General features: G+C 30.5%; 2 protein-coding genes and 1 pseudogene across 2 annotated transcripts; 1 reads left to right on the top strand and 2 right to left on the bottom strand.

The window, feature by feature from the left end:
• Positions 1-21,142: 21,142 nt before the first annotated feature.
• LOC123220853 lies at positions 21,143-25,162 on the bottom strand. The gene is made up of 6 exons (XM_044643444.1): positions 25,071-25,162; positions 23,113-23,958; positions 22,863-23,015; positions 22,735-22,773; positions 22,155-22,642; positions 21,143-22,073 (listed from the first exon to the last, which is right to left on the bottom strand). The coding sequence occupies exons 2-6, from the start codon at positions 23,819-23,821 to the stop codon at positions 21,393-21,395; spliced, it is 2,070 nt and encodes a 689-aa protein (XP_044499379.1). The 5' UTR covers positions 23,822-23,958; positions 25,071-25,162; the 3' UTR covers positions 21,143-21,392.
• A 32,171-nt stretch (positions 25,163-57,333) lies between these two features.
• Positions 57,334-58,948, top strand: LOC123220854 (annotated as a pseudogene).
• Positions 58,949-59,800: 852 nt separating this feature from the next.
• On the bottom strand, positions 59,801-62,954 carry LOC123220852. The gene is made up of 6 exons (XM_044643443.1): positions 62,019-62,954; positions 61,769-61,921; positions 61,499-61,558; positions 60,872-61,398; positions 60,665-60,790; positions 59,801-60,583 (listed from the first exon to the last, which is right to left on the bottom strand). Exons 1-6 carry the CDS (start codon positions 62,839-62,841, stop codon positions 59,852-59,854), a joined length of 2,421 nt encoding a protein of 806 aa, XP_044499378.1. The 5' UTR covers positions 62,842-62,954; the 3' UTR covers positions 59,801-59,851.
• Between the last annotated feature and the right edge of the window lie 9,135 nt (positions 62,955-72,089).

The following is a 72,089-nucleotide window of genomic DNA, read 5'->3' as shown; positions in this document are numbered from 1 at the left end:
TATCAAAACTCTAATCAACTCTAAAATATTACATTTTGTTTAATTCTTTGGTGTTATAACATCATTTTTTAAACTCTAAAGTGCATATTGAAATATTAAAATTTTAAAAACCCCACACTTTTTTTGAATTTTAATAACCCTAAAATTCTTCAAAAATTATAATTCACCCTCCTCAAACATGCATAGTTTTGAAAAAGGAAAAATAAAATAAAATAATCTATGCAAAATAATTTTCTTGCTCTTTCACTTAATGAAATTCACTAACAAAAGTGGATAATGGATGAGAATTTGACAATTTAAAACTTATAAGATAGGAATCTAGCTTTTTGAAACTTAATTGTGGAAATTATCATTTCAAGAACCTTGGTAGACAATAGTCTTTTGGCGTTGAATTTAAAAAGAACATACACAAAATTCGATTGCGTTGCAAAATGGCCAAATGGCTGGAGTGTAGGGGGACAAACTAAATATTGTAGTAATCGAACTGTCTTCCAAATCAATACAAAAAGGAGAACCACTATTGGCCAACCGATATAACGACAAGCTCCCATCATTTAAGCCCTAAATAACAAACAAATTACATTTTATCCAATCAACTTTAAAATTTATCATTTAAACCCTAGCTTTAACTGAAAAAAATTAAAACTCTAACTTTAACTCTAATCAATCTTAAATTTGTAATCACAATGATTACGATTGAAATTAGGATTATAATTATGTCATAATTGCATTGGAATCACACCAAAACCATGCAATTCCATAGAAATTACACTATTCCAATGAAACTCCATCAAAATCACACTAGAATGATACAGTTATGTTGAAATTATACCAAATCGGTGCACTTTTTTATTGAATTTGCATTATTATGGTGCAATTTCAACTAAGATCACACTGACATGACCAATACAATTTCAATTGAAATTGCCTCAAAATAGTCAATTTTGGTGTAAACGCACTATTCTAGTCATCATCGATGACTATTTTAGATTTTAAAATTTAATTTTTTTAAAAAAATATGGGTGAAAATCAAGTTTGACAGTAAAATATTATTAATTATATATATATAAAGTTATAAAATTATCTTTTTAACGTGCCTATCCTACAAATCAAATAATTTCACTAACAATACTTAATGGAAGGTGGAAAGATGTCAGTTTCATCTTAAAGATTGATTTGGCTAGGGATAATAACTTGACCCTAAAAATAGGGTTCCTATCTTGTATAAGGAGGGAATTCCCTGAAATAAGTAGGAATAAAGATGGGAACAAAGATAAAAATAATCTTCGAAGGTGGTGGCAAGGATAAATATATCCTCATCCCCGTCTCGTACCTTTGTCTCCTTGTACTTATTTCTAAAATATAATTTTCATAAATATTCATTGCACTTTTAATTATTTAATGGAGAGGACGATTGCGGTAAGGTAAGGGGAGAGGACAAGGAGAAAATTACTCTTTAAAGGATAGGGAATAGGGATTGTTCGTAATTCTTGTAACTAAAACGAAGATGTGTCCAACTTATGGAGACAAAGATGAGGATAGTTATTGCCACCCCTTCCCTCTCCATTGTCATCTGTATATTTTGTATCATACATTCGTAGTCCTTATATCATCAAGTAAGTGTATAAAAATATTACCTTATAAATAATACGTCATTAAGACTATAATCTGTGTGCCAGATTTTTCTTACCTTCTTAAGATTTGCATTAAATTCATTACCACATTACCTTAAAACTTATTTTTTAAAATTTAAATAGCATAGTATTCATTAATTTACCATTTCAATCAAAAAATTACTAATAAATTATTTGGATTTCAATATGAAAATAAATGATAAATAATGTGAAATTTTAAAACAAATTATTCTTTACAAATTTACATGTAACCTTATATATTAGACAATCATTTTTTGATCAGTTCATTTTATCCAAAATTTTAAATCATCAAATCAAAATTAAACATATAAGTTTCTTTGACAATTTTTAAATGTGATATTATTCTTTTAATTTATACCCTTAAAAACATTATGTAGCATATCATTTATGGTTAGACAATATAATCAATGTTTTCAAATTCATATTAGGTCTTGATCCAATCAAAAAGTTGACCTATAGGTTGTTCAGTCCAATCGATGACATTATTATTACATATTTAAAATTTTATATATATTAAAAATATATTATTGAACTTACAAGACAGTTTGATTAGGTTTTAATGCGATTGATTGAATTTGAATTAAAAATAAACTAAACCATTATGATAGATGATGTGTCAATTATAACAAATTGTTACATCAATTTATAAGGAATTCTTTGTATATACCTAAAAACAAATAATAATATTAATCATAATTTTCACATTAAAATGAGAGCCATATTTATGAATTTGAACTATAGGATAATTTTAATAGAGGAAAGGTTCCTTGTAAACACATATTTTTTTGAAAATTCATGAAAAAATTCTAAAAAAATTAATGTTTTATTCAAAATTAAAAATCGAGAATTTAATACAACAGTTAACATTATTCAACTAGCTACTTTAACTTGATACATTATAATTTTTCGGTGCCGCTATAATTGGTATGAAGGTCAACTCGATTAAGAAGTTGGGTTCATTGTCATGTCATTCTATTGATCTTCTTCTCCTCCAGAAGTTACTTAACACTTTTTGACCAACTGATTTGCTTTGCTCGCCAATCCTAAAAAGGTAAAATATTGACGCCATATGATTTTGATGGTCGCTGGCTTCTGGTGAGTTACTAATTTGACTATAATGAAACTTTTGGTAAGTTTCTTCATTACTCTCATTGGAATTGACTTGATAATGGACTTCTTAGAGAAGATGGAAACTAAAGATCCATAGATCTTGAAGAAAAATGAAATTGTAATTGTTTGGATGTTGATAGGCAACATAGGGCTTCAATTTATAGGGGAGTTATAGTGATATGGTTATGGTAAGTAATCCAAGATGCATTTTTGGGAAATGATTTGTTGGTGATAATCCACCATAAAATATGGTAGAGCTCTATAACAGAGTAGTTGATTTGATCCAACTTTATATTATGATTTTGTTTTGGTTCTAAACTAATTGTTAAAATAATCATTTGGAAGCTACTCTAACACCTAACATAACATTAAAACGATATTGGTCAAAATTGATTAGAACATTTATTAATTAATAATATCTAACATTGATGATAATATTATTATTGAAGAATAAAAAATTATATCCTAAACCATAAGCTCCAACACCTAGAACATTTGTTAGAACAATGTTCACCTAAATTGGTCGAACAAATTAGTATCCGATGATATGGACATCTATCGAAGAATAATATTTGACACCGACACAGTTTATCATGAAAACAATACATGATTATTATCTTGTGATTAATGTCATTTATATTGTGTAGATTCTTCAATCCATACTTTTGAATGTATTAAACTTCTCTATTAGATGATAACTTATATTTTTGACAGAAATAATTGATAATTACTAAATTTGAAACTAGATAAACTCCGTTTAAAGCCTTTTTTATGGCATGGCTCACAAGGGCATGGTCACAAAATTACGAGCCATGTTAAGGGCCTTAGGCTACAACCCGTGGACTGATCTGACCCAATACATAATAAAAAATATAATATGGATGGTCAACCCACAAAAGCACATAGGCTGACCTACTAAGGGCCTCATGAAGGCATGACTCAAGTTGCTCCCCATCTATTTATTAAAGTCAACCGTTAGTTTTATAGTTAAAGATTATTTATATCATTTTATCTAAATATTATAATATGGGTGTAATTAAATTTTATTTTGCCACCAAAGGTTTAAAATGTTATGTTTGTATCCATATTAGACTGAATTATGAACAATATTTTGAATGTGTAAATGCCTTTTTTTTAATCTTACCTAGGCATATAGATATTTTTTATATCTTACTTCAAAACTATCGTATTCACCTCTATATATTTTGAAATTATAAGTATAATCATAATAGTTGTGATATGACATTTACACCTCTAATATTTTATGTTTTGTTAAGTTCTTTAATGGTAAAATTGTCATTTGAAACGACTAAAGACATATTGATATTTTAAAATTTCAAAAGCACCCCTAAACTTTTTGAATTTCCAAAATACCCTAAAAATTATTTAACAACCCTAATATTATAAAAATTTTGTTCAAACCCCAAACATACAATTTTACATTGTTAATACCCCAATCTATACTTGCAATTTTTTTCATTTCAATTGAAATTAATATAAATTAGGATACAAAAATTATTAAATAAAATTTTGGGTTAAAACATTACTCAACTTGAGGGCTTTTTTGTCTTTTCAACAATTTTGGAAAAAATTTAATTTCACTAACAATGCTTAATGGAAGATGGAAAGACTTTTCAACTTAAAGATTACTTTGGCTAGGGATGATAACTTGACCCTGAAAATAGGGTTCTCATCTTGTATGAGGAAGGGATTCCTTGAACTAAGAAGGAATGAGGATTGGGTGAAAGACAAAAACAATCCCCAAAAACAATGACAAGGATAAATATATCCTCATTCATGTCTTGTACCCTTATCCTCTTGTACTTATTTTTTTAAATATTTATTATACTTTTAGTGCTAGCGATGATGACTGGGTGGGTAAGGGGAGAGGATAAGGAGAAAATTATTCCTTAAGGGATAAGGAATAGGGAATAGGGAATAGGGATGCTTCGTAATCCTTATTACAAAAACAAAGATGTATCCCATCTTACAGAGACGAGGATGAGGAGTCATCACCACCCCTTCCCTTTCCATTTTCAGTTCTACATTTGGCATATTTTCCTAATCCTCATATCATCAAGTAAGGCAAGTGTACACAAATATTACCTTATAAATAATATGTTATTAAGACTGTAATCTATATCCCCGATTTTTACTACCTACTTAAAATTTGCTTTAAATTCATTTCCTTATTACCTAAGAGTTTTTTTTTTTTCAAATATAAATAGCATAGTACCTATTAATTTACCATTTAAATAAAAAATTACTAATAAAAATTTGGATTTTAATAGGAAAATAAATGATAAATAATGTGAAAGTTTTAAACAAATTGTTTCTTACAAACCTACATATAACCTTACATATTTTTTTTTTAATCAGTTAATATTATCACTAATTTTAAATATTCAAATCAAATTGAAACACATAAGTTTGTCTGAAATTTTTAAAGTTTTAACATTATTCTTTTAATTTATACCCTTAATAACATTATATAGCACATTATTTATGGTTTCGTATCCCTGTTCTTTTAGGCATTATAATCAATGTTTTTATATTCAAATTGGGTCTTGACCCAATTAAAAGTCGAGCTATAGGTTGATTAGTCTAATCAATAATGTTATTATTACATAATTAAAATTATATATATTATAAATATATTTATTGAACATGGAAAACAGTTTGATCAGGTTTTAATGTGATTGATTGAATTTGAATTAAAGATAAATTTAACTATTTTGATAGATAATATGTCAATTATATCGAATTGTTACATCAATTTATAATGAGTTCTTTGTATGTAACAAATAATAATATTAATCATAATTTTCACAAAAGAATGAGAGCCATGTTTATGAAGTTGAACTTCTAGGAAAACACAGATTTTTTTTTTAATTCATCAATAAATTGTCTTCAATGACAAAAAAAAAAGTTTTATTCAAGATTATTGCTCGTGAATTCAATATAACATTCAACATTATTCAGCTAGCTATTTTAATTCGATACATTATTTTAACTTGTCGGTATTCCTACAATTAGATTGATAGTCATCTTGATCGATGGTCTTCTTCTGCAGAAGTTACTCAACGCTTTTTCACTAATTGATTTGCTATGCTTGCTATTCCTAACACCGTAAAATATTGTTGCCATGTGATTTTAATGGCCGCAGACTTCTGATAAGTTACTAATCTGACTGTGATGAAACTTTTTGTAAGTTTATTCATTACTCTCACTGGAATTTATTTAAGAAAGGACTCATTGGAGAGGATGAAGGCTGAAGCTCCATAGATCTTGAAGAAAAAAGAAATTGTAATTATTTAGATGATGATGGCAACATAGGACTTCAATTTATGAGTAGAATTGATTGATATGGTTATAGTAAGTAATTCAAGACGCATTTTTGGGAAATGATTCGTCGATGATATCCCGTCATAAGATATAGTAGAACTCCATAGCAGAGTGGTTGATTTGATCTAACTTTATATTATGATTTGATTTTGGTTTTAAAATAATTGTTAAAATAACCTTTTGGAATCTACTCTAACACCTAACATAACATTAAAACAATGTCAATCAAAGATGATTAGAGCATTTATTAGTTAAGAATATCCAACACTAATGATAATATTGGCTTCGGAGAATAAAAAATTGGATCCTAAACTATGAGCTCTAACACCTAATACATCGTTAGAACAATGCTTGCCTAAATTGGTTAGACAAACTAGTATTCGACGATATGAACATTTATTAGAAAAGGATATTTGACATTGACATATATTTTATCATAAAGACGATACATGATTATTATCTTATGATTAATGTTATTTGTATTGTGTGTAGATTCTCCATATTCATACTATTCAATGTATTAAACTTCCCTATTTGATGATCATTTCTATTTTTGACAGAAATAATTAATAATTACTAAATTTGTAACTAGACTAGCCTAGTCTATAGGCCCTTTTTTGGGTACAACCAATGAGGACATGATAGTAAAATTACAAGACATGCCTAGAGCCTTAGGCTACGACCCACGGACCGACCCAAGATGTGGGTCTTCATAAGAGGAGGTAGAGAAGCATATGAATTTAGACAAAACTGGTTAAATGACTATTTTCCACCCAATGTTTATGAAAGTACGTTTTTTACTCTTTAGATTTTAAAATACCAAATTTTCACCCATCATCCATTTTTATGAAAGAATTTTATTTGATTATCCTTAAATTAATTGTTTTGCTTTTATTGATATCACAAAACTATCGTTAACACTTAATATAATTGTCAAATACCAATATATTATTAACAGTTCAAAAGTTTATCACTTAAACTCTTATAAAATATCAAAACTCTAATTGACTTTTAAATATTATGCTTCGTTTGACTACCGATCCAGTTTTAAAAACATTGATATACAACTCTTCTTAAATTTGTGAAATAGTATATGGGTTTGAATGACTCAAACATATCATTGTATAATTTAGTACTATTAATTAATTATTCAATAGGAGAGTAGAAATTGGAATATATATATATAAATTATACAATCCTCTAATATTGAATTCAATATGAGTTTCTTAAAGTATACTTAGGATTGGATAGATGTTTCGATAATAAACTAAAAATCTTATTGGAGCATAATGAAAATACACCGTATGTTTTGATTTGATGGACACAAGATAACATACAAATTAAAAGATACCCACTATTTATATAAAATTCTAATAGAACAGAGTAAAAGACTCACTTATTTGATACTTATACTTGATTTGATCAAACCCTAAACAATTGATACAAAAGTTGCACTAATTTGTAATATCTCTTGCGCCAGAGACTTATCAACCTCCTTCGTTTGGCCTTGGAGCAACTTATATAAATCCTTCAGACTGAGAGCCTACGCTTATTATGATTAACATTCTTCTTGGACAATTTTCCTCGTCCCCAAGCTACTCTGTATGGTGGAGGCTTTCTGACATGCAGATTCCTAGACAATTTACGATACAACTTGAATAAAGTTTTCTCAAATGCAGCATACAGAGGAAAATTCGTGAGCACAAATATGCTGACAGTCAAAAATGCAGCAGCGTAAATGATAGTGGTGGTCCAATGTGGCTTTCCCGAACAAACTATGAGCAATAATGTTGCCGCAAATGCAAGCATTATTGTAGTCAACGAAATGAAGATTAAGGCGAAGCCTATTGTGAGTCTGTCAGGGAGACTATGGTTGAATTCTTCATACGTATAAGGCTATGTGAGGAAGGACAAGAACATTACAATGGAGGTCAAGGACCAAGTTAAAGCAATAGCGTCCATGACTGTGAAAACCAAGAAGAGAGTGTTGTTGAGGAAAACTGGAAATCCCTTCTCATTGGAACCTCCTGGTACAGTGTAGGCAGCTGCGAAGGCCACGCTAGCAACGAGAACAGCCACTGCAGAGCAAGAGTGAGGAGTGTCTTTTCTCCATTGCTGTGCTCGCTTGAGTAGTTCATTGTGCTTCGTTTTGAATAGCTCTTCGCAAGTCTTGTTTTCCTTCTTGTCGCGCAACATGGCGTAGTGGAAGAGCGTTACCTCCTCTGCACGCTGCATATATATGGAAACATAACTTACATTTAAGCACATTTATGAGGTAAAAATCTTGTAGGAGAAAGAGGGGGCCGAGCTTATTTTGTACCACTTTGTCTCATCCTGGAGTTGTTATGCAGGTCCTTCAGGGTTAATTTGTGTAGTCTCTTCCTCCATGTCCGCAGCATGGTGTAAAATGGTGTAGCCATATGTGTCAACCTTTTGAACTAACCTTGTCATTGGTATTTTCATATTTTTCACATGATTGAAGAGTGTTGGAGGCTAAATGAAAAAGAGTTTTACATTTAATAAAAGTTAGTAAAGTGATTGGTATATAAGTGAAATGGATTAAACTTTAACACAAACTAATTAATTTTATGTAATATGAATTTTGATTTCCATCTTTATAGACTCAATATATTTCAATAAAGAGATCACATTGACTGTGCTTAATTGCCACATGCAATATATTCTGAACCAGTTTATTTTTATGCTCAACTAGCTGGGGACATACTTCTAGTATCCTGTTTACAATCTCTACTATTCCTCTTTCAGTCGCCAGCAATAACGGGATTGGCTTATATTCTCCTTTTGAAGACTGGTCTTCATCAAATGGATACGCTGGGTTCACTTGCCTATTAATGGTTTCTGCCGAAGAATCCAACAACGAAATTGCCCGTATAGCCACCCCCGTAAGTCATAGGTTAATTTACTTCTCTTTAGAAACCGGTTAGACCGTCAATGACCGGCGAATTGAATTGCTGGAGTCACAAAATCGACGCTAGGGTTTCTTTCACAGTCATAGGTCAAAACTTACTTAGGAAAACCCGGAAGATTGACTCGCAAGCCAAGAGCGTTAAGACGATCTGGTCAAAGTCAAATGGAATCAAATCATGCCCAGAATCAACCCGATCAGTGTAGATTAACCCGTCTAGGTGAGCGTGCGCGCCATTCAAGATCATGTATGGTTGTAAGTCGTGGATGAAGCATGTGAGGGAGCGTGTAGATAGTCGGAGGAACACACATTTGGCGCATGGAGGCGCGTGACACACTCATAATAGCAGATGTAAGCACATGCAAGCGCGCAAATAGGTTCATGCAGCGTGTGAGCACTGTTCAGAAGGTATGGTAGCATGTGTGATAGTTTTGTGGTTCGTTCAAGCGTGTTACATATTTCTTCTAGTGTACACATGCGTGTAACATATTATGGCGTGTGAAAATGTTTTGGAAACTCCTGTTCGCACACGATGGTCTTCTAAGAGTGTCTAGGGGTGCATGTTGCCATGTGAAACATTTTCAGAGCACGTAAAAGGTTAAGATGAGGTTTCATAGCACGTGGTAGTCTTCTGGTGCTCATTGAAAGAACGCTAGGACATGTGGCCTCTAGGTTCCCATTGGCTGCAGCCTCATGAAGAGGAGTGTTCTCGTAGCCATTTTTCCTAAATAGCCATGCCTCATGATAAAATCTTCTTTGGAAATATTATGTAAAGTTTGAAGCGGTTCTTTCTTTTTTTGGGCTGAACACAGCCAAGTGAAATGCATGGTCCCTGGAGGTCGTCACAGGATATGACAGCAAACGTTTATGTTTCTCATGGAAGCCCTTCAGAGATTTCCGATCGTCATTCAGGGCTGACTGATAAGACTCTTAAAAATCAGTTTTGTTGCCCATCTTGACTCGTCAGATCAAGAGCTTCTTGTAGATGGAGAAAAACACAATAACAATAGAAGCTTGGTTGAGATTAAAAATTTTCTTTAAAATTTGTTTTAGAAACAAGAAAGAACATGGTCTATATATTCAATTTTGAGTATTCAAATGAAGTGATATTATTTATATATTTAATTGAATTATCAAAACTTAAACAAATGTAGAAAAAGTTAATTCAAACAATGTGATATCATTTATATTCAAGTGGTCAGTTTTAATTTAAAAAAATGAAATTTTGATTATTGTAATAGAAAATTTTGAAATTCTAATCTTTCTAATAATTAAAAAAAAAAACAAAATCCATCTAATATCTCATATTTAAATACCTTAAAAGTGATGTTATATAATAAAGATACCAATGTGCTTTAATGTTGGAAAAGAAAAAGCATACCAATGTCCACCCTTTTATATATATATATATATATATATATAGGGATTGGTTTTATCCTTGTAAATGAAGATGGAAAAGTATTGTTACTTTGTTTGAGTAAATGATAAAGTGAGAACATAATAAAGATAAAGTTCATTCTTGTTTTACAAAGTATGATAAAGATAAAAGATGGCTGATGACTTATAACTGAATGATTTAGAAATAAACAGTTATTCAATTTTACCTAAAACTAAGTTACGTTATAATATCTTAAGAGATGTCTCACATCAATAAAGTACAGAAGAGATGTTGAATATGTATGAGCATTCTACATAGCTTAAAGATGATAAAAACAAAAATAGTTTATTAATTTGTTAGCATTTAAATTATCAAAACGTGTACATATTTTGGATTATTAAGTCTAAAAGTTAAACTATGATAGATTATGTGTTTAAGTATATAATATTTTAATATTGAATCGGTTGATATGCTTACTCTCTGGTAAAGATAAAGCTAAACAAAACATATTCATTAGGAAAAATGTTATAATTGTTCTTCATATATATGAGACAGTAAACACAAACCCATAAATAAAGCAAATGTGGTAAATGAATAATATGTTTGCATATTAAGGATTCTTATGCATCATGTTTTATAGACAAAGTGGCCACTGATTCTATTTATAAAAAAGAAATAATAAAAAAATATCAATATAATATGATTGAAAGTATATATAAGATAAAAGGTAATGAAAATATGATAAAGATGATACATGATTGATAAAATTTGGCAAGCGGGTCAGTTCGAACATGATTATGTCTTTGAGCTTAAAAGCATAAGCACATATCTTCAAGAGATTAGATAAGGTTGGAGGAAGAAGATTGGAAGCCAAATAGGGAATATTTGTATTGTTAATTGATTATCATTAGGTGGCATTTTTTTTCAAAGGCGGGTTAATATGGAAAGTAACATGGAGTCCATGAAGCCTTCTGATTAAAATTGCATGCTATAGAATGACAGAATAGAAAATTTTGGTCGGTTGGCTTCACATGCATGCCTTATATATAGAGGATACAGTTCTATTCTGGCTACTTGCTTCAGTTGAAGTAGTCGAAGCTAAAGTAAACTAATTTAACAGAAGGCCAAAATTATTTCAAAAAATAATTAATGAAAAATTTGCTGAGCTTAAAAAAATCACTTTAAATTTTGTCTCAGACAAAAGAATTTTAGCATTGTATACAAATACAGTGTTAATAAAACTTTAGCAAAATTAAATAACTATAGAGATAATTATACTTGAGTACTACATTGTGTATTTAGTTTTGAGTATTCAATTAAGTATCTAGATAATCTGTCATTATATGATTAAATAATATTTTATCTTAAATTAAAATACGCAATCACATTGTGACACATCATTTAGGTGCCCAATTAAATACTTATAACTAATTGTACATAGTTTTGTTGAAATATTTATAGGAATCGATCTATCATTTTTTTATTAAAATAATTGAAATAACAAAATTTTCTATTAAATAAAGTAAACTTTCAAAATGTTCTATTAAAAAACCAAACTTTTGGTAAATCTTATTAAATGTACCAAACAAACATAAGTAGTGTTGTTGATTTTGTTTTATTTTAGTAGCATAGTGATTAGTTTGATACATTAAATAAAAATAGTAAAAATTTAGTTATTTTAATATTAAAATTTGAAAGTTTGATAATTTATATAGTAAACTTTGAAAATTTAGTCTTTTCAATAGAACAAAAAAACAAAATTTAGTATATCATTATTGGATACCTCTAAGTGATATTATCCTATAAATATATAATAAGTTAGATGGGAAAATAGGGTCATTAGCCCTCATTGACGTTTAAAACAAATTTTTTATTGAAGAAACTGAACTTTTAAATTTTCCTAAATCAAGCTTTTAGATTTTTTCATTGAACAAACAATATTAATTGTGTTTGTTTGGTATCTTTAATAAAAAAATACTAAAAATTTAGTCCTTTATATAGAAAATTTTAAAAGTTAAATTCTTTCAATAGAAAAATATAAGTGTTTGGTTCATTTTATTAAAAAATAAAAATAAAATTTGGTATAGTTCGACATATTTTAAAAAAAAGGATTAGTAAAATATTAACAATTTGCTAATACAAATACGTAGAAGTGGAGAGTTTTACGAGTTCACTTGAATGCCCCTATGGTTGAGATTCTTCATGGGCTAAAGAAATATAATAAAGATAAAATTCATTCTTATTTTACTATGATGAAAGTATATATAATACAAATAAAAAGATATTGATCATTCTCAAAATTGGGTTATGTTGTAATTAGTAATATTACGTGTATATATTTTAAATATACAAAATAGATACATAAATTATGTGTAATCATGTGTTTGGATATTATTTTCTCTTTAATTCAAAATTACTCAATCACACGATGATATATCATTTGTGTATTGTTTTTGTATATTCAAAATATGTATGCATAGTTTTATTAGTGTTATAATTCATATCCCAAGTCAAATCTCATATTAGTAAAGTATGAGAGAAATATTGAATATATATAAACATCCCACATTACTTGAGGATGCTAAGTATTGTTACTTGGCTTAGATAATTGATAAAGCCCATTGATACTAGTAGTGAGAATATAATAAAGTAAGGTCTTTAAAACCGGATCAGTGATTGAACCGATTATCTTATTAGTTCATGGTTTAACTAATTGGTTTGACCAACTGGTTTGACCGATTCAACCTATTATCAAATTATAATGAATTTATTAAATAATATCAATAATTTAGTACATGTTTTAATGATGAGAATAAAAGATGGGATCTTAGAAGTGTGGCATTCTATAGAACTATATATGTTGCTAGGAATTTTCAAAAATGAGTGTTTCTATAACAAAGCAGCAGAGACAACTCAGCTTACTTCCCAATTTTAAATTGTACAATTTGGGCTATTTGGCATCTCTCTGCAACCAGAGGAGGTGCAGTTGCAATACGGGGCAAGATTTCCATTGGCAGACAACCACGTTGCCTTTGTTCCAAATTGAACTGAAGCTGCCGCCTTTGTTCCAAATGGGGGATAAGTTTTATAAGAACTGAAAGATGAAGAACTGAAGCCCCTGCCTCTGTTCCAAAATGCGCAAAATATGAAAAGGGGGATAAGTTTTACAAGTTAGGGCTCGCAATCACGTTGACAAAAATGTATATTAAATGCAAATTGGTTAAACCTAGTTCTGCCGATTTCAACCGATTTATCCAGTTCGTCAATTTTGACCAAATTTGATCGAATCAATAATCAACCCAGTTTATAAAGTAAATTGGACCAAACTTGCAGCTGTTATCTGGTTCAACCGAGTAAACCGGCCGGTCCGTCTGGTTTTCAAAACCTTGCAATAAAGATAAAGTTCATTCTTATTTTTACTGTTGTGAAAGTATAATAAACATAAAAGATGATTAATAGTTTATAATCAAATGAATTAGAAATAAACCGATAATTGGATTCACCCAAAATTGGACTACCTTATAACATCTCAAGACAAATCTCAAATAGGTAAAACATGGGAGGTATATTGAGTATGTATGAACATCCACAATACGTAGTCTTGCTAAGACAAGAGTAGCTTAGTAGTCTGTGGGATCCTAAATTGTTAAAGAACAACACTTTGCATATGTTCAAAAGCAATGGATTGTGTATCTATAACGGACAATATCTCAATAGTGGGCTGATTTATTAAATATGAATGTTAGCAATAATATTAGAGTCATTTCGCATGTCTTCATAAGTGATACGTTTAGTCCCTTGATTGTCAATCCCAACAATAAGTATTAACTCTCAATGAAACATATTCATTAAAAAATACTTTATAACCATGTATATAAGACAGTGAACACAAACCCATAAGTAAAGGATGCTGTCAAAAGTGGATACTGATGGGCAAATAAATAATGTGTTTATATATTAAGGTTCTTATCTTAACAACTTACAAGTTTGGGACCTATGAAAAAGGCGTTAATAATAACTTGTGCTTCACGTCTGTGAGATAGTAGAGACAAACCCATAAGTAAAGCATTCTTTCAAAGGTGGATACCAATGGGGCATCGGAATAATGTGTTTATACGTAAAAATTCTTATCTTAACCACTTACAAGTTTTGGACTTGTGCACATCGGCACATATTCATTGGAAAGTGCAAAATAACTTATTCTCCATGCTATTGAGACAATGAACACAAACCTATAAGTAAAGCATGCTTTCAAAAGTAAATACCAATTAGGCATATGAATAATGTGTTTATTCACATCTTAACTGCTTACGAGTTTTGTAACTTTGTGGATTGACACATAGTCATTGGGAAATGTGTTATAACTTATTCTTCATATCAGGGAGATAGCGAACACAAACCCATAAGTAAAGCATGCTTCAAAAGTGGTTATTGATGGGACACATAAACAATGTTTTTATATATTAAGATTCTTATCTTAACTGTTACAAGTTTGAGATCCATGTGCATCATAACTTATAGACGAAGTGGTAATCTAATCTAATTATAAAAAATAACAAATTAGTTAGTACAATATCATTATAATATAATTGAAAGTATATATAAGATCATTCCTTGAGTTATAATTACAAAATTGGTAATAATATTCTTACAAGCATGCATGCTTATTGAAAAATAGAGCTATAGTTTCTAAATTAATTTTAAAAATAATCTCAACGGCATTTACCAAACAAACTAGTACAAACGCCATAAAAAACCTCAAGTATAATCCCATAATGCTCCTTGGAATTCATGGACATATAATAATTCAACAGCCTTCAAAGATATTTGACTTCTTCAATCCGTTTTGCCAATATCTTCTCAACCATGGAAGCTCTAAATTCTTCTCTCGGATCATAAGAGGACTCTTTTATGGCTACCATGCAATAACTTTAGTGATCCCTTCACTGTCTCTTTGTTTTTTCTCTCTTTGCGTCTTGCCTCTTGCCTTTCTATACTCATGGGTTTGTGTTCACGAAATACTTTATCAAGGAAGCTCTCCCTTGATGCCATGAATCCGCCCAATAAGTTTCTAGTTCCCTTATATGAATACTACTTTTCTCTTGGATTTGAGTAATAATTCTTGGGTTTGAATGACTCAAAAACATGATTGTATGATTTGGTACTATTAATTAATTATTCAATTGGAGAATTGAAATTGAAATATATATGTAGAAATTATACAAGCCTCTAATACTGAGTTCAATAGAAGTTTCTGAAGTAAACAAATGAGAAAAATTAATATACGAAGAGAATTAATATTTGGAAAATAAGCTAAAAATCTTACTGAATCATTGTAAAAATAGATTAAATGTTTTGAATTTATAAACTTAACATAACATACCATCTAAAAGACACCCATCATTTGCATAAAATTATATTAGAATAGACTAAAATATTTTCTTATTTGACACTTATTCTTAACTTGGTCAAACAGAATTTCCTCTCATTTGTAATATCTATTGGATTAGAGACATATTGTCCTCCTTTATTTAGCCTTAGGACAACTTATATAAATCCCTCAAACTAGGGAGCTCGGCTTGTTATGATTAACATTCTTCTTATACAATTGACCTCGTTCTAAAGTTGCAATGTGTAGTGGAGGCTTTGTGACATGCAGATTCTTAGACAAATTATGATACAACTTAAGAGTAAAGTTTTCTCAATTGCAACATATATAGGAAATTGTGTGTGTAAAAATCCTAAGAGAAAAAAAAGTAGTAGTATAAATGATAGTGGTGGTCCAATGTGGCTTTTCCAAACTTGAGTACAGATTAAGTTACAATTTGATAGCTTAATATGAGTTCAAAGGCTTGTTGAAACTCTTTCTTTTTTTTTTTAAAGATTTTTCCCTTTTTTTCACAGTTTTTTTTAGTGATCATCTTCTTAATTTTTGTTTTTTTGCCATTCAATATCATTTATAAAATTAATGTTCACCATTTGATCAAATCAAACTCAAACTCTATATTTGAATTTTAAATCAAGCTTGAGTAAGTTTTTATTTGAGTTTAATTTGATTTAAATTCATGTCACACTAACTAACTAGCAGGATATTTTGTTGCCCAATCAGAAAAGAAAATTATAGACCTTAATTTTTTCTCACAAAAGCAACATGATTGTGTTGTTACATACCAACTAATTCTGAATAAAATACAAATCGTTCCTTACCTCCAATCTCGATTTAACATCCACGTGTCAATAATCCAACCCATTTGGACACCAACCTTCTAAACCCAATATTGCCCTCACAATCTCACGAAACAAAACCATTTTATCCGAGGACAAAGTCCTTGTCCCAAAGTTTCATCCAGGCAACATCGAGATATCACAAAGGCCAAGGTTTTGTGTAAATTCGGAGTTATATCTCATTAATTTTAAAAAATTTAAGTATTTATTTGTCTGATAAAAATTTAAATACATATTCACCTATTAAATATTATTATTATTATCAGAATTAAATTATGATTTAAAAATTTTATTGAAACTTCTATTTTAGGAACCGCCCCCTAGCTTTTTAAATTCATCTCTTTAGTTCTAAATCTTTATCTTGGGCAACCATTCATTCTCTCTAATTATTGGCTTTTTCTCTCCCAATTATTCTCTTTTCCCTCTCTAATTGTCTTTATTGAAGATAAAGATGATCGAAGAGGGAAGGAAGAGTGACTAGGAGGGAGAGAGTTGACGGCCGAACGTGATGAATGGTCATTCGAGAGAAGAAGAAAAAAAATTCATGGAGGAAATTGACACTTTTCAAACTTTGAATAGAGAAAAATTGTTAAATTTTTAAACTAAGGTAGAAAATGTAATAAAATTTTAGTTTTTTTAAATTTTTAGCGAAATGATTTTATTTCTGATAATAATAGTAAAATTTAACAGATAGATTGATATTTGAATTTTCAAAAATTAGCGAATAAAAGTATATTAAAGCTAACCTAGGTTGGGAATAGCGTATTGGCTCCCACCCAAGGTTTGCTTAAATGACAATTTCCACCTGTTCAGTTTGAAAACCCAATTACCCGCTTATCACTCATATCTGTCAAACCTTCTGTTAGTTTTCAAATTAAATTACTGATTTACCCTTATTCAAAGGATGATTCCCAAATACTCAATTACAACTCAAAGCACGTAAATCCATCTCACAAACATTGAACTTTCTTTCAATTTTTTTTTTTTAAATGCTTGATTTCTCCTTTCTTGACTCTTTGAATTTTCATCTTCGACTAGAAAGAAAATTCAAAGAAAGTTGGAGATGGAAATTCAAGCATTTATATGAAAAAAAGGGAAAGAAAGTTTCCTTCCACCCACCTCCATATTTATACCACTTCCACAGTTCCACGCTTTTGTCCATTTCTCACAATCTTTTCATCTTTCTTTCCGGTTTGGTGACCATCAACAGTTACAACCGTCCACCATGTCTGGGATGATGATTAATCTGTCAATTGGATGTTGGCATATGTTACCTAGAAAAACAGGTTTGGAAAACTTATGAAAGAAGATTTTAGTCAGAGATGGAAATTCAAAGAGGGGAGATTTTCTGGGTCTGCTGAGTCAAGATAGGAAAAAAAACAAGCATTTTGAAAAAAAAAAATTGAAGGAAAGTTTTACATAGGTTTACGTCTTTTGAGTTAAAATTAAGTATTTGGGAATCATTTTTGAGTTAGGGATAAATCAGTAATTTAATTGAAAATTAACAGAATATATTAACATGTACTGACAGATATGGTAATGGGTGAGTGTTTAGCTTTTTCAAACTTACCGGTGAGACTTTGTTAATTCAGTAAACATTGGGTGGGACCTAGTTATTTGGCCTTTGGCCGGTTACAAAACCTAGTGCCCATGTTATTTCTGGCCTATCGCCTGCTCGTCTATTTACAGACTTCTCATTGTAATCAACAAACTGAAGAGTCAATGGCTTCACTCTCTCAACTCACTCAATTCCCATGCAAAACCGTTTCTTTAACGGCACCTCATCAGCATCTCACTACTGTGAAGCCTTTGATTCTTCCTCTAAACTCGATCAAAATTTCGCAGAGAATCACTGAGAAGTAGCTGAGCGCAAGGCCGGTGTTCGTGGCTCGGGCCGTGGACTATGACGAATGGTATCCCGATAAGGAGGACGAAGGTGCCGCCGTGGCCGTAACAGAGGAGGAGAAGCCCGTAGAAATGACGGAAATTGAAAACTTGAAGAAGGCGTTAATTGATTCGTTCTATGGGACCGATCACGGGTTGACAACGACTAGCGAAACGAGAACGGAGATCGTTGATCTTATTAGACATCTTGAAGCTAAGAATCCGACTCCCGCACCAACTGAGGCGTTAACTTTGCTTAACAGCAAATAGATTCTTGCGTAAGTGCTTGTTTCCCTTTTATGGTTTGTGGGAAAATTATGGTGAAGGGATTGAATTTGGTTGTTTTAAAATTTGGGTATTTTTATGGCTTGCTAGTGCTTGAGTTGATTTGAATCTTTGATTTATTTAAGATGATATATCATATTTGAAACTGGGTAGTCAAGATTGAGTGGCTCGGATAAAATAGACCAAACGACTCATTCCCACCCAAGGTATAGTGAAAACCCAATGTGTTATTTGCTAACTTTTGGAAACCTAAATACTCACACATCTATTAGTTTCGGCTGTTACAGTCGAGGATAAAATCATCATTTAAAAATTTTTATTTAAACAAAGAAAAGTTATTTCTTTTTTTCCCTTAATTTTAAAAACTAATCATTTTTGTTTAACTCAAACTTTGAAACATTGCATTTACATCCCAAAAACTTCATTCTATCTTTCCGACCACTGTTCTTTCTGAAGTTTCTCTTCGGCAGTATCTCCCGTCCCTCCATAGTGGTTTCCCGATGCGGAAATCACCAAAAATATGGTCGAAATGGCTAGATTTTCTCACACAGATCTATGCAAAAATCATACAAACTTGTGCAACTATCAGTTCATCGTCGACACACAAATCAGTAGGACGGTGTTGCATCGCACAGATCCATGTGAGAAAATCTGACCATTTCAATCAGTTTTTCGTTGGTTTCCACTCTGGGAAATCACCATGGAGGGAGGGGAGATGTCGCCAAGGAGGAATGCTAAAAGTACGACCGTTGGAAAGATGGAATTAAGCTTTTGGGGGTGTAAGTGCAATGTTTCAAAATTTGAGTTAAGGGAAAATGGTTAGTTTTTTAAAACTAAGGGGGAAAAAAGAAATTAATTTTTGTTTGTTTAAATAAACTGGGGGAAAATGATTAGTTTTTAAAACTAAGGGGTTAAAATAAAATCAATTTTTCTTTATTTAAATAAAAATCTTTAAATGAGGATTTACCTCTGATTGTAATTGTCAAAACTAATGGATAGGTGAGTATTTAGGTTTTAGAAAGTTAGTAAGGATTACTTTGAGTTTTCACTATACTTTAGGTGGGAATAAGTCTCTTGGCCAATAAAATATAAAGTTAAATTGTTTTATAGTTAAGTTTGAGTTTTGCTGGTCAATCGTCAGATGATTTTTTGGGATTCGAAACAATATAAACCGGTCCTTGATCATACTGGATATTCCCCTTATTAGGAGGTGGATTCAAGTCAAGTTTATCTCAAATTACTTGGAGTTTGGTTCAATTTAAAAGAAGCTACGCTCAAATTTCAGTCTAAAAGGAACTGAGCTCGAATTCGACTGTAATAGTAATGTAGTTGAGTCAAAATGGACTAGAACTCTTCTGTTGTAGCTGAATCAAACTCTTCTAGGCTTAAGAATTTAGTGAGCTGAACACCCTCAAGTTTGAGTACAAAATTAATCGTTAGATTCGAACTCACCAAAACTATGCTTGTTTTGAGCCATTCGAGTCAAATTGACAATTGAGTTTGGATTAGTTAAGCTTGATTCTGTCTCCAACCCTATCTAAGAATCTGACTTTGGATATGTGTGGCCATCGGCTGCAACCTCCATTAGTACCAATGCCAAATATGAAGTCCCAAGTCCCAAGCGTGTGCAGGTTTCGCATCCAGATTTGTAAGTCTGGGTTCATCTCTAATTGGCCATTTCATTTCTCTGTGTTTAGATCAAGTTTGAAGAAGGCATCATCGAGACTCCTCAGATATCGGACTCCATAGTTTTACCTAACAATGATATCATCAGACTCTATGGTTTTACCTGACAATGACGAATTTCTGGGACAAAAGATTGACCTTTCCCCATTGAAAGGCTTTTTTACCAGTCCAAGATACAGCTTCATCTCAATCTCTAACAGCGATGTGCAGTCTTGGTTGCTAACATCATAGCTGGGTGAAGAGCTTCATATTTCCAGGGGAGACGCAGGCAGTGTGTTTGTGTTCATCATGGAAGCTCTCTCCTAACGCCATGAGCCCGCCTAATAAGTTCACTTATATTATCATAATTTTCTGGTTCTCTTAGATGGAAACCAATCCTCTTCTCTTAGACTTGTGAATAATACATGGGTTTGAATGATTCAGAAACATGATTATCTGATTTGGTACTGTTAATTAATTATTCTAATGGAGACAAGAAAGTGGTATTACATGGAGAAATTATACAAGCCTCTAATATTGAATTCAATAAAATTCACAGTATATGAATTAATATATGGAGACAATTGGTACTTGGAAAATAAGCATGTTATTAAACATGATAAAATACATTAAATATTTTAAATTTATATTCTTAAAAAAAACCTAGTACTTGCATAAAATTTATCAGGACAAAAAGTAAAATATTCTCTTGTTTGACATAAAATTTTAACAGAACAAGAGTAAAATACTCTCTTATTTGACACTCACTGTTGACTTGATGAAACTCAGGATAATGAAAACAGGGTCATACTAGTTTGCAATGTCTTATACACTTATCAGCCTCAACTAACATAAATGTCAGACTGGGAGCTCGGGCTTATTATCGTTAACAGTCTCCTCTGACAATTGACCATCGTTCTCAAGCTGCTTCGTGTGCGATTCGGTTTGTTTGGGAGCTGCTTTGTCTGCAAAGGAACGCTGTCTGGAAGCTGACACGACAAATCTTAAACAATCTACGATACAACTTGAGCAAAGTATTCTCAAATGCAGCATACATGGGAAAATTAATTAGCACAAATATGCTGATAGGAAAAAATGCAGCAGTATAAATGAGAGTGGTGGTCCAATGTGGCTTTTCCAAACGAACTATGAGCAATAATGTTGCTGCGAATGCAATCATTGTTGCAGCCAATGAAATGAAGAGCAAGGTGAAGCCTATTGTGAGTTTATGGGGGAGTTCGTGGACGAATTCATCATACTTATAAGAAGATGTGAGGATGGACAAGAACATTACAACGGAGGTTAAGGAGCAGGCCAAAGCAATAACGTCCATGACTGTGAAAAGCAAGAAGAGAGTTCTGTTGAGGAAAATTGGATACCCCTGATTATTAAAACCTCCAGGCACAGTGTACGCAGCTGCAAAGACCACTGTAGCAACGAGAACAGCCACTGCAGAGCAAGACTGAGAAGTGCCTTTTAGCCAAGTCTGTGCTTGCACGAGTAGTTTATTGTGCTTCAAATTGAATAGCTCTTTGCCAGTCTTCTTTCCGTTCTTGCTGCGAAACATGGCGTAGTGGGCGGGCGTGATCTCCTTTACACGCTGCATATATAGAAACATAACTTACATATAAACACGTTTATTAGGTAAAAATCTTGTAGAAGAAAGAGCCAGGGGGCTTACGTTGTACCACTTTATCTCTTCCTGGAGTTGGTATACAGGTCCTGCTATGTGACGCTTTGTAGTCTCTCGCTTCATGTCTGCAGCATGGTGTAAGATGGTGTAGCCATTTTTGTCAACCTTTCGGACTAACTTTTTCATTGGTATTTCCATATTTTTCACATGATTGAAGATTTCATATTGACGGTGCTTAATTGCCACATGCAGTATGTTCTGACCCAGATCATTGCAATGCTCAACTAGCTGGGGACATACTTCCAGTATCTTGTTCACAATTTCTACTATTCCGTTTTCAGTCGCCAGGAATAACGGGATTGGCTCATAATCTCCTTCTGAAGAGTGGTCTTTATCAAACGGAATGATTTCATCCCAAGAAGAATATTTTTTTATCAGTGTCTCCGCTAGTTTGAAAGCAAGTTTATGCTTTCTCTTTTCTTCCAAGATGTCACTCCTTACTAGTGCACGGATTTTTTCCGGTAACTTAAGCCACCCTGTTCGTGTTTAGCGACGAAGAAAGAAATTATATAGAATATCTCTTAATCGAACAAAAGAAATTTTTTACCTTTTGAAATTTTTGTAGTACCTTTTTTATCATCACCTGCATTGTCACCGACTGGAAGGCCTATAAATTGATACAAAAGGTCCTTTTAACATATCCTTATGCATACATTATCTTTAATAGAATTATGGAAAGGTGAAAAATATACTTACAGAAATATATGAATCTGTAGAACAATCTGCCCCATTGATATCCACTTTCGAAAGCTGAGGGCATGGTTGCTAGTAGGTGAAGAGAGGTCCAGCCATGTCCGTCCCTGAGTGCTGCTAACGATTCATCCATCTTCAGTAAATATAGAGCCGTGTCTGAGAAAATTTGAAAAGAAAGCACATCAAATATCAGTTGAATATATATTTCATTTCAAAGCAAAGGTAAAGAAGCTAGGTGAGTAGAGATAGAGACCAAAATGGTGGCCTATGATGGCAACGTGCAGAATGGAGGCATCAAGCTTTTCTTCTTTGATGGCACCAGGCTCTGGCTCTGATATCATTTCACCTTGAATTTGGAAAAGGGTGCCGCGGGTGCGGGAAGAGAAGCGGGTGCGGGAATTTGGAAAAAGGTGGCCTGTGATGGCAACGTGCAGAATGGAGGCATCAGGCTCTGGCTCTGATATCATTTCACCTTGAATGGCACCAGGCCGTTCATTGGAGGCTTTAGGTTTGGGCTTTACCTTGATGGAGCGTATGTTTTGGCGGTGAATATTTTTAAGCTTAGAATATTTTTCTTCTTCAGTCCTTCCTTTTTCTTCTTGGTATATTAATCTTTTGTGAGATTCAAATGATGTTTCAGCTAAAAACTTCACCACCTCTGTTTTCCCAAATGCAGCAGCAAGAAAAAGCGGGGTTTCTTTATCCTCATTCACAGCCTCTTGGAGCTTTTCCCTAGGTGGATCTTCAATATCTTCCTCGAGGAGCCTCCAATGATGAAAGACCAAAGCCTTTACGGCCTCCAGGTTCCCATTGGCTGCAGCCTCATGAAGAGGTGTGTTCCCGTTGCCACTTTTTTCTAAATAGCCATACCTTACCACAGAATGTTCTTTGGAAATATCAAGTAAAAATTGAAGCGGATCTATACTCTTGCTGAACACCGCCAAGTGAAATGCATTGTCCATGGCATGGAGGCCGTTACAGGAAGTGACAGCGAACCAACATTTTTTTGGTAGAATTTCTTCAGAGATTCCCAATCGTTGTGCAGGGTTGCCCGATAAAGCTCGTTTGTACTGCGCAACTCGTCTCCTGTGCCCATTTGCTTCCCGTGGATGGAGACAACCAAAAAAAATAATAATAATAATCAAAGATTGGTTGAGCTTAAAAAAATCGTTTTAAATTATGTCTTAGAGAAAGGAACCTTAGCATTGCATACTATGTTAATAAAAATTTTAGCAAAATTAAATAAATATAAATATAATAACCCAACTTTGATTATTTAATTGGATATTTAGTCTTATGTGACTTTATCCTTAATACAAAATTATACAATCTTATGATAACAATCATTTAGGTATCTAATTAAATATTTAAAATTAGATATACATAGTTTTATTATAATAAGCATTGGTTTATCAATTTTTTTATTAAAATAACTGAAACCTTATATTTTATTATTAAAGAAACTAAAAATTCATATTTCCCTAATAAAATGATCAAACTTTATGTATATCTTACTAAAGATATCAAACAAACATAATTAGTATTATTTATTTTGGTTTGTTTTAAAAACAAAGAAATTAATTTGGTATCATTAATTAAAAAATAATGAAATTTAATTATTTTAATAATAAAATTTGATAATTTAAATAATAAAATTTAAAAGTTTAGTTCTTTAATTTAAAAATATATATAATTTGGTATATTATCGTTGAATACCTCTAAATAACGTTATCCTATAATTATATATATACCCATCTATATATATACTCATCTACATACTTCTTTTTAGTGCTTTAATGTTTTAAAATAAAAAGCAATAATACCAATGTGTAGCTTTTTACATCAATATATATATATATACACACATATACTCATTTAAAAAAAAAATACCAATGTGACTTTTAGTTTTCTTTTTCTTCCGGAAGAAACTAAACTTTATTATTTTTTAATTAAAGTATCAAACTAATATTCTTACATTTAAAACAAAATAAACAATATTAATTATTTTTGTTTGATATATAATTCGATAAATAAAAAATATATAATTCGATATATTCATAAAAAATATTAAATATATAATTAAAAATATTAAAAACTTAATCTCTTTTATTAAAAAAATCTAGAGGTTCAATTTCATAAATAAAAAATATATAATTCAATATATTCATAAAAAAAGTTAATAATATATTAATAAGTTACAAATATGAATACCTTGAAGTGGAGAACTCTGTTACCTCACTTGAAGCTCCAGTCGTTGAAGTGCTTCACACGCTCAAGTCAAGAAAGACCTTAATCAAGCATACATTTAACATAATTATATACATACAGGGAATCCTTGTGAATGACACAGGGTATCCGTACTTAAATAATAAAGATGATGTTAAATGTATGGTGGACCACATAGTCATAGTTGGTGGGATTGCCACCTGTGAATATAATTTTCCCACCTGTGGTACAGGGTATCCGTACTTAAATATACAGGGAATCCTTAAGCTTGTATTTTCTCATCCCCCGAAATTTTGAATTTGCCCATCAATAATTGGACGGCCATGATTTTTTTAATATAAAAATATATTTTCTGACGTTGCTTCAAGATTTTTTCACATAATTCCACGTATTAAACAAACAGTTTCAACTAAACTCCCTTAATTTTGTCAGGTGCATTCATGTTTTGGCTTACATCTCAATTATTGATATCACCAAAGACACTGTTGATTGACATGATATGTCTAACATATAAATTAATAAAATAGCAATAAATTTTGTTAGTTGTAATCCACTTAGTTGTTTGTCTATAATTATTACGCATAGTCCTCTTCAAAATTTAACTCCAAAGAGAATTTTTAATTGTATAATAAATTGAGTTTTAAAAATTAAACATGTCAAACTCGGATCACTTGATTTTGGTATAACTAATGGGGTCATGACTCACAAAATTACGGGTCATGCCGAACTCGTGGTTCATGTGACCGATGTCAAGGGTCCTGAGCCATGGCTGTAAAAAAATAATAAAAACTTCAAAAATCTTTTAAAAAAATACAATATAACGAATTGGCTCAAAAAAACACATAATTTAACTCTCTGAATACTCATGAAAACATGATTCGAAAGATCTTTAATTGTGTTTTAAATCTTACCATGTCATAGATCAACATAACCTATAAGATCCTTCTAAAATCTGTGTTGTGTGTTTTTATATACAGAAGATCCTTGTAAATGATACTTAAAAAAAAAAATAAAGGCATCCGTACATAAATAATAAAGATAATGTTAAATGTGTGGTGGACCACATGGGCATAGTTAGTGGGATTGCATTAAATGATTTCCCACCTGTGAATATAATTTTCCCGCCCAACAAAGAGTGGCCCAAGGACTATTTCTCACCTAAAGTAAACTGGTTTTTCAATTTTTTTTTGGTTAACTTTAAAATCTTATTAATCTATTTATAAATAGTTAAAATCAACTGAGTTTATTAGTTATATTTTTTTTACTTAAACTCTAAAAACTAATAATTTTTATCTAATCCAAATTTTTAAAAATAATATTTTTTGTTAAAGTTTTTAATTTTTCAAATTCAATTTTTCAATGACATATTTTCCTTTTTGATGACCTTTAGGTGATGTCTCTTTCCCTCACTGTAGCCTCCTTCGAACGATCCTCTTCGGCCGCATTTTTGTCTCTAGACAAAGACGATTCATCTTCACTAATGATGACATCAAAAAGGACTCCTAGAAGGAGATCGTGCTAGAGAGAAAGAGACATCCCCTAGAGCTCACCGGAAAGGAAAAGACATTGTCGAAAAATTGATTCTAAAAAATTGAAAACCCTAGGGGGGAAAATGCTCTTTTTAAAAACTTAAATTGGAAAAATTACTAATTTTAAGGATTTATGGAGGAAATGAAATGAAATTTAAATTTATTTTTTAATATCACAGATAAAATAATAATTTTACTTTTAAAATCATTAATTTTAATTATTTATAAATGAATAAATAAAATTTTTAAAGTTAATAAAAAAAATTCGAAAAAACAACCTACTTTGGTAAGACATAGTCCTTTGGCGGCAAAGAAATAAACCATTTGGATGGGCAATATTGACTTTGGGTGGCCTGCTTTAAATGGCCTTGTAAAATTACTTTATCGACCGGAGGGGCTGCAAGAGTTTCTCTAAATACACCCTCTGCTCTTCATTTGTAACGTACACACACCTAATAAGATTTTCATTCGAGCGTCTCAAGTTTTGCTTTTCATTTTTATTCTACGTGCATCAACTTCATTTATCTTCTTCTTCTACTTAAAGTTTAATTTAATTATAATATCCTTTACTCATAATTTTTTTTTAATTATATTTATAATATGTTATTAGTATGATCAGCTTACATATATTTTAATATTAGTTATCTTTCAATTATGTTATTATTTTATTTGTATACCACAAATACGAATATCTCAGTTATGATATTATCCTATTTATAAAATACAAACTATTGATGTTTTAATTATTGTTATCTTCTATTTAATTTTTTATTTATAATTATATTTATTTGCAACCCTAAGTTTGTAAAATCATAATCTAGACTTGAAGTTCTGAATATCATGAATTTGAATCTGAAGTCCTAAATATCATTTGTAACCTAAAGTTTACAAAACCTTGAATCTGGGCCAAAAGTCTGAAATATTATTTAAATAATTATTTTTATTATAATAATTGTATTTGATTTACAATCTAAAGTTTGTAAAATCATAGGGTATATATGTATGTATATATATATATATATATATATATATATACCAAAGTTTCATCAAAGTAATTTTTTTATATTAACTATATCACATTTGTAACTCAAAGTTTGCAAAAATTGTGAAAAATATGGACTTCAAGTCCAAAATAGAATCAGAATTAAAGTTTACATATTATAATATTTTATATACTAATTACAAAACCAGAAGTTTTGAAAATATGAGATAATATATGAACCTAAAATTTCAAAAATTAATCTCAATATTTCTTTTACAAAACCAACTATTTTGTAAATATAGAATAATATCTGAATTTGAAGTTTTAAAAATTAATTCATGCATATTATCTACAAAATCAGAAATTTTATAAATACGATAATATTTGAACCTTGGATGGCACCAGGCAGCTCATTGGAGGCTTTAGGTTCGGGCTTTGCCTCGATGAAGCGTATGTTTTGGCGGTGAATATCTTTAAGCTTAGAATATTCTTCTTTAGTCGTTCCTCCTTTTACTTCTTGTATAAATCTTGTGTGAAATTCTAATGATTTTTCAGCTAAAAACTTCACCACTTTTGTTCTCCCAAATGCAGCAGCAATAAAAAGCGGGGTTTCGCCGTTCAGATTCACAGCCTCATGGTGCTGTTCTACAAGTGGATCTTCAATATCTTCCACGGCGAGCCTGCAATGATGTCTGACCAAAGCCTCTACGGCCTCCAGGTTCCCATTGGCTCTAGCCTCATGAAGAGGTGTGTTCCCGTTGTCATTTTTAACTAAACAGCCATGCTTCGCCGCAGAATGTTCGGAAATATCAAGTAAAAATTGAAGCGGATCTTTACTTTTGCTGAGCACTGCCAAGTGAAATGCATTGTCCCTGAAGGCCGTTACAGGAAATAACGGCAAACTAACATTATTCTGGTAGAAGTCCTTCAGAGATTTCCAATCGTCGTTCAGGGCTGCCCGATAAGGCTCGTACAAATCAGTTTTACTGCCCGACCTGTCTCCTCTGTTCATTTGCGCCCTGTAAATGGAGACCAAAAAAAAGAAATAGTATTATTTATTTTGGTTTGTTTTAAAAATAATGTGATTAAATTGGAATTATTAATAAAAAATAATGAAATTTAATTATTTTAATAATAAAATTTGATAACTTAAATAACAAAATTTAAAAGTTTAGTTCTTTAATTAAAAAATATAATTTGGTATATTGTTGAATACCTCTAAATAATGTTATCATGTAATTATATATATTCTTATCTACATACCTCCTTTTTGGGATATTAATTAAAATAGGCAAGTGGATTCCCGCCTAAACCTTTTTCGGCAACAAATACTCTGTTTTACCTTTCTAAGCAAATCATCTTTTTCATTCCAAAAATATCCTAATCTAATTTTTCAAATTCAACGCCTGACTTTCCCCGATTAATTGATTCCTACCGCGAAAATCATTAATATTATATTAAGATTAAATTATCTGAAATAAATAAAATTTATAAATTAAAAAAGGGATTAATATTTAAAAAATAATTTATTTTTAGATATAAAAAATAATAGATATATAAAAAATGATAAGTTTTTCTTTAAATTATTTGCAATGAAAAATATATAAAAATTTTATTTTTATAAAATAATTGAAGTGAATTTGGATATTTATATAATAATCTATTTTATAAAATAATCTATTAAATAATATATATTTATAATATAATCTATTTTTATAAAATAGATTAAATTTTTTTTTTACAAAAACTGGTTGCAGTGAATTTGGCAAGGGGTGCGTGGATTTGGTAAGGGGTGCGGGTGCGTGCGTTCGGGTGCGCGCGCGCTGGTGTGTGCGGGCGGGCGCGCACGCTGGTGACATCTGCTACATTCAATTTGCCGCACCCTTTTGGAAACGCACGCACCCCTTAACACTTTGCCGCACCCTTTCGGAAACGCACGCACCCCTTAACACTTTGTCGCACCCCTTTGCTTTGCCACGCACCCTTTTATATTTTGCCGCACCCCTTTGCACTTCCACGCACCCGTTCAGGAACTGCCGCACCCCTTTGCACTTCCACGCACCCTTTCACATTTTGCCGCACCCCCTTCACTTCCACGCACCCGTTTGCACTTTCATGCACCCTTTTAACATTTTGCCGCACCCTTTAGCAGCTTCCCACACCCCTTTGCATTTTAACGCACCCCTTAACACTTTCCCCATGCTTTTCAGATTTTATATCTCCTATTTGCAATTTGATTGATTAAACATGTTTGCAATTTACTCGATTATATTGATTGTTATTTGATAATGTTTATATTGATTGTAATTTTCCAATTTTTCTGATTTTCTGAATATGTTTGTTTTTGGGGATTTTAGGAAACTGGGGTTAACGAACGCCCTGGTGAAAGGAGGTACAACGAAGGCTATTATTTTTTGGCGAAGTTAAAAGTTAGAGGTCATGTGGATACTGTCCATATCCATACTGGAGACTAGAGATTTGTCTTAAACTGTAAATATCAAACAGAATTTGAAAGGGTGCATGCATGCACCCTTTCAGCAAATTCCCGCACCCTTTCGGCAATTCCACGCATCCTTTCGGCAATTCCCGCACCATTTCAGCACTTGCCGCACCCTTTCAGAAATTTTCATACCCTTTCAGCAAATTCCCGCACCCTTTCGGTAATTCCCGCACCCTTTCAGCACTTGTCGTACCCTTTCAGAAATTGTCATACCCTTTCAGCAAATTCCCACACCCTTTCGGCAATTCCCGCACCCTTTCGGTAATTCCCGCACCCTTTCGGCACTTGCCGCACCCTTTCAGAAATTGTCATACCCTTTCAGCAAATTCCCGCACCATTTCGACAATTCCCGCACCCTTTCGACACTTGTCGCACCCTTTCAGAAATTTTCATACCCTTTCAGCAAATTCACGCACCCTTTCGGCAATTGTTGAAAGGATACGGTAATTGCTGAAAGGGTGCGACAATTTCTGAAAGGGTGCGGGAATTGACTAAAGAATGCAGGTGTGTGAAGAGGTGCGGAAATGGGTGCAAGTGCATGAAATATAAAAAATATATATTATATTAATAATATATATATTATATTATATTATTAATATATATATATATATATATATATATATATACTGCACCCCTTTATATATAAAGGGGTGCATGGAGGGTGCGGGAAATGCCCTTTTTTATTAATATAAAGGGGTGCGTGGAGGGGTGCAATTTCCCGCACCCCTTACACATTTTCCGCACCCATTTATATAGTGTAATTTCACGCACCCTTTAGTAAATTTTCGCACTCTTTAGTAAATTTTCGCACCCTTTCACACACCTGCACCAATTCTCGCACCCTTTCACGCACTCGTACCCTTTAGTCAATTCCTGCACCCCTTTACATTTTCACGCACCCATTTGTATTTTTACGCACCCTTTCACATTTTCACGCACTCGTTTATATTTTTACACACTTGTTTTGTATTTTCATGCACCCATTTGTATTTTCATGCACCCCTTTACATTTTCACGCACCCATTTGTATTTTTACACACTCGTTTATATTTTCATTCCCTTCCCGCACCCCTTAACACTTTCCTATACCCCTTTTGAGAAAACGCACCGTTTTGAGAAAAACGTAATGTTTTCGAGATATCCATTATTTTTCATATATATCAATTAATTTTAAATTTAATTATTTTATAAAATTTGTAGATTTTATTCATAAATTTTATTCAATTTATAGATTTTCAATGTGTTTTTCAATTTTATTCATAGATTAACATTTTCAATCTGTAGATTTTATTCAATCTATAGTATATCTGTTTTTCAATCTATAGATTTTATTTATTATAGATAAATTAATCTTAATGCGTATAGTTAAACGTAAATAATTAATCGATGAAATAATACGGTAAATGTTGAGAAATTAAATGAGGGTATTTTTGGAATGAAAATTTTAATTTGCTTAAAAAGGTAAAACGTATGAATTACTGCCGAAAAACATTTAAGCGAGAAAACGACTGCCTATTTTAATTAATATCCCCTCCTTTTTAGTCCTTTAATGTTTGAAAAGAAAAAATAATACCAATGTGTAGCTTTTTATATCAATAAATAAATAAATAAATAAATATATATATATATATATATATATATATATATATATATATATATATATATATATATATATATATATATAAAAAGAAAAAGCAATGCCTTTTTTTATAAATACATTAAAAAAAAAAGCTATAGCAATGTGACTTCTAGATTTTTTTAAGGAAGAATCTAAACTTTATTATTTCGTATTTAAAGTATCAAACTAATATTTTTTCTTTTTAAAATAAAATAAATAATATTAATTATATTTATTTGTTATAATCAATCAAAAATACTAAAAATTAAGTCACTTTTATCAAAAAAAAAAATCTGAAGGTTTAATTTTATAAATAAAAAATATATTTCAATATATTCATAAAAAGAGTTAGTAATATATTAAGAAGTTGCAAATATGAATACCTAAAAATAGAGAGTTCTATGATTTTACTTGAATGCTCCAATCGTTGAAATTGTGTTAGAGAAAGTGTTTACTCAAGCTTTAAAAGAATAAGAATTCTGAGTAGTGTTCTCTATAATATAATTAACTATGTGTTGTGTGCTTTTATATATAGAGAGTCCTTCTAAATAAAGATGAAGAGGTATCCTTACTTTGCTTAAATAATTGATAAAGTTCACTCGTACAAACAACAAGAGTATAATAAAGATAAAAACTTGTTCTTATTTCATAACAATGAAAGTATGATCAAATCAAATATGATTAAAAACATATAATCAAATTAAATAGAAACAAACAGTTATTTGAATTTATTCAAAATGAAGTTATGTTATGAGATTTTAAAACAAATCTTATATTGATAAAATACAAGAGAGATACTGAACTTGTTATAATTAGTATGTGAATTGTTATTACTTCAGGTAATTAAGACAAAACTAGTTTAATAATATGTGAATTGTTAAATTTGTAAACTATAAAAGCTAAATTATGATAAATTGTATATTTAAAACGTACAATATTTTTATAGTGGACTAGTCTATATGTTTAGTCATTGATAAAGATGAAGGTAAAAAATACATATTCATTAGGAAAGATGCTGTAACTCATTTTTCATGTTTTGAGACAATGAACAAGCGGTCACAGATTCTAATTATAAAAAGTAAAATAGTATAATATCAATATAATAAAAGATGATGAAAGTATAATTAAAAAAAATGATGGTTAACTTATAATTAAGCAAATTAAAAAAAAAAGTTATTGGGATTTACCCAAAATTAGATTATATTATAATAAAAAACAAATCTTACGTCAAGAAAGCATATATGATTGACCAACGCCTGTACGGCCTCCAGGTTCCCATTGGCTGCAGCCTCATGAAGAGCTATGTTCCCGTAGCCATTCTGTTCTAAATAGCCATACCTCATCATAAATTTTTCTTCAGAAATATCGAGATTAGATTGAAGCGGTTCTTTACTTTTGCTGAACACCGCCAAGTGAAACGCATTGTCCATGGAGGCCGCTACAGGATATGACAGCATCGTCCATATTTCTCGTAGAAGTCCTTCAGAGATTCCCAATCGTCGTTCAGGGCTGCCTGATAAGGCTCGTACAAATCAGCTTTACTGGCCATCTCGGCTCCTCGGTTCAAAAGCTTCCCGTAGAAATTGCTTTAAATTTTGTCTTAGAAAAAAGAATTTTAGTATTGTATACCATGTTAATAAAACTTTAACAAAATTAAATAAATATAGCGATAACAATATTTCAAGTATTATTATGTGCATCCAGTTTCGAATATTTTTTTAAGTATCTAATTAGGACGATTGACTAATACTTTATTCTATATTCAAATTATTTTATTATATGATGACATAATATTTTGGATAATTCAATTCTCAGAATTGAATACACATAGTTTTATTACAATATTTATAAGTATCGATGTGTCATTTTGTTATTGAAACGACTGAAATATTATATTTTTCTATCGAAGAAATCGAACATTCAAATTTTCTTATTAAAAGGACCCAACTTTCATATATCTTATGGAAGTTATTGAACATATATAATTAGTATTTTGTTTTATTTAAAAAATAAGGTGATTAATTTGATACTTTCAATTAAAAATATTAGATGTTTAATCATTACAATAATAAAATTTAAAAGTTTGACTATTTTAATAAAAAAATTTAAAAGTTTAATCTTTAAAAAAAAAAAAAGAAACTGTAGTTTGCATGTCATTATTGAATATCTCTAAATGATGTTATCTTATAAATATATAATAAGTTAGATAGAACATTGAGGTCATCAGTCCCACTCCTGCAACCTTTTTTATATATATAACAACACTTGTACAAATCAAATTATCATATTTTCTCAGATTAAGGAATTGAATTTGTTTTTTCTAATAAACAGACCGAACTTTTAAATTTTTTTGTTGAAATGACGAAATTTTTATCTTTTCTTATTTAAAAGACTAAATTTTTATTATTATTTATTGAAATTATCAAACCACTCACCTAGCTTTTAAAACAAAACAAATAATATAAATTATTGTGTTTGCACGATATCTTTTATTAAAAAATACTAAAAGGCTAGTTTTTTCTGTAGAAAAATTTTAAAATTCAATTCTTTTAATTAAAAAACTATGAGACTTTGGTTACTTTAAAAAAAAAAAAATTGATATAGTTCGACATCCATAAAAAGAATTAGTGATATATAAACAATTTACAAATACAAATACCTAAAAGTAGAGATTTTTTGCAATCTCACTTTATTGTTCCCAAGGTTGAGGTTCTCACGTATCAAAACAAGGTCAAAACCAAACTTGTAGTTAACAGAATAATAACTAGTTGTTGTATTCTCTGAAATTTGATAAGCCATGTGTTATGTGCTCTTATAGATAGGGACTTATTTTATCCTTATAGATGACGATGAATAAGAGTATTGTTACTTTGCTTAAACAATTGATAAAACTCACTTGTATAAATAGTGAGAATAAAACAAAGGTAAATTTTATTCTTATTTTATTATGATAAAAGTATAATAATAAAGTAATAATAGAGATAAAAGATTATTGATAACTTATAGTTAAATGAATTATAAATAAATAGTTATATGGATTTACCTAATATTAGATTATGTAGGACACTTGTATAACTAGTGAAACAAATCTCATATCAATAAGGTATGAAAGAAATATTGGGTATGTATGTGTATCTCACATTATTTATGGATGTTAAAATAAGACTGATTTATTAGTTCGTAAATTCTTAAACTGTTAAAAAAAGTTTTAAGTTGCAAAACCCTAAAAGTTATACTGTGATGAATTATATGTTTTAAAACGTATAATGCCTTAATAATAAGTCGACATGTTCAATCTTTGATAAAGATAACACTAAACATCACATATCGGGAAAAGTGTTATAACTTATTTTCCATGTCTGTGAACAGCAAACACTAACTCATAAATAAATCAAAATTGGTAGATGAATAATGGGTTTATATGTTAAGGACCCTAACCAATTCTAATTATAAAAAGCAAAATAATACAATATTAGTATAATAGGATTGAAAGAATATATATCTAAAAGATTATGAATCCATTATAAAAATAAAAGATGTTTAATTATTTATAATCGAACGAAGTAAAAATAAACAGTTTTTTGAATTTACCCAAAATTAGGTTTCATTGTAGCATCTCAACACAAATTTTATATTGACAAAATATAAAAGAAATATTTGGTATATATGACTATCTTATATTGCTTAAAAATGCTAATACAAAATTAGTTTAATTGTTTGTGAACTTCTTAATTGTTAAAACATTTTTTAAGTTATAAAAACCAAAAGCAAAACTATTTTATATTCAAAATAGACAATATTTTAATAGTAAGACTATATATATATATAGTGAGGCTATATATAAATGCACATAATCCCTTGATGAAGATAAAGTTAAACTACACATATTTATTAGGAAATATGTTATAATCTATTATCTATGACACAGGGAATACAAACTCATAAGTAAATGAATAATATGTTTACGTGGACAAATTGTTTATGAGTTTGAAATCTTTATATTCATATCTTATAGATAAAGTGATTATCAATTCGAATTATAAAAATTAAAATAATAAAATAATAATATAATATGATTGAAAGTATAGATAAGATCATTTTTTTAGTTATAATTATAAATTTTGGTAGTAATATTCTCACAAAGAACGCTTGCTCATTGGCAACACAACTTTTTATGTGTCACAAATAATCATGTTGACGATAAAAAATTTAAAAAAATCATAAACCAAGAGACAAAATGAGGAAGGTCTGAATCATATCCATCTCACAATTTATTTATATTGAAATCGTAAAGAATACAAAATTAGAAGAAGATAAAGGGATGGACAAAAGAAAGAATGAGTTAACAATGAAAGAAACAAGAAACAAAGAGATTAAAAATAATGATGAAGCAAAGAATAATTTGGTTGCTGGAAGATATGTTTCATTTCCATTATAAAAGAAATGAAAAGGGCAAGTTACGGTTGACTCCTTGTCCTATTTAGTCTTCTCATTTCCATCAAATTTACCAATAGCCACATGTGGGGACTCTTATCACTTGCTTTATTTATTTAATATTTTATCATACAAACATTTAAAGCAAATTTAGTTTTATAGTTTTCAATGAATGAAATCATATGCATTTTTAAAAAAAAATTTACAATGAATTTGTCATATATTATTCATTGATAATGTTTTTAAAATCGAATCAGTGATTAAATTGATCATTTTACTAATTCATAGTTTAATCGATTCATGACATATGATAATGTATATAACTCAGCCATATGAACACTGGATCAAAAGTCTATGCTTTAAATTCCAATGTATAATTTAAGTCAAATTCTACTTTAAAATAGGAATAAAAGATATTAGATATGGCTAAGATGACACTTGAAAATGGGACCAAGAATGGGCATTCTAAGGCTAGCAGGCAATAAAATTGTTTGGCTAGCTTATTCTTGAGTATACATGCATAAGAATGCTAGCTAATAAAATCTCAACTATCTTTATGATGAACAATGATTAAGCAGATCCATATATTTAGACAAGGATATATGTGTGAATTAGACACTTATCGACCTCAATTTATATAAATCCCTCAGACTGGGAGCTTAGTCTTTTTATCATAAACACTCTTTTTAGACAATTGACCATCAATCGGAAGCTGCTTTATTTGTGAGAAGACCTGCTTGGTCAACAATGGAACTTTATCCGAAAGTTGCCTTCTAGAGCGGTGGAGGCTTTATGACATGTCGATTATTAGACAATCTACAATAGATGATGAGCAAATTTTTCTCAAATGAAGCATACATAAGAAATTGCATGAGTGCAAATATGCTAACAAGAGAAAATGCAACAATATAGATGACAGTGGTGGCCCAATGTGGCTTTTCTAAACCAACTATGGGCAATATTATTGTCATTAATGCAATCATTTTTGTAGCCAATGAAATGAAGAGTAAGGTGAAGCCTATTGAGAGTTTGTCAAGAAGTGCATCGTGGAATTCTTTATATTGATAAGGCAAAGTGAAGACAGACAAGAACATTACAACCGAGGTCAATGAGCAAGCCAAAGTAGTAATGTCCATGACTGTGAAAACCATGTAAAGAATGCTTCTGAGGAAAATTGGATACCTTTTTTCATTGGAACCTCTAGGCACAGTGTACGTAGCTATGAAGACCACTGTGAAGTGTCACTATATCTTACATGCACACTTGAACTGAACTGTACTATATGGCTAATGTTCTTTGGCGCTAACTGTATAATACATTTAATGAGTGTCTATTTCTCATAGAGCCTTATTGTTTTCAAATATCTTCCCACTTACACACAAAGCTAATGGTTATTTAAGTGTATATTATTTTTCTTAACTTCCACTACTTTCGACCTTGATTTGACTCGATTGGGGTCTATGCCACCTCTCAAATAGTTGAGCACCTTAACTTTAGCTATTTGTCCTAGCTTGCCTTGCTAAGCCCTTTCTTTTCTCTTTCCCTCTTCAAACATAACCTAGGGGTAAAATAATCATTTCCTTACTCTACTAGAGATATACCATCATTTAACACCCTGATCTCCTTGTGCTCCTCACACAAGCCTTACATAGATGTGTACTCTATTAGAGATGGGCATCCCTATAATTTTTTATTATGATCAACCTTGCGTTAACCACTGTTAACGCTATAACCAAACATGATTGTTCTTTCACTTGACATGATCATTCACTTTTAGGGAGACCACACACGGACATGTATCTCATACCATATGACTATATAAAATATTTTCTCAGATCGAATGTGCAATTGCTCTTGTAAAGTTTTTTTCTACAAGAGGATACACAGACGTGTGGCTATTTCACACAATTGTGTATCGCAAACTGTGATTTTATAATCTACTGGTTTAATGTTTTTCTAGCATTGTAAAGTTACTACAATATCATTATAATATAACTGAAAGTATATATAAGGTCATTCTTTGAGTTATAATTACACAATTGGTAATAATATTCTTACAAGCATGCATGCTCATTGAAAAATAAGGCTATAGTTTCTAAATTAATTTTAAAAATAATCTCAACGGCATTTACAAAACAAACTAATACAAAAGCCATAAAAAACATAGACATATAATAATTCAACAGCCTTCAAAGATATTTGGCTTCTTCAATACGGTTTGCCAATATCTTCTCAACCATGGAAGCTCTGAATTCTTCTCTCAGATCATAAGAGGACTCTTCTATGGCTACCATGCAATAACTTTAGTGATCCCTTCACTGTCTCTTTGGTTTCTTCTCTCTTTGTGTCTTGCCTCTTGCCTTTCTCTACTCATGGGTTTGTGTTCACAAAATACTTTATCAAGGAAGGAAGCTCTCTCTTGATGCCATGAATCCGCCCAATAAGTTTCTAGTTCCCTTGTATGAATATCACATTTCTCTTGGATTTGTGTAATAATTCTTGGGTTTGAATGACTCAAAAACATGATTGTATGATTTGGTACTATTAATTAATTATTTAGTTGGCGAATAGAAATTGAAATATATATGTAGAAACTATACAAGCCTCTAATACTGAATTCAATAAAAGTTTCTGAAGTAAAGAAATGGTAAAAATTAATATAAGAGAATTAATATTTGAAAAATAAGCTAAAAATCTTATTGAAGCATGGTAAAAATAGATTAAATGTTTTGAATTTATAGACTCAACATAACATACCATCTAAAAGACACCCAGTGTTTGCATAAAATTATATTAAAACAGACTAAAATATTCTTTTATTTGACTCTTATACTTAACTTGGTCAAACCCAAAATAATAAAAACAGAATTTGCTCTCATTTGTAATATCTATTGGATTAAAGACATATTATTGTCCTTTGTTTAACCTTAGAGCAACTTATATAAATCCCTCATACTGGGGAGCCTAGGCTTGTTATGATGACAATTAACTTCGTTCTAAAGTTGCTATGTGTAGTGGAGGCTTTGTGACATGCAAAGTCTTAGACAAATTATGATACAACTTTGAGTAAAGTTTTCTCAAATGCAACATAAATAAGAAATTGTGTGTGTAAAAATGCTAAGAGAAAAAAATGTAGTAGCATAAATGATAGTGGTGGTCCAACTTAAGTTACAATTTGATAGCTTAATATGAGTTCAAAGGCTTGTTGAAACTCTTCTATTTTTTAAGTTTTTTCTTATTTTTTTATGGTTTTTAATGATTATCTTTTTTTTTTTTTACAATTTAATATCATTTATAATGTTAATATTCATCATTCGGTCAAATTAAACTCAATTTTATATTTTAATTTTAAATATAGTTTGAATAAGTTTTTATTTAAATTTAATTCGATTTAAATCCATGCCACACTAACTAACTAGCAGGATATTCTATTGTCCAATCAGAAAAGAAAATTCCAGACCTTAATTTTTTTCTCACAGAACATAAGCAACATGATTGTGTTGTTACATTACTAACTAATTCTAAATAAAATACAAATCATTCCTTACCTCACATCTCGATTTAACATCCACATGTCAATAACTCAATTCATTTGGACTCCACCCTTCTAAAGCCAATATTGCCCTCACAATCTCAAGAAACAAAAATATTCAATCTAAGACGAAGTCCACCCAAAGTTTAGTGTAAGTTTACTTATATCGGTTAATTTTTAAAAATTTATTTACTTATTAAATTTTATTATTATTATCAAAATAAAATTATTATTTAAAAATTTTATTAAAAGATTACTCTTAAATTTTCAAATTTTCATTTCTATCTTATAATTTTATATTTCTCAAATTTAAAAATTGACTTTTTCTCTCTCAAATTAAGGATTGTAAACTCTCATCTTTTCATTATATACACCCCCAAACTTTTAGTTTTTAGATTTTTATCTCTGATAACAATTTGTCGTCTCTGATTGTCAACTCTCTCCCTCCTGATCACTCTCCCTTCTTTCTCTAATTGTTTTTGTAGGAGACGAAAAGGGTTAGAGAGGAAACAGAAAGTGATCAAAAGGGAGGAAGAAAGCAAGAGGGAAAGAGCAAAATGTTAGATATGGCGAATGGTTCTCAAAGATAAGCAACAAAAAACTATAAAGGAGAAATGAGCACTTTTCAAAAATGAAGAAAAAATGTTAAATTTTTGAATTAAGAAATGTGATAAAATTTTAATTTTTTCTAATATTTTTAGTTAAATAATTTTATCTTTGATAATAATAATAAAATTTATCAGACATAGATGATTGGGTTTTAAAAATTTAACTGGTGTAACTTTGTACTTACGCAAAACCTTGGGTGGGAACAGCATTTTGGCCTATTACAAAACCTAGTGCCCTTGTTGTTTCTGGCCCGCCGCCTGCTCATCTATTTTCAGACTTCTCATCGTAAACGACAAACTGAAGAGTCAATGGCTTTACTCTCTCAACTCACTCAATTCCCATGCAAAACCCTTTCTTTAATGCCACCTCATCAGCATCTCATTACTGTGAAGCCTTCGATTCCTCCTCTGAACTCGGCCAAGATTTCGCAGAGAATCACTAAGAAGTAGCTGAAAGCAAGACCGGTGGTCGTGGCTTGGGCCGTGGACGATGACGAATGGTGTCCCGATAAGGAGGACGAAGCTACCGCCGTGGCCATAATAGAGGAGGAGAAGCCCATAGACGTGACGGAGATTAATAACTTGAAGAAGGCGTTAATTGATTCGTTCTATAGGACCGATCGTGGGTTGACGGCGACTACCGAAACGAGAACGGAGATTGTCGAGCTTATTAGACAGCTTGAAGCTAAGAATCCGACTCCCGCACCAACTGAGGCGTTAACTTTGCTTAACAGCAAATGGATTCTTGCGTAAGTCTTTGTTTCCCTTTTATGGTTTGTGGGAAAATTATGGCGAAGGGATTGAATTTGGGTATTTTAAATATCGGGTATTTTTATGGTTTGCTAGCGCTTGATTTGATTTGAATCTTTGATTTATTTAGGATGATATATCATATAATCTGTTATTTGAAATTGGGCAGTCAAGTCAAGTTTTAGTGGTTTGAATAAAATATAAAGTTGAATTGTTTTATAGTTTAGTTTGAGTTGTGGCAGGTCAAGCGTCAGATGATATTTTGGGATTGGAGACAATATAAACTGGTCTTTGATCAGACCTGGATATTCACCCTATCAAGAGGTGGATTTAAAATTGAATTCGAATTTGACTGCAGCAATAGTATAATTGAGTCAAAATAGATCAAAACTCTTTTGTTGTAACCGAATTAAACTCTTCTAAGCTCACGAATTTAGTGAGCTCATCGCCCTCAAGTTTAAGTTTGAGTTTGAGTACAACATCAATTATTAGGTTCGAACTCACCAAAACTACACTTGTTTTGAGCCATTCAAATCAAATTGATAACCAAGTTTGAATCAATTCGGCTCGATTCTATCCCCAACCCTATCCAAGAAACTGACTTTCAAAATGTGTGGCCTTTGGCTACAACCTCCATTAATAACGATGCCAAATATGAAGTCCGAAGTCCCAAGGGTGTCAAGGTTGGGCCTTTGCCTTCTCTGAATGCATTCGACATTTGTAAGTCTGGGTTCATCTCTAATTGGCCATTTCATTTCTCTGTGTTTACATCAAGTTTGAAGAATGCATCATCGAGACTCCTCAGATATCAAACTCCAAAGTTTTACCTGACAACGATATCAGAATCTATGGTTTTACCTGACAATGACGAATTTCTGGGACAAAAGATTCACCTTTCCCCATTGAAAGGCTTGTTTACTTCAGTCCAAGATGCAGCTTCATCTCAGTCTCTAATAGCAATGTGCAGTCTTGGTTACTAACAACATACCAGGATGAACAACTTCATATTTCCGGGGAGACGCAGGCACTGTGTTTTTGTTCATCAAGAGAGCTCTCTCTTGACGCCATGAGCCTACCTAATAAGTTCACTTATAGAGGGCGTTTGATTTAAATAATGTTTTATTATCAAAATAGAGAGATTACTTTGAAGATAGATTATTGAGAAGATTACTGTATATAAATGATTATTACATTTGATAAAATTTGATAAAAATGGATGGTATAAATAATTAATTTATTTGGTTAACGGTAATAAAAGAATACTAGTAAATTATTTTACTTAAATGTCTTTTAATATAAATATTTTTAAATATTTTTTATATTATTTGTTATATTAATTAAAAATAAATTTATTTTTGTCTTAAAATATTAATAAATAATAATATAATTATAATAAAATCAAGATTATCTTGATAATCTTTTAATACTTAAGATAAATGTGATAATTATTACATGTCACGTCAGTATTGATAATAAAATATTACTGTAATATTTTATTACTGTAATATAAATAATAAAAAATAAATTACTTAGAAAATCTTTAAAAGGCTCTAACCAAACGGCCCATATTATCATAATCTTCTGGTTCTCTTAGATGGAAACCAATCCTTTTCTCTTAAATTTGTGAATAATACATGAGTCTGAATGACTCAGAAATATGGTTATCTGATTTGGTACTGTTTTCTATTGGAGAATAGAAAGTGGTATTATATGGAGATATTATACAAGCCTCTAATATTGAATTCAATTGGAGTCGCAGGATATGAATTAGTATACGGAGACAATTGGTTCTTGGAAAATAAGCATGCTATTAAATATGATAAAAATACTTTAAATATTTTAAATTTATATTCTTAAAAAACACACACTACTTGCATACAAATTCATTAGAACAAAAAGTAAAATATTCTCTTGTTTGACGCTCACTCTTGACTTGATGGAACCCAAAATGATGAAAACAAAGTCACACTAGTTTGTAATATCTTGGTACGCTTATCAGCATCAACTAATATAAATCTCACACTCAGAGCTTGGGCTTATTATCGGTACACTCTCCTCAGACAATTGACCATCGTTCTCAAGCTGCTTTGTGTGCGATTCGGTTTGTTTAGGAGCTGCTGAACCCTGTCTGGAAGCTGACTTCTTGGGCTGCGGAAACTTCTTAGACAATCTAGGACACAACAGGAGCAAAGTTTTCTCAAATTCAGGATACATGGGAAAACTCATGAGTGCAAATATGCTGACAGGAAGAAATGCAGCAGTATAAATGATAGTGGTGGTCCGATTGGGCTTTTCCGAACGAATTATGAGCAATATTGTTGCTGCGAATGAAATCATTGTTGTAATCAATGAAATGAAGAGCAAGGCGAAGCCTATTCTGAGTTTGCCGGGGAGTTTGTGGTGGAATTCTTCATACGTATAAGGCGATACAAGGATGGACAAGAACATTACAACGGAGGCTAAGGAGCAGGCCAAAGCAAGAACGTCCATGACTGTGAAAAGCAAGAAGAGAGAGCTGTTAAGGAAAACTGGATGCCCCTGTTCATTAGAACCTCCAGGCACAGTGTACGCAGCTGTAAAGGCCACTGTAGCAACGAGAACAGCCACTATAGAGCAAGACTGAGAAGTTTCTTTTATCCATGTCTGTGCTTCCTCGAGTAGTTTATTGTGCTTCATATTTTTCTATTAAAATAATCAAACTTTATGTATATCTTAATAAAGATATCAAACAAACATAATTAGTATTATTTATTTTGGTTTATTTTAAAAACAAAGTGATTAATTTGGTATCATTAATTAAAAAAATAATGAAATTTAATTATTTTAATAATAAAATTTGATAATTTAAAAGTTTAATTCTTTAATTTAAAAAAATATATAATTTGGTATATTATCGTTGAATACCTCTAAATAACGTTATCCTATAATTATATATATACCCATCTGCATACTTCTTTTTAGTGCTTTAATGTTTTAAAATAAAAAGCAATACCAATGTGTAGCTTTTTACATCAATATATATATATATATATATATATATATATATATATATATATATATATATATATATATATATATACACACATATACTCATTTAAAAAAAAAAAATGCCAATGTGACTTTTAGTTTTCTTGTTCTTCCGGAAGAAACCAAACTTTATTATTTTTTAATTAAAGTATCAAACTAATATTCTTACATTTAAAACAAAATAAACAATATTAATTAATTTTGTTTGATATATGCAATTAAAAATGCTAAAAACTTAATCTCTTTTATTAAAAAAATCTAGAGGTTCAATTTCATAAATAAAAAATATATAATCCGATATATTCATAAAAAAAAGTTAATAATATATTAATAAGTTACAAATATGAATACCTTGAAGTGGAGAATTCTGTTACCTCACTTGAAGCTCCAGTCGTTGAAGTGCTTCACACGCTCAAGTCAAGAAAGACCTTAATCAACCATACGGTAAAAGAGAGTAAGAACTGTAAGTAGTGCCTTTATATGCAGGGAATCCTTAAGCTTGTATTTTCTCATCCCCCGAAATTTTGAATTTCCCCATCAATAATTGGACGGCCATGATTTTTTTAATATAAAAATATATTTTCTGCCGTTGCTTCTAGATTTTTTCACATAATTCCACGTATTAAACAAACAGTTTCAACTAACCTCTCTTAATTTTGTCAGGTGCATTCATGTTTTGGCTTACATCTCAATTATTGATATCACCGAAGATACTGTTGATTGACATATTATGTCAGACATATAAATTAATAAAATAGCAATAAATTTTGTTATTTGCAATCACTAGTTGTTTGTCTGTAATTATTATACATAATCATCTTCAAGATTTAATTTCAAAAGAGAATTTTTAATTATATAATAAATTGAGTTTTAAAAATTAAACATGTCAAACCCGGATCACTTGATTTTGGTATAACTACTGGGGGCATGACTCACAAAATTGCGAGCCATGCCAAACTCATGGTTCATGTGACCGATGTCAAGGGCCCTGAGTCATAACCGTAAAAAAATAATAAAAACTTCAAAAATCTTGTAAAAAAAATATAATATAACAAACTGACTCATAAAAATACATAATTTAACTCTCTAAAGACTTATGAAAGCATGATTAGAGAAATCTTCAATTGTGTATTAAATCTTATCATATCACAGATCAACACAACCTATAAGATCCGTCTAAAAACTGTGTCGTGTGTTTTTATGTACAGAAAATCCTTGTAAATGATATTTACAAAAAAATAATAATAAAGGAATCCGTACTTAAATAATAAAGATAATGTTAAATGTGTGGTGGACCACATGGGCATAGTTGGTGGGATTGCATTAAATGATTTCCCACCTGTGAATATAATTTTCCCGCCCAACAAAGAATGGCCCAAGGACTATTTCTCACCATAAGTAAACTGGTTTTTTTTTTTTTTCGGTTAACTTTAAAATCTTATTAACCTATTTATAAACAGTTAAAATTAATTGAGTTTATTAGTTATATTATTTTCTCTCTAAACTCTAAAAATTAACAATTTTTATCTAACCTAAGCTTTTAAAAATAACATTTTTCCCATTAAAATTTTTAATTTTTCAGATTCAATTTTTCAATGACATATTTTTCTCTCCGATGACCTTTAGGTGATGTCTCTTTCTCTTACTATAGCCTCCTTCGAACGATCCTCCTCGGCCTCATTTTTGTCTCCAGACAAAAATGATTCGTCTTCGCTAATGACGACATCAAGAAGGACCTCTAGAAGGAGGTCGTGCTAGAGAGAAAGAGACATTGCCTAGAGGTCACTGAAAAAGAAAAGACATTGCCGAAAAATTGATTCTAAAAAATTGGGAACCCTATGGGGAAAATGCTCTTTTTAAAAACTTAAGTTAGAAAAATTGCTAGTTTTAAGGATTTAAAGGGGAAATAAAATCAAATTTAAATTTATTTTTTAATATCACAGATAAAATAATAATTTTACTTTTGAAATCGTTAATTTTAACTATTTATAGATGAGTAAATAGAATTTTTAAAATTAATAAGAAAAAACTCGAAAAAACAACCTACTTTGGTGAGACATAGTCCTTTCGAAAAAACTCGAAAAAATATCCTTTACTCATAATTTTTTTTTAATTGTATTTATAATATGTTATTAGCATGATCAGCTTACATATATTTTAATATTAGTTATCTTTCAATTATGTTATTATTTTGTTTGTATACCACAAATACGAATATCTCAGTTATGATATTATTCTATTTACAAAATACAAACTATTGATGTTTTAATTATTGTTATCTTCTATTTAATTTTTTATTTATAATTATATTTATTTACAACCCCAAGTTTGCAAAATCATAATCTAGACCTGAAGTTCTGAATATCATGAATTTGAATCTGAAGTCCTAAATATCATTTGTAACCTAAAGTTTACAAAACCTTGAATCTGGGCCGAAAGTCCGAAATATTATTTGAATAATTATTTTTATTATAATAATTGCATATGATTTACAACCTAAAGTTTGTAAAATCATAGAGTGTGTATATATATATATATATACCAAAGTTTCATCAAAGTAATTTTTTTATATTAACTATATCACATTTGCAACTCAAAGTTTGCAAAAATTGTGAAAAATATGGACTTCAAGTCCAAAATAGAATCAGAATTAAAGTTTACATATTATAATATTTTATATACTAATTACAAAACCAGAAATTTTGAAAATATGAGATAATATATGAACCTAAAATTTCAAAAATTAATCTCAATATTTCTTTTACAAAACCAACTGCTTTGTAAATATAGAATAATATCTGAACTTGAAGTTTTAAAAATTAATTTATACATATTGTCTACAAAATCAGAAATTTTATAAATACGATAATATTTGAACCTTGGATGGCACCAGGCAGCTCATTGGAGGCTTTAGGTTTGGGCTTTGCCTCGATGAAGCGTATGTTTTGGCGGTGAATATCTTTAAGCTTAGTATATTCTTCTTTAGTCGTTCCTCCTTTTACTTCTTGTATAAATCTTGTGTGAAATTCTAATGATTTTTCAGCTAAAAACTTCACCACTTTTGTTCTCCCAAATGCAGCAGCAATAAAAAGCGGGGTTTCGCCGTTCAGATTCACAGCCTCATGGAGCTGTTCTACAAGTGGATCTTCAATATCTTCCACGGCGAGCCTGCAATGATGTCTGACCAAAGCCTCTACGGCCTCCAGGTTCCCATTGGCTGCAGCCTCATGAAGAGGTGTGTTCCCGTTGTCATTTTTAACTAAACAGACATGCTTCGCCGCAGAATGTTCGGAAATATCAAGTAAAAATTGAAGCGGATCTTTACTTTTGCTGAACACTGCCAAGTGAAATGCATTGTCCCTGAAGGCCGTTACAGGAAATAACAGCAAACTAAGATTATTCTGGTAGAAGTCCTTCAGAGATTTCCAATCGTCGTTCAGGGCTGCCCGATAAGGCTCGTACAAATCAGTTTTACTACCCGACCTGTCTCCTCTGTTCATTTGCGCCCTGTAAATGGAGACCAAAAAAAACAAAATAGTATTATTTATTTTGGTTTGTTTTAAAAATAAAGTGATTAAATTGGAATTATAAATAAAAACTAATGAAATTTAATTATTTTAATAATAAAATTTGATAACTTAAATAACAAAATTTAAAAGTTTAGTTCTTTAATTAAAAAATATAATTTGGTATATTGTTGAATACCTCTAAATAATGTTATCATGTAATTATATATATTCTTATCTACATACCTCCTTTTAAGTGCTTTAATGTTTGAAAAGAAAAAATAATACCAATGTGTAGCTTTTTATATAAATAAATATATATATATATATATATATATATATATTAAAAAGAAAAAGCAATGCCTTTTTTTTTATATATACATTAAAAAAAAAAAGCTATAGCAATGTGACTTCTAGATTTTTTTAAGGAAGAATCTAAACTTTATTATTTCGTATTTAAATTTTAAAGTATCAAACTAATATTTTTCTTTTTAAAATAAAATAAATAATATTAATTATATTTATTTGTTATAATCAATCAAAAATACTAAAAATTAAGTCACTTTTATCAAAAAAAAATCTGAAGGTTTAATTTTATAAATAAAAAATATATTTCAATATATTCATAAAAAGAGTTAATAATATATTAAGAAGTTGCAAATATGAATACCTGAAAATGGAGAGTTCTATGATTTCACTTGAATGCTCCAATCGTTGAAATTCTTCGTGTGTTAGAGAAAGTGTTTACTCAAACTTTAAAAGAGTAAGAATTATGAGTAGTGTTCTCTATAATATAATTAATTATGTGTTGTGTGCTTTGCTTAACTAATTGATAAAGTTTACTTGTACAAATAACAAGAGTATAATAAAGATAAAAACTTTTTCTTATTTCATAACAATGAAAGTATAATAAAGATAAAATATGACTAAAAACTTATAATCAAATCAAATAGAAACAAACAATTATTTGAATTTATTCAAAATGGAGTTATGTTATGAGATTTTAAAACAAATTTTATATTAACAAAATACGAAAAAGATATTAAACTTGTTGTAATTAGTAACCCTTCATTACTTGAGATAATTAAGACAAAACTAATTTAATAATATGTGAATTGTTAAATTTGTTTAAAATTTTAATTTATTTAAATTAATAATCATTAAATTAATCATTAAATTTAAAGTTTTATTTATTTAATATAATTGATTTTACCTCAAAGAAAAAAATCTAACTTAAATAAAACTTTTTATTATAAAAAAAAATTTAATAAATTGGTTGAGGGAACTCTTTGAATAATTCAATTTGAGCTAAACCAATATTTTTGAAGTCGAATCACTTACATAATTAGGTAAAATCTCGTATTTAGTAATTAGTCATAAAACCGTTTCACTGAGAATTTAAGAATTTTAGCTTGATGTGTATATTTTCTAAATTACCCTTCATATGCTTTTTTTTCTTTTGTTATGTTAGCACAAGCTGCATTGTGTTTTAAAGGGCATTAATGTCAAACGAAAATAAAATCATCAGCATTACTAATATTCCCATTGAATTAGCTTTGTGGAAGCACTAAATCTAGCTATTTGCAGTTAACGTATGATAAATAATGCGAAGCGATAACCAATAAAAACGAGAGTGATCCACGCGCGAAAAGTAGGCGAGTGGATGTAGCAGGAAAAAAACTTCCGAGTCACACCCGAGTCCCGACAATCAACAACACAAATCATGGATTAATTTGTAAAATTACAAATAATACTCCTGCGGCGGTACCAAGCTGTCTCCATAAATAATAGCTCATCCGCTAACTCCTCATCCATTCCCCTTCACTCCTTTTCATCTCTTTTCCTTTAGTCTTTTTCTCATTGCGTTTGTTTCGAAAGAAAGAAATAATGGCAATGTTGCGTTTGAGTGTAGTAGCTTGCACTGTGTCTTTGACGTGCTTAATGTGGATGGCGGAAGCAAGAATCCCTGGAGTTTACACTGGCGGTGAATGGCAAGGTGCCCATGCTACCTTTTACGGTGGCTCTGATGCTTCAGGCACAATGGGTATGTTAATTTCGTAACATAAAATGCAGACAAACAGCTCATTAGCATTAATTTGAGTTTTTGGGTACTGATTCTGACTGAAGTTTAAATTTTTACTGCAGGAGAAGCATGTGGGTATGGTAATTTACACAGCCAAGGCTACGGCGTGAACACGGCGGCGCTATAAATAAATAATGTGTTTATATAAACAAAGCGGTCATGATATCAATATAATAAAAGAGGATAAAAGAGGATGAAAATATAATAAAAATAAAAAATGATGGGTAACTTATAATTAAGCAAATTAAAAAAAAAAAGTTATTGGGATTTACCCAAAATTAGATTATATTATAATAAAAGACAAATCTTACGTCAAGAAAGCATATATGATTGACCAAGGCCTGTACGGCCTCCAGGTTCCCTTTGGCTGCAGCCTCATGAAGAGCTATATTCCCGTAGCCATTCTGTTCTAAATAGCCATACCTCATTATAAATTTTTCTTCAGAAATATCGAGATTAGATTGAAGCGGTTCTTTACTTTTGCTGAACACTGCCAAGTGAAACGCACTGTCCATGGAGGCCGCTACAGGATATGACAGCATCGTCCATATTTCTCGTAGAAGTCCTTCAGAGATTCCCAATCGTCGTTCAGGGCTGCCTGATAAGGCTCGTACAAATCAGCTTTACTGGCCATCTCGGCTCCTCGGTTCAAAAGCTTCCCGTAGAAATTGCTTTAAATTTTGTCTTAGAAAAAAGAATTTTAGTATTGTATACTATGTTAATAAAACTTTAACAAAATTAAATAAATATAGCGATAACAATATTTTAAGTATTATTATGTGCATCCAATTTTCAAATATTATTATGTGCACCTAATTTTGAATATTTTTTTAAGTATATAATTAGGATAATTAGGTCATCGGCCCCACTCCTGCAACCTTGTTTATATATATAACAACACTTGTACAAATCAAATTATCATATTTTCTCAGTTTAAGGAATTGAATTTGTTTTTTCTAAAAAATAGACTGAACTTTGAAATTTTTTTGTTGAAATGACGAAATTTTTATATTTTCTTATTTAAGAGACTAAATTTTTATTATTATTTATTAAAATTATCAAACCACTCACCTAGCTTTTAAAACAAAACAAATAATATAAATTGTTGTGTTTGTACGATATCTTTAATAAAAAATACTAGAAGGCTAGTTTTTTCTGTAGAAAAATTTTAAAATTCGATTCTTTTAATTAAAAAACTATGAGACTTTGGTTACTTTAACAAAAAAAAAATTGATATAGTTCAATATTCATAAAAAGAATTAGTGATATATAAACAATTTACAAATACAAATACCTAAAAGTAGAGATTTTTTGCAATCTCACTTGATTGTTCCCAAGGTTGAGGTTCTCACGTACCAGAAAAATGTCATAACCAAACTTGTAGTTAATAGAATAATAACTAGTTGTTGTATTCTTTGAAATTTGATAAGCCATGTGTTGTGTGCTCTTATAGATAGGGACTTATTTTATCGTTATAGATGAAGATGAATAAGAGTATTGTTACTTTGCTTAAACAATTGATAAAACTCACTTGTATAAATAGTGAGAATAAAACAAAGGTAAATTTCATTCTTATTTTATTACGATAAAAGTATAATAATAAAGCAATAATAGAGATAAAAGATGATTGACAACTTATAGTTAAATGAATTATAAATAAATAGTTATATGGATTTACCTAATATTAGATTATGTTGGACACTTGTATAAATAGTTAAACAAATCTCATATCAATAAGTTATGAAAGAAATATTGGGTATGTATATGTATTTCACATTATTTAGGGATGTTAAAATAAGATTGATTTATTAGTTCGTAAATTTTTAAATTGTTAAAAAAAGTTTTAAGTTGCAAAACCCTAAAAGTTATACTGTGATAAATTATGTGTTTTAAAGCGTATAATGTCTTAATAATAAGTCGACATGTTCAATCTTTGATAAAGATAACACTAAACATCACATATCGAGAAAAGTGTTATAACTTATTTTCCATGTCTGTGAACAGCAAACACTAACTCATAAATAAATCAAAATTGGTAGATGAATAATGGGTTTATATGTTAAGGACCCGAACCAATTCTAATTATAAAAAACAAAATAATACAATATTAGTATAATAGGATTGAAAGAATATACATGTAAAAGATGATGAAACCATTATAAAAATAAAAGATGTTTAATTATTTATAATCGAACGAAGTAAAAATAAACAATTTTTTGAATTTACCCAAAATTAGGTTTCATTGTAGCATCTCAACATAAATTTTATATTGACAAAATATAAAAGAAATATTTGGTATATATGACACATCTTATATCGCTTAAAAATGCTAATACAAAATTACTTTAATTGTCTGTGAACTTCTTAATTGTTAAAATATTTTTTAAGTTATAAAAACCAAAAGCAAAACTATTTTATATTTAAAATAGACAATATTTTAATAGTGGGGCTATATATATATGCGCATAATCCCTTGATGAAGATAAAGTTAAACTACCCATATTTATTGGGAAATATGTTATAATTTATTATCTATGAGACAGGGAACACAAACTCATAAGTCAATGAATAATATGTTTACATATAAAGATTCTCATCTTAATTGTTTATGGGTTTGAAATCTTTATATTCATATCGTATAGATAAAGTGATTATCAATAATAATTATAAAAATCAAAATAGTAAAATAATAATATAATATGATTGAAAGTATAGATAAGATCATTTTTTTAGTTATAATTATAAATTTTGGTAGTAATATTCTCACAAAGAACGCTTGCTCATTGGCAACACAACTTTTTATGTGTCACAAATAATCATGTTGACGATAAAAAATTTAAAAAAATCATAAACCAAGAGACAAAATGAGGAAGGTCTGAATCATATCCATCTCACAATTTATTTATATTGAAATCGTAAAGAACACAAAATTAGAGGAAGATAAAGTGATGGACAAAAGAAAGAATGAGTTAACAATGAAAGAAACAAGAAACAAAGAGATTGAAAATAATGATGAAGCAAAGAATAATTTGGTTGCTGGAAGATATGTTTCATTTCCATTATAAAAGAAATGAAAAGGGCAAGTTACGGTTGTCTCCTCCTTGTCCTATTTAGTCTTCTCATTTCCATCAAATTTACCAATAGCCACATGTGGGGACTCTTATCACTTGCTTTATTTATTTAATATTTTATCATACAAACATTTAAAGCAAATTTAGTTTTATAGTTTTCAATGAATGAAATCATATGCATTTAAAAAAAAAAATTTACAATGAATTTGCCAACTATTATTCATTGACAATGTTTTTAAAATTGAATCAGTGATTAAATTGGTCATTTTACTAGTTCGTAGTTTGATTGATTCATGACATCAAGAGAGAGCTTCCTTTCTTGATAAGCACATGTATATAACTCAGCCATATGAACACTGGATCAAAAGTCTATGCTTTAAATTCCAATGTATAATTTAAGTCAAATTCTACTTTAAAATAGGAATAAAAGACATTAGATATGGCTAAGATGACACTTGAAAATGTGACCAGGAATGGGCATTCTAAGGCTAGCGGGCAATAAAATTGTTTGGCTAGCTTATTCTTGAGTATACATGCATAAGAATGCTAGCTAATAAAATCTCAACTATCTTTATGATGAATAATGATTAAGCAGATCCATGTATTTAGACAAGGATATATGTGTGAATTAGACACTTATCAACCTCAACTTATATAAATCCCTCAGACTGGGAGCTTAGTCTTTTTATCATAAACATTCTTTTTAGACAATTGACCATCAATCAAAAGCTGCTTTATTTGTGAGAGGACTTGTTTGGTCAACAATGGAACTCTATCCGAAAGTTGGCTTCTAGAGCGGTGGAGGCTTTATGACATGTCAATTATTAGACAATCTACAATAGATGATGAACAAATTTTTCTCAAATGAAGCATACATAAGAAATTGCATGAGTGCAAATATGCTAACAAGAGAAAATGCAATAGTATACATGACAGTGGTGGCCCAATGTGGCTTTTCTGAACCAACTATGGGCAATATTGTTGTCATTAATGCAATCATTGTTGTAGCCAATGAAATGAAGAGTAAGGTGAAGCCTATTGAGAGTTTGTCAAGAAGTGCATCATGGAATTCTTTATATTGATAAGGCAAAGTGAGGACGGACAAGAACATTACAACCGAGGTCAATGAGCAAGCCAAAGCAATAATGTCCATGACTGTGAAAACCATAAAAAGAATGCTTCTGAGGAAAATTGGATACCTTTTTTCATTGGAACCTCTAGGCACAGTGTACGTAGCTGTGAAGACCACTGTGAAGTGTCACTATATCTTACATGCACACTTGAACTGAACTATACTATATGGCTAATGTTCTTTGGCACTAACTGTATGATACATTTAATGAGTGTCTATTTCTCATAGAGTCTTATTGTTTTCAAATATCTTCCCACTTACACACAAAGCTAATGGTTATCTAAGTGTATATTATTTTTCTTAACTTCCACTACTTTCGACCTTGATTTGACTCGATTGGGGTCTATGCCACCTCTCAAATAGTTAAACACCTTAACTTTAGCTATTTGTCCTAGCTTGCCTTGCTAAGGCTTTTCTTTTCTCTTTCCCTCTTCAAACATAACCTAGGGGTAAAATAATCATTTCCTTACTCTACTAGAGATATAGGGTCATTTAACACCTTGATCTCCTCGTGCTCCTCACATAAGCCTTACATAGATGTGTACTTTATTAGAGATGGGCATCCCTCTAATTTTTTATTATGATCAACCTTGTGTTGACCACTGCTAACGCTATAACCAAACATGATTGTTCTTTCACTTGACATGATCATTCACTTGTAGGGAGACCATACACGGACACGTATCTCATACCATATGACTATATAAAATATTTCCTCAGAACGAATGCGCAACTGCTCTTGTAAAGTTTTTTTCTACAAGAGGATACACCGACGTGTGGCTATTTCACACAATCGTGTATCACAAATTGTGATTTTCTGATCTACTGGTTTAATGTTTTTCTAGCATTGTAAAGTTACTACAATATCATTATAATATAACTGGAAGTATATATAAGGTCATTCTTTGAGTTATAATTACACAATTGGTAATAATATTCTTACAAGCATGCATGCTCATTGAAAAATAAGGCTATAGTTTCTAAATTAATTTTAAAAATAATCCCAACGGCATTTACAAAACAAACTAGTACAAAAGCCATAAAAAACCTCAAGTATAATCCCATGATACTCCTTGGAATTCATAGACATATAATAATTCAACAGCCTTCAAAGATATTTGATTTCTTCAATACGGTTTGCCAATATCTTCTTAACCATGAAAGCTCTGAATTCTTCTCTCAGATCATAAGAGGACTCTTCTATGGCTACCATGCAATAACTTTAGTGATCCTTTCACTGTCTCTTTGGTTTCTTCTCTCTTTGTGTCTTGCCTCTTGCCTTTCTCTACTCATGGGTTTGTGTTCACAAAAAACTTTATCAAGGAAGGAAGCTCTCTCTTGATGCCATGAATTCGCCCAATAAGTTTCTATTTCCCTTGTATGAATATCACTTTTCTCTTGGATTTGTGTAATAATTCTTGGGTTTGAATGACTCAAAAACATGATTATATGATTTGGTACTATTAATTAATTATTTAGTTGGCGAATAGAAATTGAAATATATATGTAGAAACTATACAAGCCTCTAATACTGAATTCAATAAAAGTTTCTGAAGTAAAGAAATGGTAAAAATTAATATATGAAGAGAATTAATATTTGGAAAATAAGCTAAAAATCTTATTGAAGCATGGTAAAAATAGATTAAATGTTTTGAATTTATAGACTCAACATAACATACCATCTAAAAGACACCCACTGTTTGCATAAAATTATATTAAAACAGACTAAAATATTCTTTTATTTGACTCTTATACTTAACTTGGTCAAACCCAAAATAATAGAGACATATTATTGTCCTTTGTTTATCCTTAGAGCAACTTATATAAATCCCTCAGACTGGGGAGCCTAGGCTTGTTATGATGACAATTAACTTCGTTCTGAAGTTGCTATGTGTAGTGGAGCCTTTGTGACATGCAAAGTCTTAGACAACTTATGATACAACTTTGAGTAAAGTTTTCTCAAATGCAACATAAATAAGAAATTGTGTGAGTGTAAAAATGCTAAGAGAAAAAAATGTAGTAGCATAAATGATAGTGGTGGTCCAACTTAAGTTACAATTTGATAGTTTAATATGAGTTCAAAGGCTTGTTGGAACTCTTCTATTTTTTAAGTTTTTTCTTATTTTTTTACGGTTTTTAATTATTATCTCTTTTTTTTACAATTTAATATCATTTATAATGCTAATATTCATCATTCGGTCAAATTAAACTAAAATTTCATATTTTAATTTTAAATATAGTTTGAGTAAGTTTTTATTTAAATTTAATTCAATTTAAATCCATGACACACTAACTAACTAGCAGGATATTCTATTGTCCAATCAGAAAAGAAAATTCTAGACCTTAATTTTTTTCTCACATAACACAAGCAACATGATTGTGTTGTTACATTACTAACTAATTCTGAATAAAATACAAATCATTCCTTACCTCACATCTCCATTTAACATCCACATGTCAATAACCCAATTCATTTAGACTCCACCCTTCTAAACCCAATATTGCCCTCACAATCTCAAGAAACAAAATAATTGAATCAAAGACGAAGTCCTCATCCCAAAGTTGCATCCAGACTATTGGGAAATTACAAAGGCCAAAAGACTTTTGTCCACCCAAAGTTTAGTGTAAATTTCCTTATATTTGTTAATTTTTAAAAATTTATTTATTTATTAAATTTTATTATTATTATCAAAATAAAATTATTATTTAAAAATTTTATTAAAAGATTACTCTTAAATTTTAAATTTTTCATTTCTATCACATAATTTTATATTTCTCAAATTTAAAAACTGATTTTTTTTCTCTCAATTTGAGGATTATAAACTCTCATCTTTTCTTTATATACACCCCCCAAACTTTTAGTTTTTAGATCTTTATCTTTGATAACAATTTGTCATCTCTGATTGTTAATTCTCTCTCTCCTGATCACTCTCTCTTTCTTCTCCAATTGTTTTTATAGGAGACGAAAAGGGTTAAAGAGGAAACAAAGAGTGATCAAAAGGGAGGGAGAAAGCAAGAGGGAAAGAGCAAAATGTTAGATATGGCGAATGGTTCTCAAAGATAAGCAGAAAAAAACTATAAGGGAAAAATGAGCACTTTAAAAAAATGAAGAAAAAATGTTAAATTTTTAAATTAAGAAATGTGATAAAATTTTAATTTTTTAAATATTTTTAATTAAATAATTTTATCTTTGATAATAATAATAAAATTTATCAGATGATTGGGTTTTTAAAAGCAATAAAACTATGTATACCCATTTTTGGTATACAATTTATATACACAGATGAGGTGTTATCATGTGATTGGATGTTTCTTTATCATATGATGACACATATTTTAAAATTATCTAATTATATGGTGACACATCACTGTATACATAAATTGTGTATCAAAAATAGGTACACATAGCATTACTCTTTTAAAAATTAACTAATGTAACTTTGCACGTGCGCAAAACCTTGGGTGGGAACAAGCTTTTTGGCCTATTACAAAACCTAGTGCCCTTGGTGTCTCTGGCCCGCCGCCTGCTCATCTATTTTCAGACTTCTCATCGTAATGGACAAACTGAAGAGTCAATGGCTTTACTCTCTCAACTCACTCAATTCCCATGCAAAACCCTTTCTTTAATGCCACCTCATCAGCATCTCATTACTGTGAAGCCTTCGATTCTTTCTCTGAACTCGGCCAAGATTTCGCAGAGAATCACTAAGAAGTAGCTGAAAGCAAGACCGGTGGTCGTGGCTTGGGCCGTGGACGATGACGAATGGTGTCCCGATAAGGAGGACGAAGGTACCGCCGTGGCCTTAATAGAGGAGGAGAAGCCCATAGATGTGACGGAGATTAATAACTTGAAGAAGGCGTTAATTGATTCGTTCTATAGGACCGATCGTGGGTTGACGGCGACTAGCGAAACGAGAACGGAGATTGTCGAGCTTATTAGACAGCTTGAAGCTAAGAATCCGACTCCCGCACCAACTGAGGCGTTAACTTTGCTTAACAGCAAATGGATTCTTGCGTAAGTCTTTGTTTCCCTTTTATGGTTTGTGGGAAAATTATGGCGAAGGGATTGAATTTGGGTATTTTAAATATCGGGTATTTTTATGGTTTGCTAGCGCTTGATTTGATTTGAATCTTTGATTTATTTAGGATGATATATCATATAATCTGTTATTTGAAATTGGACAGTCAAGTTTTAGTGGTTTGAATAAAATATTGAGTTAAATTATTTTATAGTTTAGTTTGAGTTGTGGCAGGTCAAGCGTCAGATTATTTTTTGGATTGGAGACAATATAAACTGGTCCTTTATCAGACCTGGATATTCACCCTATCAAGAGGTGGATTTAAAATTGAATTCGAATTTGACTGCAGCAATAATATAGTTGAGTCAAAATGGATCAAAATTCTTTTGTTGTAACCGAATTAAACTCTTCTACGCTCACAAATTTAGTGAGCTCAACATCCTCAAGTTTAAATTTGAGTTTGAGTACAACATCAATCGTAAGGTTCGAACTCACCAAAACTACACTTGTTTTGAGCCATTCAAGTCAAATTGATAACCGAGTTTGAATCAATTTGGCTCGATTCTATCCCCAACCCTATCCAAGAAACTGACTTTCAAAATGTGTGGCCTTTGGCTACAACCTCCATTAATAACGATGCCAAATATGAAGTCCGAAGTCCCAAGGGTGTCAAGGTTGGGCCTTTGCCATCTCTGAATGCATTCGACATTTGTAAGTCTGGGTTCATCTCTAATTGGCCATTTCATTTCTCTGTGTTTACATCAAGTTTGAAGAATGCATCATCGAGACTCCTCAGATATCAAACTCCAAAGTTTTACCTGACAACGATATCAGAATCCATGGTTTTACCTGACAATGACGAATTTCTGGGACAAAAGATTCACCTTTCCCCATTGAAAGGCTTGTTTACTTCAGTCCAAGATGCAGCTTCATCTCAGTCTCTAACAGCAATGTGCAGTCTTGGTTACTAACAACATACCAGGATGAACAGCTTCATATTTCCGGGGAGACGCAGGCACTGTGTTTTTGTTCATCAAGAGAGCTCTCTCTTGATGCCATCAGCCTACCTAATAAGTTCACTAATAAGGGTGTTTGATTTAAATAATATTTTATTACCAAAATAGAGAGATTATTTTGAAAATAGATTATTGAAAAGATTACTGTATATAAATGATTATTACGTTTGATAAAATTTGATAAAAATGGATGGTATAAATAATTAGTTTATTTTGTTAACAGTAATAAAAGAATATTAGTAAATTATTTTACTTAAATATCCTTTAATATAAATATTTTTAAATACTTTTTATATTATTTGTTATATTAATTAAAAATAAATTAATTTTTGTTTTAAAATATTAATAAATAATAATATAATTATAATAAAGTCAAGATTATTTTGATAATATTTTAATACCTAAGTTAAATGTGGTAATTATTACATGTCACGTCAATATTGATAATAAAAGATTATCATAATATTTTATTACTGTAATGTAAATAATAAAAAATAGATTACCAAGGTAATCTTTAAAAGACTCTAACCAAACGGCCCCATATTATCATAATCTTCTGGTTCTCTTAGATGGAAACCAATCCTCTTCTCTTAGATTTGTGAATAATACATGAGTTTGAATGACTCAGAAATATGATTATCTGATTTGGTACTGTTAATTAATTATTCTATTGGAGAATAGACAATGGTATTATATGGAGATATTATACAAGCCTCTAATAATGAATTAGTATACGGAGACAATTGGTTATTGGAAAATAAGCATGTTATTAAATATGATAAAAATGCTTTAAATATTTTAAATTTATATTCTTAAAAAACACACACTACTTGCATACAAATTTATTAGAACAAAAAGTAAAATATTCTCTTGTTTGACGCTCACTCTTGACTTGATGGAACCCAAAATGATGAAAACAAAGTCACACTAGTTTGTAATATCTTGTACACTTATCAGCATCAACTAATATAAATCTCACACTCAGAGCTTGGGCTTATTATCGGTACACTCTCCTCAGACAATTGACCATCGTTCTCAAGCTGCTTTGTGTGCGATTCGGTTTGTTTAGGAGCTGCTGAACCCTGTCTGGAAGCTGACTTCTTGGGCAGTAGACACTTCTTAGACAATCTAGGACACAACAGGAGCAAAGTTTTCTCAAATTCAGGATACATGGGAAAACTCATGAGTGCAAATATGCTGACAGGAAGAAATGCAGCAGTATAAATGAGAGTGGTGGTCCGATTGGGCTTTCCAGAACGAATTATGAGCAATATTGTTGCTGCGAATGAAATCATTGTTGTAGTTAATGAAATGAAGAGCAAGACGAAGCCCATTCTGAGTTTGCCGGGGAGTTTGTGGTGGAATTCTTCATACGTATAAGGCGATACGAGGATTGACAAGAACATTACAACGGAGGCTAAGGAGCAGGCCAAAGCAAGAACGTCCATGACTGTGAAAAGCAAGAAGAGAGCGCTGTTGAGGAAAACTGGATGCCCCTGTTCATTAGAACCTCCAGGCACAGTGTACGCAGCTGTAAAGACCACTGTAGCAACGAGAACAGCCACTATAGAGCAAGACTGAGAAGTTTCTTTTATCCATGTCTGTGCTTCCTTGAGTAGTTTATTGTGCTTCGAATTGAATCTCTCTTTGCAAAACATGACGTAGTGGGGGTGCGCGATCTCCTTCACACGCTGCATATATAGAAACATAACTTACATATAAACACGTTTATTAGGTAAAAATCTTGCAGAAGAAAGAGCTAGGGGGCTTACTTTGTACCACTTCAACTCTTCCTGGAGTTGGTATACAGGTCCTTCTGGGTGACGCTCTGCAGTCTCTGGCTCCATGTCTGCAGCATGGAGTGAAATGGTGCAGTCATTTGTGTCAAGCTTTACACGCTGCATATATAGAAACATAACTTACATATAAACACGTTTATTAGGTAAAAATCTTGTAGAAGAAAGAGCTAGGGGGCTTACTTTGTACGACTTTATCTCATCCCGGATTTGGTATACAGGTCCTGCTGGGTGACCGTTTGTAGTCTTTGGCTTCATGTCTGCAGCATGGTGTAAAATGGTGCAGCCATTGTTGTCAACCTTTCCGACTAACCTTGTCATTTGCATTTTCATATCTTTCACGTAATTGAAGATATCCTCTTGACGGTGCTTAATTGCCAGATGCAGTATGTTCTGACCCAGATTATTGCAATGCTCAACCAGCTGGGGACATATTTCTAGTATCTCGTTCACAATTTCTCCTATTCCGTTTTCAGTCGCCAGGAATAACGGGATTGGCACATAATCTCCTTCTGAAGACTGGTCTTTATCAGACGGAATGATTTCATCCCAAAAAGAATTTTTTTTTATCAGTGTCTCCGCTAGTTTGAAAGCAAGTTTATGCTTTCTCTTTGTCTCCGCTAGTTTGAAAGCAAGTTTATGCTTTCTCTTTTCTTTCCAGATGTCACTCCTTTCTAGTGCACAGAATTTTCCCAGTAAATTAAGCCACCCTGTTCGTGTTTAGCAGAAAAGAAGGTGCTCAATGAAAAAAAGTGATGAAGAAAGAAATTATGTAGAATATCCCTCAAGCGAACAAAAGGAAATTTTTACCTTTGGAAATTTTTGTAGTAGCTTTTTCATCATCATCTGCATCATCACCAACTGGAAGGCCTATAAATTTTAGGAATTAATGAATAAGATGTATACAAAAGGTCCTTTTAACATATCCTTATTTGTACACTATCTTTAATAGAATTATGGAAAGGTGAAAAATATACTTACAGGAATATAAATTTTTGAATTAATGACTAAGATGTATATCCTTATGCATACATTATCTTGTCTTTAATGGAATTATGGAAAGGCGGAAAATATACTTACAGAAATATATGACTCTGTGGATCCATGTGCCCCATTGATATCCACTTTCGAAAACTTCGGGCATGGTTGCTAGTAGGTGAAGAGGTGTCCAGCCTTTTAGGTCCTTGATTTCTGCTAACGATTCATCCAGATTCAGTAAATATAGAGCCGTGTCTGAGAAAATTTGAAAAGAAAGCACATCAAATATCAGTTGAATATATATTTCATTTCAAAGCAAAGGTAAAGAAGCTAGGTGAGTAGAGATAGAGACCAAAATGGTGGCCTATGATGGCAACGTGCAGAATGGAGGCATCAGGCTTTTTTTTGGATGTTTCTTCTTTGATGGCACCAGGCTCTGGCTCTGATATCATTTCACCTTGAATTTGGAAAAGGGTGCCGCGGGTGCGGGAATTTGGAAAAGGGTGGCCTGTGATGGCAACGTGCAGAATGGAGGCATCAGGCTCTGGCTCTGATATCATTTCGCCTGGAATGGCACCAGGCTGTTCATTGGAGGCTTTACGTTTGGGCTTTACCTTCATGTTTTGGCGGTGAATAATTTTAAGCTTAGAATATTCTTCTTCTTCAGTCCTTCCTTTTTCTTCTTGGTCTATTAATCTTTTGTGAGATTCTAATGATGTTGCAGCTAAAAACTTCACCACCTCTTTTTGCCCAAATGCAGCAGCAAGAAAAAGCGGGGTTTCGTTATCATCATTCACAGCCTCTTGGAGCTCTTCCTCAGGTGGATGTTCAATATCTTCCTCGATGAGCCTGCGATGATGAGTGACCAAAGCCTTTACGGCCTCCAGGTTCCCATTTAATGCAGCCTCATGAAGAGGCGTGTTCCCGTGGACATTTTTTTCTAAATAGCCATACTTCACCATAGGATGTTCTTTGGAAATTTCAAGTAAAAATTGAAGCGGATCTTCACGTTTGCTGAACACCGCCAAGTGAAAGGCATTGTCCCCGAAAGCCGTTACAGGAGATGACAGCGAACTAACATTTGTCTGGTAGAATTTCTTCAGAGATTCCCATTCGTTGTTCAGGGCTGCCCGATAAAGCTCGCTTGTACTGACCAACTCGTGTCCTGTGCCCATTTGCTTCCCATAGATGGAGACAACCAAAAAAAAAAAACATTAATGAAAGACAGGTTGAGCTTAAAAAAGCCGTTTTAAATCATGTCTTAGAAAAAAGAATCTCAGTATTGCATACTATGTTAATAAAAATTTTAGCAAAATTAAATAAATATAAATATAATAACCCAACTTTAAGTATTTAATTGGACATTTAGTTATATGTAACTTTATCGTTAATACAAAATCATATAATCTCATGATAATAATAATTAAATATACACAATTTTATTATAATAAGTATTGGCCTATTAATTTTTTTATTGAAATAACAGAAATCTTATATTTTTTTATTAAAGAAATTGAACATTCATATTTTTCTTTTAAAATAATCAAACTTTATGCATATCTTAATAAAGATATCAAACAAACATAATTAGTATTATTTATTTTGGTTTGTTTTAAAAACAAAGTGATTAATTTGGTATTATTAATTAAAAAAATAATCAAATTTAATTATTTTAATAATAAAATTTGATAATTTAAATAATAAAATTTAAAAGTTCAGTTTTTTAATAAAAAAAAATATATAATTTGGTATACTGTTGTTGAATACCTCTAAATAGCGTTATCCTATAATTATATACATTCTCATCTATATGTATACTCATCTACATGCCTCTTTTTAGTGCTTTAATGTTTGAAAAGAAAAGGCGACACCAATGTGTAGCTTTTTACATCAATATATATATATATATATATATATATATATATATATATATATATATATATATATATACACACATACACACCCATTAAAAAAAAAAAAGCAATACCAATGTGACTTCTAGTTATTTTTTAAGGGAGAAACTAAACTTTATTATTTTTTATTTCAAGTATCGAACTAATATTCTTACTTTTAAAATATAATAAACAATATTAATTATGTTTGTTTGTTTGATATATGCAATCAAAAACACTAAAAATTTAGTCTTTTCTATCAAAAAAATCTAAAGATTCAATTTCATAAATAAAAAAATATATAATATGATATATTCATAAAAAAGAATTAATAATATATTAACAAGTTACAAATATGAAGCAGAGAGTTTTGTGATCTCACTTGAATGCTCCAATAGTTAAAGTGTTTCACCTGTTAAAGAAATATTTTAATCAAACTTACAGTAAAGAAAGTAAGAACTATAAGTAATGCTCTCTAAAATATGTGTTGTGGGCTTTTATATGCAGAAAATCCTTGTGAATGATACTTAACCAAAAAAAAAAAAAAAAAGGTATTCTTACTTTGCTTAAATAATCAGCAAAGTTGATTCGCACAGACAACAAGAATATAATAAGGGTAATGTTAAATGTATCACAAAGTCATGCTTGGTGGGAATGCAGTAAATGATTCGCTCGCTTCCCACATGTGAATATAATTTTCCCACCCAGCAAAGAAAGGCCAAAGGACTATATCTCACCCAAAATATACTGTTTTTTCAAAATTTTTCCCGTTAATTACAAAAATCTTATTTACTTACTTATGAGTAATTAAAATTAACTGAATTAATTAATTATATCATTTCTTCCCTAAACCCTACAAACTAATAATTTTTTTTCAATCTAAGTTTTTAAAAACAGTATTTTCCCCCTAAGGTTTTCAATTTTTTAGATTCAATTTTTCGATGATGTCTCTTCCTCTCCGGTGACCTCCAAACGACATCTATTCCTCTCCGGTGCAATCTCCTTGCTGCGATCCTCCTCAACGTCTTCGTCTCTGAACGAAGACGAGACTCGTCTTCCTTGACAACGACATCGAAGACGACCGTCGGAAGGAGGTGCACCGAAGAGGAAGAGACATTGTCTTGAGATCGTTGGAGAGGAAGAGATGTTCCCGAAAAATTGAATCTGAAAAATTAAAAACTTTAAGAGAAAAAATACTGTTTTTGAAAACTTAGATTAGAAAAAATTGTTAATTTTTAAGATTCAGAGAGAAAAATAAAATAAAATTTAAGTTTATTTTTTAATATTACAGGTAAAATAATAATTTTATCTTTAAAACTATTAATTTTAATAATTAATGAATAAGTAGATAAAATTTTTAAAGTTGACGAAGAGAAAATAAGGTACTTTGATTGGGAAATAGTACTTTGGTTGCAAAGAAGTAAGCCATTTGGGCAGGCAACATTGACTTTGGGTAGCCTGCATTAAATGGCCTTGGAAAATTACTTTATCTGATTGACTGGAGCGGCGGCAAGAGTTTCTATAAATACACCCCCCTCTCTTCATTTGTAACATGCACACACCTGATAAGATTTTCATTCAAGCCTCCCAAGTTCCGCTTTTCATTTTTATTCTACTTACATCAACTTCATTTATCTCCTTCTACTTAAAGTTTAATTTAATTATAATATCTTTTACTCATAACTTTTTATTATATTTACAACAAATAAAAGTTTATTCTTATTTCATAATGATGAAAGTGTAATAAAATAAAATATAATTGATAACTTATAATCAAAATAATTAAAAATAAACAATTATTTGAATTTATTGAAAATGGAGTCATGTTATGATATTTCAAGATAAATTTTTGTATTGATAAAATATGAGAGAGATGTTAGACATGTATTAATTAGTATCCCTTCATTGTTTGGGGTAACTAAGACAAGACTAATTTAATAGTTTGTGAGTTGGTAAATTTGCAAACCACAAAAAGTAAATTATAATGAATTGTCTGTTTAAAATCTATAATATCTTAGCAATGCACTGGTATAAATGTTTAGTCATCGATCAAGATAAAGGTAAAAGATACATATTCATTGGGAAAGACATCGTAACTCATTTTCCATGTATGTGAGACGGTGAACACAAACATATAAGTAAAGCAAAAGCTATAAATAAATAATGTGTATATATATTAAAGATCTTTATATGTCGTGCCTTATAAACAAAGTGGTCACTGATTCTAATTATAAAAAACAAAATACTATAATATCAATATAATACGAATTGAAAGTATATGTATAAGATAAAAGAGGATGAAAGTATAATAAAGATAAAAGATTATTGGTAACTTATAATTGAACAAATTAAAAATAAATAGTTATTCTTATTTATCTAAAACTAGGTTATGTTATAATCAAAGACAAATCTTATATCGAGAAAGCATATATGATTGACCAAGGCCTGTACGACCTCCAGGTTTGCATTGGCTGCAGCCTCATGAAGAGTTGTGTTCCCGTAGCCATTCTGTTCTAAATAGCCATACCTCAAACTTTAAGAGAGTAAGAATTATAAGTAGTGCTCTCTATAATATAATTAACGATGTGTTGTGTGCTTTTATATATAGGGAATCCTTGCCAATGATACTTATGAAAAAAAAAAAAAAGCCTTGTAAATGAAGATGAAGGGGTATCTTTACTTTGTTTAAATAATTGATAAAGTTTATAGTACAAACAACAAGAATATAATAAAAATAAAATTTTATTCTTATTTCATAACGATGCTTAAATAATTGATAAAGTTCATGGTACAAACAACAAGAATAAAATAAAGATAAAAATTTATTCTTATTTCATAACAATGAAAGTATAACAAAGATAACATATGATTGATAATTTATAATCAAATTAATTAGAAATAAATAATTATTTGAATTTATTTAAAATGGAGTTTTGTTATGATATTACAAGACAAATCTTATATTGATAAAATACAATAGAGATGTTGGATATGTATTAATTAGTGTTCTCTCATTGTTTAGGGTAATTAAGACAAAACCGATTTAATAGCCAGTGAATTGTTAAATTTGCAAACTGTAAAAGCTAAATTATGATAAACTGTGTATCTAAAACGTACAATGTCTTAATAATTGATTAGTTTTTATGTCCAGTCATCGATAAAGATAAAGGTAAAAGATACATATTCATTGGGAAAAGATGTTATAACTCATTTTGCATGTATGTGAGACAGTGAACACAAATCTGTTAGTAAAGCAAAGGCTGTAAATAAATTAAAAATCCTTATGCATCCTGCCTTATAAATAAAATGGTCACTGATTCTAATTACAACAAGCAAAATAGTATGATGTGAATATAATACGAACTGAAAGCATATGTATAAGATAAAAGATAAAAAGTTATTCGGATTTGCCCAAAACTGCGTTATGTTATAATCAAAGACAAATCTTACAACGAGAAATGTGTAAGATTTGCTGCTCATCTGGACTCCTCGGTTCAAAAGCTTCCCGTGGATGGAGACAAAAATTTAAAAAAAAAAAAAAAGAGTTAATGAAAGGTCGGTTAAGATTAAAAAAATTGTTTTAAATTGTCTTAGAAAAAGGAGTTTTAGTGATTATAATATTTCAAGTATTATTATGTGTACTTATTTTTGAATATTTTTTTTAAGTATTCAATTGGAATGATTGATTAATATTTTATTATTAATTTAAAATTATTTTATCATATGTGACACACTATTTTGAGTAATTAGATTTTTAGAACTGAATATATATAATTTTATTGTAATATTTGTAAGTATTGATGTGTCTTTTTTTTATTGAAATCAATGAAATATTATATTTTCCTATTGAAGAAATAGAACATTCAAATTTTTATATTAAAATGACCCAACTTTCATATATCTTATTGAAGTTATTGAACATATACAATTAGTATTTTGTTTTGCTTTAAAAACAAAGTGATTAATATTAATAAGTTAGATAGAACATTGGGGTCATCAGCCCCACTTGTGCAACCTTATATATATATATACACACACACATACACACACTTGTACGAATCAAATTATCATATTTTGTCAATTGAAAAGACCAAACTTTTATAATTTTTTTATTGAAATGATCAAACTTTCATATTTTTTCATTTAAGATACTAAATTTTCACTATTATCTATTAAAAGTATCTAATTAATCACTTAACTTTTAAAACAAGACAAAACAAAACAAACAATATAAATTGTGTTTATTCAATATCTTTTATTAAAAATACTAAAAGTTTAGTTCCTTACATAGAAAAATCTAAAATTTTCAACTCTGTCAATAGAAAAAATATGAGAATTTGGTTCCTTTAAGCCAAAAAAAATTGATATAGTTCAACATTCATAAAAATAATTAGTAATATATAAATAATTTACAAATATAAACACCTGGAAGTGGAGATTTTTTGCAATCTCACTTGAATGTTCCTATGGTTGAGGTTCTCACGTGCTAGAGAAAGGTCATAATCAAACTTATAGTTAGTAGAAGGCCAAAGGACTTATTCCCACCTAAAGCATGTTGTTTTCCCAAATTTTCATCCTTTTAACTTTGAAAATCTTATTTACCCACCTATAAGCGGTTAAGTCGGTCAGTTTTAAAGGCAAAATTATTATTTCATTTGTAATATTAAACATAAACTTAAATTTTATCTCCCTCCCCCCTCCAAATCCTAAAAACTAACCATTTTTCCCCATGTCAAGTTTTAAAGAATTACATTTCCCCCATTAGGGTTTAGTTTTCAAACCGTAGCCTCTCCTAGACAAAGATGAAATATTTATCTTTCCAGCTTCAATCGATGCCGACCAAAGGTCTAAGTGAGAGGGGAGAGATCATCAAAGAGAGAGAAAGTGTCAAGAGGGAGAGGTTGTCAAAGATGGCATTGGCGATGACGACAAAGTTTGAAAACTAAACCCTAAAGGGGAAATGTTTATTTTTTAAAACTTGGTTTAAGGGAAAATGATTAGTTTTTAAGATGTAAGGGGGAAAAGGAGATAAAATTTTAGGGAGTTAGGGTTTTGTTAACTTTAACTATTCATGGGTGAGTAAATAGGATTTTCAAAGTCAAGGGGTGAAAATTTGGAAAAATAACATACTTTGAGTGGGAATAAGTCTTTTGGCCTTAATAGAAGGGTTTCTTTTGTCAGGCATGAACAAGGATCTTTGAAGAAGAATTTGTGGCAAAATAATCAGTAATGAAAATTTGGCAAGTGGATCAGTTCAAACATGATTTTGTCTGGAGCTTAAAAGCACAAGCACATATCTTCAAGAGATTAGGAAAGGTTAGACAGGTAGACGATTGGAAGCCAGTTGGGGAACATTTGTATTGTTAATTGAGATAAAATGATTATCATTAGGTGGCATTCTTTTCAAAGACTAGTTAATTTGGAAAGAAAACATAGAGTCCATAAAGCCTTATGATTAAAATTTCATACTAAAAGAGGGACAGACTAGAAAATTTTTGTCGGTTGGCTTCTTATGCATCCTTTGTGAAGGATGAAGGATATAGTCATTCAACCAGTAATTTTTTGTATTGACATATTTGGATTTGTTAGAGGTTTTGATCAACCAATCTTTGCCAATGTTTAAACTAGTGCTCGATCAGCTTGTTATGATTCAAAGTGAAAGGTATAAGACTTAAATTATACTTTGGAATTTAAAGCATGGGCTTTTGATCCAGTGTTCATATAGTTTTAAGTTTTATATATGTGCTCATCAAGGAAGTAAGCTCTCTCTTGATGTATACTGATCTTTTTCTCTTGGAATTGTGAAATAATACATGGGTTTGAATGACTTAGAGAAATGACTATATGTTTTGGCACTGTTAATTAATTAATCAGTCAGAGAAGGGAAATTGGAATATATACGAGGAAACAATAGAAGCCTCTAATATATGACACAATCGATGTTTGGAAAATAAAGTATAACTCTTATTGAAGGATGAAAAAAATACATCAAATGTCTTAAATTTATAAATTCATTTTAATTAACTCTTAAAAATGCCCACTACTTATATGAACCAAAACATAGTAAAATACTTTTTTATTTGACAATCAAACACTTATCGGCCTCAACTTATATAAATCCTTCAGATTGGGAGCTTAGACTTTCTATCATTTACATTCTTCTTAAACAACTAACCATCGATCAGAAGTTGCTCTATTTGTGAAAGGACTTGCTTGGTCTACAATGGAACTCCGTTCGGTAGTTGGCTTCTAGGGCGGTGGAGTCTTTATGACACGTCGATTATTAGACAATCTACGATAGATGATGAGCAAACTTTTCTCAAATGAAGCATACATAGGAAATTGTGTGAGTATAGATATGCTAATAGGAGAAAATGTAGCATTATACATGACAGTGGTGGCACAATGTGGCTTTTCCGAACTAACTATCAACAATATTGTTGTCGTTAATGCAATCATTGTTGTAACCAATGAAATGAAGAGTAACGTGAAGCCTATTGAGAGTCTGTCAAAGAGTGCGTCGTAGAATTCTTTATATGGATATGGCAATGTAAGGACAAACAAGAACATTACAACTGAGGTCAAGGAGCAGGCCAAAGCAATAACATCCATGACTGTGAAAGCCACAAAGAGACTGTTTTAGACACAGTGTACGCAGCTGTAAAGACCACTCATGCACACCTGAACTAAATTATACTATGTGATTAATATGTCTTGACGCTAAATACATGATGCATTTGATGCGTATCTACGTCTCATATAGTCGTATTGCTTTTAAATATCTTCTCAATTTATTTTTTATCTGAATTTGACTCAATCGAGGTTTATGCTACCTCTCAAATAGTCGAGCACCTTAACTTTAGCTATTTGTCCTAACTGGCCTTGCTAAGCCCTTTCCTTTCTCTTTCTTTTCTCTCTCCCTCTTTAGACATTACCTAGGGGTAAAACAATCATTTCCTTACTTTACTAGAGATACACGATCATTTCACACCTTGATTTCTCATGCTCCTCACATAAGCCTTACATAGGTATGTACTCTATTAGGGACGGGCATCCCTTTAATTTTTTATTACGATCAACCTTGTATTGACCAATGTTGACCTTATAACCAAACATGATCGTTCTTTCACTTGACACAATCATTCACTTTTGGGGAGACCGTTCCTACAAAATCTCATCACAAATCATAATTAAACATGAAAAAAATACTAAAATATCCTTAGACTTACTTATGGGTGTTACATACCTTAAGTCAAAGCCACTACATTATGGTATACCAAATTCGAGACTTCTCATCATTTCATAGATACACTAAGTACCCTCTTTTCTACTAAGCTGTATGAAGGGCCTCAACAACTCACTATAGATGATGGTGTCTCTTTCCTCATCACCCATACAGGTACTCTTGAGTCTCTTTCCTTTACTTTGTATAATGTGTTAGTTGTTCCATCTATCACAAAGAAATTATTATCTATGATAACAATTGTACCTTTCTATCTTATATAAATATTTCTCTGTTAACATGCTAATTCATCTTCTTGTCAAATCTTGTCATTAAATAAATAAAAATCTATTTAAATACACATTGTCGCTTGTATATTTAAAAGACTCTCTTCATGATTTATAGAGTTTACCACACTTTTTATTTTTATTTTTATGTGATAAAAACTAAAGGACAAAATTTCCATATAAAAATTTTGATTGACTAACGATTTACAGAAGTTACAAAACATTAAATTTATTTATTTTTTCATCCATATAAAAAACCAAAAGGTGGAGGTGTGGCCCAACACATTTAGGCCCATCAGTAAAAATAGGGTAGCTTGAAAGTATTTGAAAATTTATAGTGTTGTTTGGTTATTTCGTTTAATTGTTAAGTAATATGATAAATAAATATCTTAAATATTTAAATATTATTAAGGTAATTTTAATTTTTTTTATTATACTTTTAGGATAAAAATATTTTTATTTTCAATTAATACAACAAATAATATAAAAAATATTTTATAATAATTATGAAAACTATCTAAATAAAAAAATATTTTAATATTTTTATCAAATATAGTAATAATTTATATCTAATAATTTTCAAGATAATTTATTTACTTAGTAATCTTTTATTTTTTGTAATAAAAGATTATTCAAATAAAGTTAGAATTAGTTATAGCTTGGTGTGATAATTAAAACTCATCTGTCACTAACAATAACTTCATTCAATCTAAACCAAAACTTCAAAGTCAAATCTCCTCGAGTTACTCAATGAAAAAGCACAAAATGGATGAAGACTGTGCTAAATATCTACTCCTCAAATTCTAGGAAGTCTTTGAAGTAAGTATTGCAGAATAACTTCTTCTAAATTTTATAGAAGATTACATTTTTGCATTTCCGCTTAACACTTGTTATTAATGGAAGTGGATGATGGCAAATAAAATATTCATGCTTAATGGATAAAAAATTGTTGTTTCATCAAAGTTCGTTTGAGAATTGTCATTTGGCCATATATCAACTACATTCTACTAGTTATATCCGTA

This window comes from Mangifera indica, chromosome 7 (genome assembly GCF_011075055.1).
Source record: "Mangifera indica cultivar Alphonso chromosome 7, CATAS_Mindica_2.1, whole genome shotgun sequence".
Taxonomy (NCBI): Eukaryota; Viridiplantae; Streptophyta; class Magnoliopsida; order Sapindales; family Anacardiaceae; genus Mangifera; species Mangifera indica.
This window is presented reverse-complemented; position numbering and strand designations above follow the sequence as displayed.

Excerpts from the sequence above, each read along its gene's own strand:
- LOC123220853 (XM_044643444.1), bottom strand. The coding sequence starts at position 23,821 with ATGGACAATGCATTTCACTTGGCGGTGTTCAGCAAGAGTATAGATCCG. Across the intron at positions 23,016-23,112 it reads CATCATAGGCCACCATTTTG|ACACGGCTCTATATTTACTG; the intron begins GTCTCTATCTCT and ends AAATTTTCTCAG. Across the intron at positions 22,774-22,862 it reads CTACAGATTCATATATTTCT|GCCTTCCAGTCGGTGACAAT; the intron begins GTAAGTATATTT and ends ATCAATTTATAG.
- LOC123220852 (XM_044643443.1), bottom strand. The coding sequence starts at position 62,841 with ATGGGCACAGGACACGAGTTGGTCAGTACAAGCGAGCTTTATCGGGCA. Across the intron at positions 61,922-62,018 it reads CATCATAGGCCACCATTTTG|ACACGGCTCTATATTTACTG; the intron begins GTCTCTATCTCT and ends AAATTTTCTCAG. Across the intron at positions 61,399-61,498 it reads TACTACAAAAATTTCCAAAG|GGTGGCTTAATTTACTGGGA; the intron begins GTAAAAATTTCC and ends AAACACGAACAG.